Genomic DNA, 72,089 nt, shown 5'->3' with positions numbered 1-72,089 from the left:
AGTGTGACAAAGCCCTTTAAGTTTTGAGCATGTTCAAAACTTGGAACGAACACCGCTGAACTAAGGTGTCCGCCTAAAGTACAATTGGTATGCATTTTGCACGTTCTGCTTATGTTGATGTCCGTTTGACCTGAGTCACAACTGGACAATTACCAGTTGTGAAACGGATAAACCGGAAGTGCTCTGGACATCAATCGCATGACCATTAGTTTTACTTTCGAAAACGGTTTTGTCCGTTTTCATGCGTTGAGCATTCGTTTTACTCGGTATGCATTCGCTACTGAAATGGTGAAGTTCGTTTGTTGACCGTTAATTGTAAGGCACATTTCTGATCATCACTTTGTTTTTGTCCGTTTTATACACTTCATACGTTGAATGCAAGAGCCTAGAAAAGCGGCAGGAAATGACTTTATATCAATGCATTAACAACGAACTGAGTCCTGTCGTTCTTTGTTCTTCCGATCGACGACGTTCGTTGTCGCTATCCAGTAGGGTGTGACTGAGTCCTTCCTGAGTCAAACACTTTTTACAGGGATTTTGTACATTGTATTACATCTCTTTCTTTTAGTAACCCGAGTTTCAATTATATTGCGAGACTGAATATGAAGATTGCACTCTACCTCGTCTTTGTCACAATTTCTGTGTCTGGGGTAATATTTTAGACATAAATCTAATACTAGTTATTGTAAAATATTTTTGGAAAATTGTAGTAAAACCCATTCATGTTTATTTCCATTAATTAGAATTTCTAATCAAAATGATATCGATTTAAATATAATAAATTATGTGAAAATAAAAGAAATGCAGTAGATAAAAAAATCTACAAGGCAAACATAAAACTATTTTATTATATTTTAGGAAAAATACCAAGAAACAGGAAAATACAATGTTTTGCAGAAAAATGTCACTACGTTCATGTCAGAGGATTTGTTTAAATGGAATTCGCCAAAATCAGTCAATGACAGAGTTAGCGTTACAGAAACTCCGAAGCAACATTCAACATTGCACGCTTCAGTGAGCAAAACATTTACCTCAAGAGTTCATCAAAAAGAGACGAAAACTGTCTTATCTCAAGATAATATAGGAAAATTGTCAAATTTGACCAATAACACATTCCCAAGACAAGTGACTAAAATAATTAAAGCTTCTTCTACGACAAATGTTTATGCTAAAACTTTAAATTTGGGCGTTTCAAAATTCAATACGGAATATCGTCAGCCTTTAAGTACACCAGAAACAAGTACATCAAAATCAAGGGAAAATCAAGACTCGATTAGCAGAAAATATTTTCGTTTTACAACTCCATATACCAACACATTTCGAAGTATCAAAGTCATTTCAAAGGAGATAGCTAATCCAGAATTTAACAGAACAATACCGCAATTGTTTACCTCTCCTTTGCTATCGAAGATAACATCCTTTGTGCAGTCAGAAAGTGTTTCAAGCACAAATGATACCGTAGAACAATTAACAAACAAAGCAACCTCTTCACAAAGTTCAGAAGAAATTTTCACAGCTATCCCAACTAAAAGTAAAACATCGGAGACAAGATCGATCACAAGGACATCGTCACATCAGCAGAATAATTCTGGTAGTAAATATAAGCCAACAACAATCGACTACATATCAGATACAAGAACTAGACCTCCTCCAACATTGACAATTACATCAAGGAAGAAGATGCGAACGACAAAAGAGGACAAAAAGGAGTTTACAGATTTTGCCTCAACAGAGGCCCAAAAACAAAAACACGATTCAAAACATTTCAAACCATTTTTGACACCCGAATTATCTTCTGCTTCTTCAAAGTTTTACCAAAAAACAACATCAGAAGGAAGAATTTCCCATCCATACTCGCAGCAAAACCATGTTTACACAACAATGACAACGCTAATGCCACGCTCAGAATCTTCCAATACGTCAGTCGTTTTCACAAAGATTACACCAACAAGCCGAATTCCACACATCCTTACGTCTCGAAAACACTTTGAAACAAAGTCAGTTCCAAGCATTGTCACCAAATCACCCAAACATACAAATCATCATGAATTTCTTATGACATCCAGGCAACAGTATCGTGGAGAAACTAAGATTCTGATAAACGAAATCGCTATATCTCAGGCGACACCAAATGAACAATTTATTGAGCTCAAGATTTCAAGTAAGAAAGTTTAAAAATTCATACGTATTGAAAATATCAAGACATTCAGATTCATAAACATGGTTAATAAAGCATTTTCTACCCAGTCAAAAGATTTTTTTTTTACCTTATCCCAAATTTTCCTTGAAGTTAAAAGAGCACCCATAGCATACAGTTGTATAAAAGGATCCTGAATTGAACTGGCATTCGTTTCTTGTGTTTTTGAAACATTTACTTTTATAGGTGATTTTACACACGATCTTAGATCATACAAGGTTGTAGTATTCAGTGGAATGGGCGAAGTGTTATCTACCATTGATATGCATGGCAACACCGGAAAGCAGTACAAAATCCTGGCAAATGAAGATATTCACGTCAACATCCGAAAAGTAATTATTTAAGTGCTAATTAAATTTGTTTTCAATTATCAATCTACATTCGAAGCCCTTGCTCTTTTACAATAGAAAAGGAGTCGGTAGCTACATATAACAATCCAAATTTTTATTTTAAGACTTTTTTCTTTTCATCCAATTTAGATTTCTCAGAAGTTTATTCTTTTGATTAAAATCATTTTGTTTAATGTAGACTGTAAAGCCATTCTTTAAATTCTAGGAATTACAAGAAAAGAAGAGTCTTGCCGTGGCTGTTTATCACCGGTCACAGTCGGTGTCAAGTGATATTACTATGCACAGCAAGGGTGTGATGGACGCCATTGTTTTGACTGCCTATGACGGCAAACCATCCGATCAGCTGATGCAGAATCTTATGAATGACAATGCTTCACCATTTCATGTGTCTTCAAGGTTGGAATTCTGATGGAATATTAAAATTAAAAAAAAAAACAAGCAATATTTATAGGAGTGCATATTTTGCATTAAAGCATATTGTATTGAAGCATTTTCTCGAGGTTGATCTAGAATGTCCTTTTATTTATTTTATTTTATTTTTTTTTTTTTTACAGTGCATTGAAAAATGGTGGCTCAATCAGTCGCTGTGCGGAAAACCATGTACGTGACACTCAGGACTTTATGGAATTATCGAGACCAAAGGCAACCAGAGGATTCCGAAACATGAAATGCCCTAGAAACAAACTAACACCTAGCAGTAATTCATTCGGTAAATCAAATTCATGAGAATGAAAGCATTTTAGCCTTAAACACATGAGAATGAAAGCATTTTAACCTTAAACACATGAGAATGGAAGCATGTTTTTCTAAAAAAAAAAAAAAAAAAAAAAAAAAAAAAAAAAAAAAAAGCATAAATTCAATTTCAACGATTGGGCCTTTGATGTCCGACATATCTGATTTTTTTTTTTTTTTTGTATATTTGTTTTTTCTCTACAATGTATAACTTTTCTTCAGATAACGTGAAGATGACACTGGCAGTAGTGATGTCTTGTCTGGCTTTGTTTCTTGTCATCGTTTTTGTATATTTGTTTTTTCTCTACACTGTATAACTTTTCTTCAGATAACGTGAAGATGACACTGGCAGTAGTGATGTCTTGTCTGGCTTTGTTTCTTGTCATCGTTTTTGTATATTTGTTTTTTCACTACACTGTATAACTTTTCTTCAGATAACGTGAAGATGACACTGGCAGTAGTGATGTCTTGTCTGGCTTTGTTTCTTGTCATCGTTTTTGTATATTTGTTTTTTCTCTACAATGTATAACTTTTCTTCAGATAACGTGAAGATGACACTGGCAGTAGTGATGTCTTGTCTGGCTTTGTTTCTTGTCATCGTTTTTGTATATTTGTTTTTTCTCTACACTGTATAACTTTTCTTCAGATAACGTGAAGATGACACTGGCAGTAGTGATGTCTTGTCTGGCTTTGTTTCTTGTCATCGTTTTTGTATATTTGTTTTTTCTCTACACTGTATAACTTTTCTTCAGATAACGTGAAGATGACACTGGCAGTAGTGATGTCTTGTCTGGCTTTGTTTCTTGTCATCGTTTTTGTATATTTGTTTTTTTCCCTACACTGTATAACTTTTCTTCAGATAACGTGAAGATGACACTGGCAGTAGTGATGTCTTGTCTGGCTTTGTTTCTTGTCATCGTTTTTGTATATTTGTTTTTTCCCTACACTGTATAACTTTTCTTCAGATAACGTGAAGATGACACTGGCAGTAGTGATGTCTTGTCTGGCTTTGTTTCTTGTCATCGTTTTCTTCGTTGTCATGATGATTAAACATAAACAACGACAGATAAAGTAATAATAATTACACATATTTGTTGTAGTTCTTCAGAAAAGTAAAAGTCTTATTGAACTAAGGATTTTAATAAGAAAATATCGCCCGACTCACGACACAGTTAGAATATGGAATTATGAGAGAGTGACGGTTCATTCTATCGTTTATAGAAATAATATGTACTGCTGTCTCCAATGTCTGGATATCAAATAAATATACTGGAATATGTTCAAAATACATAGTAAGTCGTTCTTAGCTAGGTAATTGTACAATTAGATATATATATATATTTATGAAATTCTATATCATTTCTTTCAGATTAATGCAGTCTTCTCTTTGGTTACAAGACGATGATGAAGAGGAAGTTGTTTTAAAGATGGGATCCGTGACTTTTGAAGAAAATCCAGAAAATCCTACATTCAAAAACGACGTCTATTTAACAATAAAATCATAAACAAAGTTTCCGATATTTAATGGGAAAGAAGGGGAAAAGGCTGCTTTGTGAACTTACAAGCAGTGAATTACAATAGATATATTGACATTGTTTGAACAACTATGTGCCATAATGTAAGACACGACTTTTATTTTTTTATATATATATATTCATACATACCCAGGTATATTAACATCGACACCATTCTGAAAGAGTCGGGTGATCGAACCCTCTATATTGAAAACTGCACAACTAATGCAATATTATATGGATTGTAATATAATCTATTACTGTCATTTGTGATAAAGCACTTCATGATTTTATTCACCTGTGATTCAACTGTGAAAAGTATGTTTCATCAAAAGGATAGAAAGATACACGAACCCATACAAAACGCCATTTATAGATAATGGCATATGGCACCTCGACATGAAATAAAGGCATATTCTATCCTTTATATTTATCTCTTCAAAAGGCCAATCTATACGACACCCATGGAGCCTCATCGTCGCAAGCCACGGGTTTTGTGTCCATTCTATTTCCATAAACCCGTGATTGTCTCCTTCAAATTTCTCTCGTTCTCATGAATATTTATAACACACATTCAACCAATGGAATAACATCTGACGCTTCAAGTCAGAACCAATGAAAATGATCAGTCTATCTTGTATTTGGATGTAACCATAACCACGAGCTGTACATCAACTTCGGTTCGAATTTCCTTTCTTAACGAGTAACGCTATTAAGCGTTCGAATTTCCTTTCTTAACGAGTAACGCTATTAAGCGTTCTCACACAACGTCTACATTCGAAACCCTGTATTTTTATATAAAACCTTGTAAGTATTTTAGAATATACGTTACTCACATCTTTTCTTCAGGATCTATCGTATTTTTTTCAATAAACCTGCCACGCATAGCAAACATGATTTCATTATGGGCGCCGCCATTTAAGCGTACCAATAATTGCTACAGAGTGATTTCATTGGTCAAGGTAAATCTGGCGTCACTTAATAAATATTCAATGATTCAGTCTCGAGAACGAGAGAATTTGGTAGGAGGCAGCCACGGGTTTGTGGAAATAGAATGGACACAAAACCCGTGGCTTGCGACGATGATGGAGCCTTAGACGCTTAACCTTCGTGCTCAAGAACACAAGTGTCAGGATTAATGAGGCACTTTCTGTTTCTGAGTCTTACATTTTGCATTCTGATTTTTTTTTCAATGGTAAGAATTGTATGATTTTTGTTTTAAAACAAGGATCAATCAACAAAAGGTTTGATGTAAATTGGTCTCTCAAATAGTCATGAAAATTATACCATTATAGTGTAGTGAAAGAGAATCTTTTAAAAATAAAAAAAACTATTAGAAACCTTAAATTCTTAATACGTTAGAGCAAAATATGCTTCATCTTTGAAAATTGGGGATTTTTTGCCAGGCTTCATAGCGTAAGCTATGTCACGACTTAAGCTGTTAAGGGATCGCCGATCTGCGCGGATTAATCACCGGATGGTAGACCTACAACCGCCAAAATAAACATTACGTTTTTTCAAATTAAATCAGTTCCCGTTTCTCAGAAAAATCATGTTGATGACGCTGGGTTAAACTTTTTCAAATTTTCAATATCAGAAATTTTTGTTTTTCTCACGTCAGACAAAAGCTTTTAATTAAGGAAAGCTAATACCTTTGCGAGAGTGAACGTAACCAGTGCACACAGGTCACGTGAGACACAGAATCAAGATAGTGACAACCTCTATTTATAGGATGATGGAAAACTTCACTGCCTCGCTAGTGTGCTTGTGAGTATGTCAAGCAGCCGATCTTGTTAGGTAAATGTTGCGATGTTTAGCATATTAAATTAACATTAAAAAAAATAAAAGGAAAAATAATCAAAGATGACAATAAATTAAGTGAGAGTATTGCGAATTGTAAGTTAAAAATATCGAACAAAATAATCTGGAGAATGTTGTGCGTAATGTAATGTGATATCCTGAAACTGAGGTTACACAGTGTTATACAGAGGTGGTTAAAGTTAACCTGCTTTCCCTGTGTTTAAAAAACTTTTTAAATGCATGCATGTAATAATATATCGCCGAACTTCTTATATACATGTAACAGTTATTTCATGTACGGTACTGGTCACTGCTCTATAAATGAGCCCGGCTCTCTGTACTTCTGTACATGTGTACTTCGATTAAAAATCAGTTTCTCGAGGTTATAACTGTGTCTTTTTCCTCTCAAATTCATGGTTCAAAAAAGAAAAAAACTGCATTAATTTCAATTTAATATAATTAATATAACCAATACAACCAACTAATATATATATATATATATATATATATATATATATATATATATATATATATATATATATATATATATATATATATATATATATATATATAGTTTTCTTGTTGGATATCAGACTGTATATAATTTTTTTGTTTGTTGTTTAAATGCATTTTAAAAAAACCCTTTAAAAGTGGTTCAGATAATGCAATTTTAATTTCGAACAAGGTTGGCAAGAAAATTGTTTATATTAATAAACATTTTATAGTCTAAAGCGTCTGATTAATTCTTTAATGGATATAAAAAGAACGACAGAATCAGGATTTTTTTTTTAAAAGTAATTAATCTGTCAGCTGTAAAATTCCCCCAATTATTTATGCGTAACAAACCTTGTTCCGTTTTGCTTGGATTAAATGTAAATACTGGGGGAAAATTAATAGGAAATTACCTGGGTATAATCTGAGTCATGTGTTCTTCATCTATTTTTGTTGTGAAGAGGAAGCTGACATATTTTCGATGACAGTTTTGTACAAATCTAAAAGTTGATGATAATTGTATTACAAGCATACATTACAAATGGTCAATTTTCTCTCTATTTTGCAAATATTAAGAAAATCGAAGTAAAAATACTTTTTTTTTTCTATTTTATTCATTCATACGGCCTTATGCGGGGACAGAAATCCCTTCATTTTACAATTGTCCAATTTCCTTATTGATCTGTGTATTATTGATTACCGGATGTGGATTTTTCGATTGACAATTTTCACTTATGGATTGCAAAAGACCTGATAAGTAATACATTGAAATTGCTATTCCAAATTAACTTGGTGCACATCAGCTGCGCGAATCACGTCCTTTTTCTTTCCGGGCACCACACATAAAATTTTATTGAAGTGAAGTACTTTACTATCAAATGTTAAAAGTAAAGTTATGGGTTGTAGTTGATTGAATTATGTAAAATGACAATCACAGATCGTTGAAATAAAAGAATTTCAATGATATGATTAATTTACAACCCTGAGAGAGAGAGAGAGAGAGAGAGAGAGAGCAATTAAAACTCAAAATTCGTATTACATACTTTGAATTACAATTTCTTAAAGCAGAACCAAACCTCAAAGGTATCCGAGAACATGACACCCTCTCCAATATATAGACTCTCAGGTATTTTCGACCTCTTTTCATAAATAATCTTTTTATAACAGCTTTGTGTTCTAATCCTTATCATTATTCCAGAAAATTCCCCAAAACATGCATTTTATAAATTCTATAGTGTTCAATTTATAAAACAACCTTGTTACTTGTAGAGTGAAAATAGGTTTTTTCTAAAAAAAAAAAAAAAAAAAAAATTAAATGAATGTTTTAAGTAATTTTTCAAAATGATCATATGGATTAAATCAAAAATACAAGTATTTCATATAAATTGTTATGAAAGAACTCAAAAAGCCCGGGGCAGGGTCCTGTGCTCAGGCACACATCAAACCTAAGACAGCTTTAAGTTATAATGGAGTATTATGCTTATATGTTAAACTTCCTTGCAGAATGAAGAAAAGATAAAACAGAAACTTGTTTAAATTTATCTTAATGTTTAAAATAAATAAAAAGCAACCGAATGTGTGTTTCCCCAACACTTCTTTTCAATTAATTAACACATACAAGAGTTGTCTGTCTCTGTCTTCGTTCTGTATATCACTGACAACTCTTTTTTCGAAACAAATTATTTATACATATTAAGTGGCATTTTTTCAATGTGATAATATTTGAATTACTATAATTGAAAATAAAACAGAAACCCAGAACTTCCAATTTCAAACCAAGTTTTTCATTTCCCGACGAAATATGGAATTTTATTTTGTAATTTTTTCATATATTAAATACTAAGCATAAAAGATATCTATGTTTTAAGAATGTCGTAAAATTACATAAAATCTCTCATTTTACTTTGAATCAGTGTATTAGTGAATACGATGTTGGCGTAAAATTTTAATTCTTTTTATAGAATGAGTCTTATTACATTATCTCTCTACATGTTATACATTATGATGCAGAAACAACACCGTTCCGCAAACATAGAGCGAAGATGTGAAAAGTTCAGAAGTTCACAAAAATAATCTGAACAATACGAAATCACATATGTCATAAGATGTGAAAATCCACTATCAGGAAGGCGTCTCCTTGTTGTAAAGCTTAATGATTGGATATTTCTCTGGATGGAAATAGCTCAGGAAAGTGATTTGTCGAGTGTTCACATTTTCTGTTTGACCTAATTAAGATGTATGCTATGCAAGCAGATTTTTTTTTTTCAAAGTAAACAAAAAAAGCTACTTTAATCTCACGCTTCTCATCACAAGGTTTTTATTTCTTTCTTTTTTTTAAATAATAAAAACTATATTTTTACATAATTTTTTTGTCTATTCTATATGTACAGTAGATCATTGAAATATATGGAACAAATCTTTTATCAAAATTTTTGACTTAATATGTTTCTTATTACAAACAATTTAAAGAAGATGAAAAAGGGTGGCAGAAGTTTTTTTTTATATGGTAAAGAAAATTGTTTTTGTATATAAATATTTTATCCTGTTAAATTAAACGGAGTCTGAGTTTTTATTAAAAATACTGATTAACTATGGATATAAAAACGTCAAAAAAAAAATCAAGTGGAAATAAAAATTTTATTGATTTATCAGCTGTGAAATTACCCAACAAAAATTTACCCATTACAAAACTTAAACTAAATGTAAATTATGGGGAATTTGATGTGAAATGAACTGGATATACATTTAACTTGAGTCATATGCTTTATGGTCCTCTAGTTGACCTATATTTCAAATGTAATCTAATTTTGTTGTCAAAGGAAAGTTGACAATTTTTATGGTGAAAATTTCAGTTCAAATGAAAAAGATGAAGACAACGAAAAGTGATCAATTCAAGAGTTGGCTAAAATTAATTGTATTGCAAGCAAAAAATGTAATTAATGAAATATTTCTATTTGTTTAGCAAATATTAAGAAAATCAACGTGACATGGTTTTCTCCATTTTTTTTTCATACGGCCGTATCAATATGCCGATATGCGGGGGAGAGAAATTTCTTCACGTTTCAACTGTCCTATTTCCTTATCGATTTTTGTTTACATTCATTACCGGATGTGAACTTTCCGATTGATAATTTTCACTCATCGAGTACAAATCAAACACATGAAAGTAATTTCAACCATTCAAAAATAAGCTGGTGCACATCAGCTGCGAATCAAGTTCATTTCTTTTCAGGTACTTTTCAAATAAAGTATTCCATTAAAGTTCGAATGCATTGTTTTAAACTATAAGAAACATACAAAGGTATGGGTTGCGTCATATGTATACATTTCTTCATGGTCAAATGGTTGAGCTATTGCTACTAAAAAGTTGACAAAGGAAACAAAATATTAGCTTAATAAAAATAATTTCATCTGCATAAACCTCTTTTGACTTAAAATAATGGTGAAAAGATGTAAGAAATATCAAACATGTCAAACGATTATAGCATTGACTATCTGCAGAAAACTGTAGCTCTTTGGTTGAGAAAACCAGAGAACTACAAATCCAAGCATTGTAAAAACCTTCGATTTACGCCACCGCTTTTTGTCGCTCGCTTCGGGCATTAATTTTTGTATTATATGAGTTCCCCCATCAAAAGCATGATATCCTTTAATTAACCATATATTTTACCCATAATCTTGTTACTTTATTTACCTTTCAACGGCGCCAAACAGACCTACATAATAGACGCACATGTATTTTACATATTTTATGTCTCTCAACATGGACGTCCGAATTTTTGAAACTGAAATTTCAAGGCCATATAGAGCTGTTTGCTACCACTGAGAGGTAAATAAAGTAACAAGATTATGAGATAAATATTTTATTAATTAAAGGACATCATGAATTTTGGCATATAATGCAATAATAATAATAATAATAATAATACCTGAACCAAGCGACAAAAAGCGGCGGCATAAATCAAAGTCATCAACTTTTTTTAAAAGAAGTTGTTAGTAAAAATTACTGGAAAAACATGGAAGTCAAAATGATAAGGGATTTTAAAGAATATTTCGATTAGCTGAAAATGAGCTCCGAAAAGGAACTTAGGAGAAAATGAAGTTTTGGACAAAAAAGAAATTTCAAAATGTCTTTTTGGAAACAAAAACTTCAGTAAAAAAGATTTCTTTTAGAACATTCAGAAAGAAAATGTATATCTTTTCGTGCAAATTTTGATGAAATTCTGATTTACTTCATTTTGAACAGAAGCAGATAATGTTACAAAATTTTTTGGATAAAATACTCCCTTTTCTCAAAATTATCTTTACAATAAAGATTTTAATGCAACATGATGTGTTCATAGTATATTGTATTTATAGATAACGACTAAATTTTTATCAATATTTGTTCTTCGTTATAAATTTGGTATTCTCATCGAAACCTTTGGTAGAGCTGTTGTTTATCCATCATAAATGTCCCTAGCTGAAATAATGTGAAATACATTTGTACATCATCGTGTTCTGTTCATTGAACAAATGTTACCGGTGTTAAGAATATGAAAAAAAAAAATTTCTATATAAAAACGTGTTTGCAAGCTAATCTCAATATATTGTGCCTCATCATGTCATGAAGCTGACTAATAATATTCCATTGCAAATTCCTTTAGAAGGAATACTCGTTAACTTCCCTGTTGGCTGCCTTACGCCACATATAACAACGACGCCAACATCATTACAACACTAAACATAGTGCAAATGAAATGGAGAAAAAATAAATTACGTTCTTCTTTCTGTTTAAATGATGTTATGAATGATGAAATGTAAAGATAACGAACAGTGATCAATCTCAAAAGTCCATTTAAATAATACAAACTATGATCAGAGCCAAACAAAAGTGGGATGAGGTGCCATTGAGGAGTGTCTTCGTGTCATGAACAGGTAAACGGAAACATCTCAAGTTAAATCAGTGTGAAAATAATGGCCTAACAATTTGTATGAAAGACGACAGTCAACATTCGACTTAATGATAGATTCTATTTGCAAACAAGGTCGTTGTATCGACTAATGATTTTAGGAAATGTTGACTTTAAACTAGATTAACTTGTTATCCCTGTATCATCAACTTTTTTATCAATAGCGTGCCTCATTTTAGAAATTGTTCGTACATAAAAATTATTTGAAATTCTACTTCGATCTTTGCAATGCACTCAAACATTACGATAACATATTAACATATGAAAAAATTAATCCAGACAGTGATATCCACTTGTGTTTTAATTTTGTATCCACATGACAAACTACATCTATCGCAGAGACATAATATACATATATAACATGTAAAAGACATGATCTAAAGGTTTTTTTTTTTGGGGGGGGGGGGGGTTAGGTTGCGTTAAGTATAATTACACATCAACATTTTTTAAATCCGTCAGAAATATGTTCAAAGAATGCTAAAAAATTGAAATTTTGATCAACCCATAAACATTTTTTTTTCATTCGCCCTGTGACACTGCATGACTAACGCTAAATTAATTATATTGCCAAAATTACAGGTCATGAAATTGAATCTAAAAATATTCAAAAATATTCAAAAATATTCAAAAAATGGTTGTGGGTGGTTGTGGCCATTTTCAGACTATATTGATCTCCTTTAGAAGAAGAGCTCCATATAAAGATATACAAAAATGATCAAATTTTAAAACTAAAATTTATAAAATTTTTCTTTGCCAATTGATAGTTGATAGTTGACAGTTTAAGATATGATATCTAAAAACTTAAGTTACATCTGATGGTTAATTTGTTGACCCTCAGCCTCCTTAATAATTTTTTTAACAACAGGGTTACTTTTTCATTTTCATCAGATTGAAGATTTTGTTTTGTTCTCTTTTATAAAAGTTCTGTCATTTTCTATTTTTATTCAATTTACCTAATTAAAGAATTGAATCATGTCAATTTTTTTATCGTCTACTTTGTAATTCACACATAATTTCTAAAACCCGTGGAGTTAACGAAATTTCACGAAAGATTATCTTAAACTTCTGTGCTAATTTGTTTTCTGAAAACATGAAAATGCATACAAGGAACTTCTTTAACGGGAATATGCTACCAAATACTTGTAAATTCTGAGAAAATTTATCTGATTGTATATAAAATCAGCTAGGGATATAAGCACTTAAGACGACTTTCCTTTAACTTTTCAGAAAACAGTTCATAATTTCGCTCTGTAACTTACATGTATTTTCATAAGAAGCATATGTTTTTTTCAAAAACTAGAAGATGTAATAGTAAATTCTTAACAATTATAACAATTATTACACTTCAAAAGTCTTTTAAAAGGCATTAAAGGAGGGATGCATTTTTGGTAATTGTTTTAAAAGAGTAGTTGGATTAAAGGATTTTATCCATGAAATATTTCTTCTTCAAAATACAATATAACACTATAGTATAAGTAGTCAATCCGAAAAGATATATCTGTTTCCAAGCTGTCCGGTGAATAAGCGTTTTTCAATTTAAGTTTGATAACGCTTGCATAAGATTTCTGATTTTTTGCAAAACTTTTAATAAAGTTCATTTAAGATAAACTAACTCTAGTATGAATCACAATTAGAAGTTCATTGAAAATTCTACAATGAATGTTCAATATTTTGACACTGCAGATTTCAATGTCTTCCTTTCTTTCCTTTAAAAGACCCTTTTCTCATTTTCCTTTGGAACATGGCATGGCATATACATGTACTTCCATCTTTGAAACAGTTTCAGTCTTTAAAACGATAATTTGAAGAATGTTCGTTCTCATTACTGACCTTTGTTTTATAAGTTTATTAAATATTGATCCTTTGTTTTATGAGCTAATAAAGTACTGATCCTTTATTTTATAAGCTAATGAAGTATCCCTTTGTTCTAGTTTATCAATTCACTGTCAAGAATGATTATGTCAAATGCATTTATATTGTATTAGAAACATGACTCAAATTCTCATTCATAAATATCGAAATCCATGGAGTGCCATTAATTTTTAAAGCTAAAATACCCCATAATCAATTCTTAATCCCCGTTTATTGTGGTTGAATCGATCTGATTCAAATCATGTGGTGTCCAATGTATTCTGTTTCCAGATAATCTATTTACAAGATTTTTGTCAACCTCTTCATATTTTTAATATTTCATCAAATTTTAATTGCGTCAAACAGCTTATTCAAAAGTTTGAATTTCATAATTTTATATATTTAGAGCATTACTAGTATATTTTAAAAATTCTTTTGTTTTCTGGCCAATAACCACATCCTGTGAAAAAACAATAATTATGGAAAGATATATAGATATTTACAGTAATGAAAATTATGAAAATATTAAATCCTTTTTTTTTTTTTTTTTGGTTCCTACGAAATAAACACTAATACTTTGCAATAGATTATTTTAAAAAAAATGGAGGAAGAAGAAAAGAAAATGATTGATAAGAAGTTTCAAATCAAATTTTAGTTAAATGTTTTTTTTTTCCAAATATTTTTGAAAGACTAGGAAATAAGTTTTAAAAAAGAGTTTGTGATATTGGCGATGAAGATATTGTCCCTTTTCCATGAAATTATCAAAACAACCTCTCATCATTTCATATAAGTTCAACATTTTTCATGCTTATCTTCTGATCAGTAATTTACTGATTTCATTAAAAAAGATATCAGTATTAAAAAATAATAGATATTTTTTTGGTTTTTATAATTTCTTAATTTCTAATTGAAACAAGATTAAAAGAAAGTAATACATTCAATCATTAATTCCCAGGAGCATGGATTTGAAACAGTACAACAAATCAACCACCTTTCACACAACAAAGAACAAATAACAAAGATGCACGTATTATCCTTACATGAGAGGACAATATTTGTCGAATCTTTAAATGCTATGAATTACATTCCCATAAATACTTCCTTTGGTTTAAAACAATAACGAACACGATCTATGAATGGATAACTGATGCCTACAAGTGAGCGAAGAAAATACATTTAAAGGTCTGCCTTCAAAAGATAAAAATGCTTACAAGACTAGGAATTGTGGGACTTTAAACTACTTTTGTGTAGTTATGTTATAGTAGGTCGTCATAAATTTTTATTAATTTCCTTATATATTTTCATTGATAAACAAATGAGAGTCTAGACAGGAAAATATTGCAGTTTTATTTGTGAATGAAATACAATCTGTTTGACAATCAATTTAGGTTAAACAGTAATCGACATCACAAATAATTTTTGGAAAAAAATATATGCAACCCGATGACGAAAAATCCATCTACTTCAGTAGGAAGAAGAAAACAATTGTTAATTCAGCAATGAAAGCCTCATAATTTGACTAAATTTTGATATTGAATTTTACAGGAGTAAACTTACACTTCAAAAATATTTTAAATTTTGTATTATTGCAATTTTTGTATCTCGTATTAAAAAAAGCACGGTTAGCAGACATAGTCAGAATACAATAACAGAGGTTGTGAAATTAATCACTTCACAGGCGCGGATCCAGGATTTGAAGTTAGAGGGGGCGCCAAAAGTAGGCAGGGGGTCTGGGGGCCGCCCTGAGGCCCCCAGTGGGTCCAGGGCGAAGCCCTGGTGGGGGTCCAGGGGGCGAAGCCCCCGGAAGCTCCTGGATTCTAGAGATTTTGTAGGGTAAAAATGAGGTCTACCAAGTAGAAATTTTTACATTTTCTCGATGAAACTATGATTTACGCTAACTTTGACAATTTTAGGGGGGGCGCGCGCCGGGTGCGCCCCCCCTTAAATCCGCCACTGCTTCAAAATACACATTCTGCATCATCTGTAATTTTCGGTATCGATTTTGTGGGAACTATTGATAGATAAACTTCAATTCTTTTTAATCATTATTTAAAACTGTTATAACACAAAGATTTCTATCAGCAGTAATTTTCAAAGCTTTTATAATTCATGAAATTCAAGTGGGCACTGTATGGATAACTAAACTGATTATGGGGAAAACCAAATACTTATTTATAATTATGTTTTACAACATGATTTGGTTACAGTATTCAAAATGTGGTTGAACGATTCAGATGATCAGTTGACCTTCCGCAACTCTCGTTTATATTATAAATCGTCTTCTATGAACTGTAAGCAAAGTTTTCGCCAAAATCTAAATGCTAGTCTGTAAATGACATGAAATATTGAAGTAATATCGGTATTAACTGTAGAACTTGAATAATTTAGACATGGATTTTTCTTAAAATTTTTGTAGGGGAGATTGATGAAAGATTAATCTTGCAAAGTGAAGTACAAATAAGTAATGGCAGTGCTTCTTTGGAGATCGTTTACGTCATTGAGAAATATCCGAAACTAGCAGTAGGAAAGATCCGACTTCCAGAAACCGAAGAAAAGTGTCTCGAAATTCAAAAGGCTATTGAATCATCTACTAGAGGTTTATAAATCTCATTATTAGAACTGCATTGTTGCTTAGTTTTTTTGAAAATTGCTTTGATTTGTTTTTCAAATTGAAACTTTTGAAATTTCTGTTTAAAAAGAAAATAAAATACTAACAAACGTTAATTAAACCTATGTCGATATAGGAAAGAAACCCAAGCGTTTGTTGGTTTTTATAAACCCGAGAAGTGGAAAGAGGGAAGCTGAGAAAATCTACAAGAAAAAAGTACTGCCTATTTTTCAGTTGTGTAAAGTTGAAATAAACAAATATGGTAAGCATAAAGATTTTTTTTATGGTAAAAGTTGTAAGAAGAAAGGAAAGCCAGACTTCCGATATCCTTTAATTTCCTTATATAGGGTTATTCATCTTTCAGTGACAAACAGAGCCAACGAAGTCAGGGACTGTTTATTGAGAGAAAATTTGGATTTATACGATGGGTAAGTGTTTCTCAAGTTGTGTTCATCAATTACCCACCAATCATCTCTCTTCCTCTTAATAACACTCATAACAGTACTTTTGGGCTTTACTACAAAATGGAAAAATGTAGATTATGGCGTAATTAGTAACATTCGACAATAAAAAAAATTTGGTCTTTTAATCAGGGTGGTAGCCGTGGGTGGAGATGGAATTTACAATGAGGTTTTATCTGGATTAGTGAATGGACAAATGCGAGATATTGGTCTTAACCCAGATGATCCCGAATCAAAACTACCACAACTAAAGCTTCCAGTAGGAATTATTCCAGCAGGTATGAACATTAAAGAATAAAGAATATATTTTAATAAAATCCTTACAAACATAAAGACTCCATGTGTTAGATATGAAGCTAAAAATTTACCTTGTTTTCATAATGAAATTAAGAATCTGGCAAGATTTAAAGCCACACACTGTTAAGGAAACAAAAGCAGTTAATACATGAACGACGAAGTGGAAGTACGAGCCTTTCTATACACGACGTATTTTGAAGTGTTGGAGTGTTAAAGCAACTTACAATAACACTGAGGAGTTTAGCACTACAGGAAGTTTATTTAATATAACAATGAAATTGATACTAACTTGAAGATAAGAGCCTCGGCTTCTTACTGTGAAGCAGAAATACATGTTTATTTAGTTCATTTTCAAAAGATAGAATATGACTTTCCATCATGCCTATTAACAGAGGGGAAAACCGTTATATTTGCATTATTATATGATGAAGCATATCATGAATAGAAATAAATCAAAAGCTTGTTAGTGTCCTTAACATGTATTTTTCCTATTTATGAATACATATATGAAACCTTTATATTTGATAGGATCAGGAAATTATACAGCTTGGTACTTAAATGGAACAAAATGTCCTAAGACGGCTGCGATAAGAATCGTGATGGGTGACTGTGTTGCTACCAACATTGCAAGCCTTCATCAAGGCAACAAATGCTCTGGCTACTCGAGTCTCATTCTTGGTTTTGGTTTGTTTGGAGACGTTATGAGGGATTGTGAAAAATACAGATGGATGGGAACAAGCCGATTCAAAGGTAAAAACATAATTCAGGTATTGTTTTAAAGGTTGATTACTCTGTCAGTAACATAAATAGAACGATAGTGATAAACACTTTCTGTGATGTACTTTTGATAGTGATCCCTGTTGGTACTGTGTTGGGTAGACGACCAGTGAAAGTAGCCATATCATACATTCCCGCCGAATCTGACAATAACATGGAGATTAATAACAACACAGCTTCTCTTAAACCAGAATTCCATCGCCAGTCATCCGTACCTCCACCTAGTTCTAAAAAGGTTCTAGAGTCTTTCAAGAAGAGAACATTTTCTACCTCTGACATTCTTGAGGCACCTTCAGGTAGGAACATATTCTAAAATTACGTACTTCATTAAAATTTTTATTCTAAGAGTGTTCATTGATTTCTTTAAAAAAAAAGTTTAGGAAAACAATTTTCACTTTATTTTTTAGAATGGAAAACCACAGAAGATAGGGTTGTGTACGCAGTCGATACATATCCAATTACTATGAAACCGAAAGGAACAAAGATGGTGCCTCATTTTGGAGACGATTCTTTGAAATTACTAATTACGCGAAAATGTAAACTCATTGACCACATTCGACAACTGAAAGAAGTGGACGACGGGAAATCAACTTGTGTATGTGTTTACAGTTTTTTATCCAATAGAGAAAGGCTATATAATTACTAATAGATTGGAAAAAAAAAACCAAATGATCAAACATTCTTTTTGCTATTCTCAGAACATTGTAATAGATAACAACACCAGTGATAATATAATTGATGTTGAGTGACAGCAAACAAAAGTCACAAGAAGGTTATGAACTTTATCAAATTTCCGATTTTCCCCTGTTTTATCGTTTTCTTTCATCAATTTCACTGAACACTTTGTTTCTGAATTTCAAGGAGCACTTTAAACTGTCTGCTGCATGTGTTATACACAAGCAACTTATACAATTTTTCTTAGAAAAACTTCTCTTTTTTTGTGTACCTCTCAAATTTGACAAAAAATCCCCATGCAGAGCCATGGAAACTCAAGATTTTTTTTCTTTTAAAACAATCTCTCACCGTCATGTGGTCCTAGGCCAATTTGCATGCTGTTCATTAAAATCTGAACACAGTTCTAACAAAAATGCCATGTTAGGTTATTAAAAGATATCATACTCTGCTTGTCAGATGAGGACTAAAAATAGTACCTTGCTCAAATACGTCATTTTATGACGTCATATTACTATAATATTCATTATTTAGACAAGTTCATCATACGATTTCATTTATGTATGTTCCATGGATTTTTTCCTTTTATTTTCAGTATGAATTTGATTTCGTTAGAGCAATAGAAGTACAACGTTACAGAGTACGGGTTTTGAAGAATGCGTCAGAGGATTTCTATGTTAATTGTGACGGAGAAGTCATTCGCCTTGAGGAACCAGAGTTTGAAGTCAGGTACTTCAATAAAATAACCATTATTTCCCATTTTAAAGAAAAGACATGTGAAATATGGATTGACTACAAACACATACTAGTATGACGATATTATTTGTATATCAACTATACAATTTACTTAAGTTGTAAATCATGTAATATACCTGACAGAGTTTATTGAATTAAATCTTATATATATATATATTCTTTTCTAGCTTGCACAAGAAAGTTGTACAGCTTTATGGAAAAAGCAGAGAAGAATTAACATAGATACTTGAGATATTACCCTTGTTGATATTTATTGACTTTTGTCATATCTTGTTAATTGTCAGTATTATTGATATTTACACTCTGATTTACGTTTATTCTTTTATATATGTTTTTGCTTCGGTTTTCTTTTCTTTTTATTTTTTATAATTTATAAATAAAAAGAATATCACATCTTGTTTTTCGAGATATTTTGTTATCTAGTTGCTAGATGGGACGTAAAACAGAACAAATCATCAACAATCAAGTGAACAACGTATCTAATTTTGTAATCTTCCAGTTTTGCTCTATTTTTAGGTCACCTGAGTCACTCAGGTTAGTTAGTTATGGTAAGCTAGAGTGCCTCATCCAACATTTTGAATGTCATGGCCCCATGGTCAGGGGTTCTGGTATTATGGTTGGGCTCTTTTGATTATACTAAAAACCATAAATTCTTTGAAATCTTCTCTGTTCCTTGATAATGAGCAGATAAATTGAATGGAGTGCATGGTTATGATAAGCAATGGTGTGCCTCTTCCAAAATTGTGAATTTCATGGCCCTTGATGTGAGAGCAGGGCTCTATTGATTAAATAGTGAAAATGCATTATTTCTTTGAAAATCTTTTTTGACCTTGGGTATTTAGGATACAAACATAGTGCATAGTCATGATGATCAAGGATGCCTCTTCCAAAAATGTGCATTCCATGGCCCTTTGGTCAGGGGTTCTGATGTTAGGTTGGGTCTCTATTGATGATATAGTGAAAATGCATTAGTTTAAAACTTTGAAAATTTTCTCTTCTACTCCTTGGTATAAAGCAGATAAACTAAGTGCATAGTATGAGAAAGGGTGCATCTTCCAAAATCTGAAATTTGTGGCTTTAGGGTCAGGGGTCAATTCGACCACTTGGTCAAGTGTTCTACTGTTGGGCAGGGCTCTATTAAATTGTATTCTACTGAGAGAAGTTATTCCCCTTAGCTATTCATCTATGATAATTAATCACTATTAATAAGGTAATTGAAAGGCCAATTTTATAAGAGATTTATACAAGAATTTTTATAATAAACATGTATAATACAAAAAGTAGTTTCATAGTTCTTAATGATCAGGCGGACTTGTTAATTGTAGATAAATAGAAATGAGACAAAAATACCATATCTTTTTCCATGTCTGAGAGGGAATGAGATGGGTTTTCCAATAGTGCTCGGTTACTATTGTTTTGTTTAGTTTACAAGATAATAGTTACAAATGGGGCAGAAACAGGCAAGTAAATAGATATAGTTTAAGATTTATTAAGGAGTACTAGATTTATTATTTTGTTGATCCCTAATCATTATATTTCTCTTGCTTTTGGGCAACATAGTTCATCTTTTAGTTTGTTTTACTTTATACTTCTGTGGATCCTTTACAATGTTGTATTAATTCATAATCAGGTGACCGTTATGGGCATTGGGCCTCTTGTTCAATTTTTTCCTCCAAGTTTAAAGGAAGAGAAAATTGTTTTTAAGAAGACACCAATCATTCAATCAAAGCCTGTAAGAGAAAGCGTTTCTTTTCTTGTTCCTGTTAATGCTCATCTGTTCAAAAACTGATCTGCTTCGTTGAAAGTGTTTTACATTATAACTCACTATGAATACCGTAGTGTTATAATAAAAATGATTTTCTTTGTTGAGGAATCATTGAGGATCATCACATTCTGAACTTTGTATTTTTTATTCATAAATTGTATTTCCTCCTTAACTCTGATATTGACACGTGGAAAAATAACTTGATATTTTAATAGATAAATAATTAATACAATCAATTTAAATGCAGTGACGGGAAATTTCCGTAAATGAGGAACAATCCCCATTCATAAATAATATTGGAAAGATTAAAATAAAATCTCAAAATAAATTAACGCAAGGATGGGCTGATTTATATTAGAAACAGCTGTGTGCTGTATCCATTCTGCGTGAACAATTCTGTGAACGCCAATTTATTATAGTTTATCTGAGCATAAGTTCAACTATTTTCATCAAAGAGTGTCTGGCGCCCAACTGCCTATTATCTGGTCACAATGAAAGTCAAAATATGCATGTGTCATGTGTATGTCGTCAGTAAACTTAAACATACATAAAGTTTAAATTGCGAGAAGTCATCTAAGAAAATTCTTTTCAAGAACTATTAGGCCAGATAAGAGGTAATAATAATAACAATAACTAGAAACTCATTGCGAGCAATGAGAGGTCTTCCGTCCGATTCTGAAAATAAAAATGAAAATTCAAGCTGAAAAAGTGATAAAAGAAATTCAGACACTCTGGAGATTTAACCCTGGTCGTCAGCGTGAAAATCCAACGTGCTAACCATTAACCATTCACTTTTTTGCATCACTTCCTGTCACCACCGGAAGTAACGGCGACACACGATTTTCATACGATGCAAATAAACTGAGGATGGAATATCAGTCCTGAAAGTTTCAGACTTCAGTCGTTTATTGTTGCCGAGCAATTGTGAGAACAAATTTTGAGGACAGGAAAACACGCGACCGGAAGTGAATTTTATAAAAAATCTCTAACATGTCTCTAGACATTTGCAGTATCTACAACATGTATTAAAACATTTCAATTCTTTTTCTATAAGCGATATTTATGAGAAAGTTAAATATCGAAATAACGTATTTTTTCTCCTAAAACCGGAAGTTGACGTTTTTGTTTCTGGAGGAGTCTAACATATTTCAAAACAGCGAAAGAGATGCAATAAGGTGATGCAAGTGTTAATTTAAACAAGAAAAGTTGAATTTTTTGATTTCTTTGATCACTTCCTGTGACGACCGGAAGTGACGGCTGACAGTTTAACCTAAATGATTTTGCCTACTCTTCAAGGTGTATTACTCATATAAGTTTGTTGTCTTAATCTCTTACCGTTTCTGAGATCTCGCTCAGATGTTTTCTCATTTTGAGGACAGAAAAACACGCGACCGGAAGTGAATTTTGCGAAGATATTTGACGTTACTCTAGACATTTGCAATCTGAATAACATATCTAAAAATCATTTCAAATACTTTACCTATAAAAGATATTTATGGGAAAGTAAAATACTCAAATTATGTAGTTTTTCTCTTATAACCGGAAGTTGTCGTTTTTGTTTCCGGTGGGACCAACATATTTCGAAACTGCGAAAGAGTTGCAATAATGTGATGCTAGGTTTGATTTAAAAAAGAAAAGTTGAAATTTTCGATTTCTTTGAACACTTCCGGTGACGACCGGAAGTACTGACGACGAAAACCAAGGTAATTTCGAACATCTAGAAATCATGGTCTATCATCTCTAACAAGTCTCCAGTTCATATCTTTAGCCGTTTCTTAGATCCTTCGAGGACAAAATTTCATTTTAAAATCAGGAAATTGTCCATAACTTGGCACTGGAACCGAGTTTACCAAAAAACGGAATTTTATATAAAATTCATATAAAGACCTTTTATCTCTGAAAATTTCAAAGAAATTCTTTGAATAGTTTTCGAGAAATCGCGTGCACAAAATTTTGTCTAAAAAAAAAAGAATAATAATAATAAGAAGAAGAAGAAACAATAGAATCACTATAAGGTCTTCCGTGGAGACGGAAGACCTTAATAATAAAGGTCAAAATTTTCTTATTGAGTGTAATCCAAGTTTTTTTCCCCAAGTCATTCCTCGGGTTACTTGTTTGGAGCCATTCAGGAGATCAAAGTTTCACAAGTATAGAAATAAGGGTAAAAATCTTCTCGACAACAACATTGCCACAAATATAATATGCATGAATCAATATATGTTGTATATCCAATCAGAAGTGTCACTTAGGGTAAGGATGGTCCAATAAGACTCACTGTATGTTGTTTAACGTACCATTCCAGAAATTTTCACTCATTTAGAGACGTCACCTATGCCGGCGAAGGGCTTCATATTTAGACTATGTATACATTTTTTGCTTAATATTGCTTTGACATCAAACCAACTCCTGCGACAGGATATCAAAAGGGTTTGTTTGTTTGGGTTTTTTTAACGTCTCTTCGAAAATTTTTCACTTATATTAAGATGCCACCATTATCTGGTGAAGGGCTGAACTTATGACCTTAGAGCAGTGAGGGATCTTTTTCGTTCCAGCATCTATTGCAACACAGAACCTCAATTTATACGGTCTCATCCGAAGAACCGATCTCCGCGTCACACAGTGGATTCGAACCAGCGACTTAGGGATCAACTCCTTACTTCGCGTCTTTAGAGCGAACGCTCTAACCATTGCGCCACGCGGACAATATCATAAGGAAGAAAAGACAAAGGCTCCATAAGAAAGATCAACATAAAGTATTTTCAGGTGTTTATTATTCATTGAAACTATTTAAGATATTGCTTCTTAAACGTAAAATGTATGTTAAAATATAGATTCATTGCTATAGTACATAAATAAACGATGAAAGACATATATGCATGATACACACTAATTTAGGGAATCACCAGTATAGGGATCCATACTAGTATATTTTGAGTGAAAAATTATGCAACCATTTTCTAGAAATTACATAAAACCTGTTTTATATCATTGAATTTCTATCTATGAATCTATTATTTTAAATATTAATTTTCTTGATATGCAATTAGCACGGAAAACTTTCAAATTCAATTTTTAAATCAACCTTCTGCATGCATTCTAAGACCAAATTTGTTTTAACATGTTGTTATAACCGTAAAAAATTGATTTGCAATTTTCAAAAATGAATGAGTGAAGTTACTCTGAATATGTCTTAACATTTTCCTCTCTGTTTGTGGAGATTTTTGTACCGTATTCATTCATTCATTGAAACATACACATTGAAAAGTTGCATTATTTCGCATTTCGGGCTATTCTAGTCATGTGTAAATATTGAAGATAATGCAAAAAGCAACATCATCTATGACAGTAAACTGTATAAAAAAAAAAAAAAAAAAAAAAAAAAAAACACAATTATTTAAAAAAAAAAATAAATAGAAGAATGAAAAAAGCAATATAAAATTATCAACAGAAAAAAAAACCCACAAGCAAATAACAAAGAAAAGAACGACAAAATAAAATAAAAAAAATAGACAAAAATGAAATAAAATGAGCTGCACATGGTTACAAGGTTCACCTGAGTATTTCCATTAAAAAAAGATCAAATAAATGTTGCAATTAATCATGGCATAAGAAGCTTGAATCAAAGCAATATGGGGATGCTTCAATACTAATTTAAGTTACGTGGCCATGCTATTGTGAAGACTTTTTTTCAAAGAAAAGATGTTCTTTCCTATATATATGCATGGTTGAATTTTATCGTTGATTTAGCCTCATCTTAAACATATGATTCAAAATGGAAAAGAATTTTCTTTCTAGTATATACTAGTATGCTTTTTGTAAAATTAGCTGTCTACTTCCATCAAAATTTGTGAGTAAACTTAAAGAATATTGTGGGAGGAGATGAATGAAAAGGAAATGTAATTGTGTTTGTATCTTGTTTTCATTCACATGAAGCTATTATTCCATATATACTGCTATCGCCATTTTCTTTTTGATGGTAAAGTACACCATGATATATTACTGTAAAGCCTGAGGTTCCTGATCAGGAAGAACGTAACAACACGATACAATGCCGAGAAGGAGGACACATTTCGTTATATCTAATTTAAGATACATTGTTATGAGCAAAACAAATTACCCTAAATATTTTATTTAAAAACATTTCCTCCAATTTTAATCCATATGGATACTTGGTATCATGGGGCTAAATCGAAGATAAAATTTTTCAACCAAGCATGCATACAGGAAAGAACATCATTTCTATAAAAAGTCTTCTCCACAATAGCAAGGCCACTTTACTTAAATTGGTGTACAAGTATCCCCACGTTGTGTGTATTCAAGCTTCTTATGCCATGATTAATTGCAACATTTATATGGTCAACATTTTTCATGGAAATACTCAGGTGAATGTTGTAGCCATCGTTTTATTTCATTTTCGCCTTCGTTTTGGTTTTATTTGGTCATTCTTTTCATTGCTGTTTGCTTGTGTTTTTTTTTGTTCTGTTGCTAATTTTATATTGTTTTTTTTATCTTATATATATATATATATATATATATATATATATATATATATATATATATATATATATATATATATATATATATATATATATATATATATATATATATATATCTTTAAATAATTGTTTTTTTTCCCTTTTTTTTGTCAAAGATGATATTGCTTATTGCATTATCTGAAATATGATACGAGTTAAATTCCTTGCCGATTTTGAGTCACCGTACATTTTCAATATTTCGACCAAAAATCAGTCATGTTAATGACAACTAAAGTTGACAAATATTGTAGTTTTAGTATGTAGAGTATAATCTCATTTAAAGTATTAACTGATACGTTTTGGAAGTGATTCCAGTTCAGATCAAAATATATTACTCTGAAATTAATTTTTTTTCTTTAAAGGTTAATGATTTTTACAAAGAAATTCTATTCAACTGTTAAATTACCAAATCTTAAAAACCCTTTTTACCTCACCTTCCATTTCTTTCAAGATTTAACCCCCCCCCCCCCCCCCCGCAACACACACACACGAAATAGGATTTTCTAGTTTGGATAGTTTAAGTTTTTTTTAAAAATTTTATTTATTTATTTATTTTTGTTTCCTTGTTTTTGTTTTTGGCTTGTCAATTATTTTTTTTTTGGGGTGGGGGGGGTGGGGGTGGGGGTTGCCCCCCTCCAAAATTTTAAAAAAAACGTTGCTATGGGCCTATAAAGAAAATGTTTTCTTAAGATAATGATATTTCGTTTGATTTAAAGATAATGTAAATATTATACAATGGTTATAGCCAGGGTTTATTCCTATGTATGTATAAATAGGATTAATGCATTTTTTTTTTACTGAAATATAGTAGTTTCTTGATATAAATTAATCCTTCTGTATACTTCTGTATATCTACTGGTTAATCACTTATCACTGTGTGCAGATTTTTCAAAATATTTACAAAATATGGGCAGTGAAGTATGGGCACCCTGAATGGTCAATCAGTGGTCAGGCGATAATGTCCAAAATCAAAATGCTTTACAGATAAAATAGAGTTTGTTTGAATATAATGGACAAACCACACCGGCAATACTTTTGATATTTCATTAATTTTCTCTTCAAAATGTACCAACCACGGAGAGGATCCTCATCTCAGTTAAACCACTCATTGGCCAGCGGTTTCTATCCACTCATTATACATGGTGGCAATTATCTCTAAACCATATGTGTATTGTACAGAAATCTCAGACTGTCCAATAGCAGATAATTGTTATCTGCTAAAAGAGGGTTTCTCTTCTGGAGAGCAGATATCTATTATCGAAGAAAGTATTTATGTCGATAGTTAAGTATTTATTCTCTTTCGTTCCTTTTACGTCCAACTTGCTAACTCTAATAATTTGTATTGCATAACCTTCCATTCTAACATTGGACAACAAATATAGTTCTGATTAAATGAATAAACTGATGTACAGAGATTGTTATGATAAAAAAGTATATGCCATGAAAATAATACAGCTACGGTGTAATTTCTAAAACATTAGATGAAAATGAACTCATTGCATGGATCTTATAAAGGTAAGTACTAAATATATATGTCTTGAAATGCCTACTTAAGCTAGAGCATGTGACGTATCCTTATGTTTTTTTTAACGTAACTCTCGAATAGCCACAGTTATCTCTATGTTCAAATATTCAATAAAGCTACGAGTATGAAAAAGCCATCGTTACATATCACAATTTCATGTATTAAAATAATGAAGTCTTTAAACTGTCTAAGATTTCAACACATTTATGAAAGAATGCAAAAAACTACTGGGAAGTTAGAAGTATATTTTTGAAGGTATTGCATTCATTAATTGATAAATGTGATTTTCCATTTCTTTTTTTAAATGATATTATCTGTACATTGCAAGTCCACTTACTGAACCCAGCAATTAGTTTATAAAGATACAAAAACTATTGACGTTAGTTATGGCTAATTTAAAGCTATGATTAAAAACCTTTTAATGTCCGTATATAAAATCTGCGTGAAATACAATTGCCTTGAATAGCTAAAGAAGGGGATATTTCTAGAAACAACAAACATCATATAAAAATTTGCCATTGTAAACAAACTTTTTGGACATCCCTGTATTTGTCAATTTGCTGAAAGTAGTGAAACAAGGATTCCGTAATTCTTATAAGGGAGAATTTTAAATGGTTTTTCCAGGTGTAATTAAACACTTCATATACCAAATGTTAATACACATGTAGTTAAAAGCTAATATACATCAATGTGGCTAATACCAAACAGACTCAGTGCATTCGTGTGCGAATCATATCCCCAATTAAAAGGCATATTCTGGTTAATGTGTCCTTCAAGTAGTATGGAACGCCAAAGCTGCCTTATGTGATAGGTCTTCATTATGATGAAGTGGTTTTACATTATTTGCTGTGGGTATTTCATTATGGTGGGGTACTTTTGCATTGTATGATGTGGTTTGACTTTCTTCATTATGATGAGGTGTTTTTTTGCATTATATCCTGTGGGTATTTCATGATGATTAGGTGATTTTTCATAATATGGTGTGGGAACTTCATTATGATTAGGTGATTTTTCATAATATAGTGTGGGAACTTCATTATGATTTGGTGATTTTTCATAATATGGTGTGGGAACTTCATTATGATTTGGTGATTTTTCATAATATGGTGTGGGAACTTCATTATGATTTGGTGATTTTTCATAATACGGTGTGGGAACTTCATTATGATTTTGTGATTTTTCATAATACGGTGTGGGAACTTCATTATGATTTGGTGATTTTTCATGATATAGTGTGGGAACTTCATTATGATTAGGTGATTTTTCATAATACGGTGTGGGAACTTCATTATGATTTGGTGATTTTTCATAATACGGTGTGGGAACTTCATTATGATTTTGTGATTTTTCATAATATAGTGTGGGAACTTCATTATGATTTTGTGATTTTTCATAATATGGTGTGGGAACTTCATTATGATTTGGTGATTTTTCATAATACGGTGTGGGAACTTCATTATGATTTGGTGATTTTTCATAATATAGTGTGGGAACTTTATTATGATTTGGTGATTTTTCATAATACGGTGTGGGAACTTCATTATGATTTGGTGATTTTTCATAATACGGTGTGGGAACTTCATTATGATTTGGTGATTTTTCATAATATGGTGTGGGAACTTCATTATGATTTGGTGATTTTTCATAATACGGTGTGGGAACTTCATTATGATTTGGTGATTTTTTCATAATACGGTGTGGGAACTTCATTATGATTTGGTGATTTTTCATAATATAGTGTGGGAACTTCATTATGATTTGGTGATTTTTCATAATATGGTGTGGGAACTTCATTATGATTTGGTGATTTTTCATAATATGGTGTGGGAACTTCATTATGATTTGGTGATTTTTCATAATATGGTGTGGGAACTTCATTATGATTTGGTGATTTTTCATAATATAGTGTGGGAACTTCATTATGATTTGGTGATTTTTCATAATACGGTGTGGGAACTTCATTATGATTTGGTGATTTTTCATAATATGGTGTGGGAACTTCATTATGATTTGGTGATTTTTCATAATATAGTTTGGGAACTTCATTATGATTTGGTGATTTTTCATAATATAGTGTGGGAACTTCATTATGATTTGGTGATTTTTCATAATATGCTGGGGTTTTTTCATCATGGTGAGATGATCATTAGGAAAACTTCTCAAATATACTCGAAGCATGAAAAAATTTTCGGCTTAAAATGTTACTTATACTACAAGTTTTCTTTCAGCAAAATATGAAATGATTCATTTAACCTTGGAAAATTCTATCATAATAAAAACCATTTAAGTTTCTTTTTAATGATTTAGATAATGGAAAGTATTTTCTTAATTCCTTTCTACTTCTTTCTGAGATGAACAAGCCACTAACTTTTCTTACATCTTATGCGCAATTCATGGATCTTAATTGCAATATCTACCACTCTTCACCAAATGATCATCAAGTTTAGAACTTCTTAGAGATGCAAAACTTTAAATGTTCTTTGGGGGGGGGGGCTACAAGCAAGAACAAAGGTAAAGGTAATTGGCTTGGAATTTGTATTGGTGGTATTTCAAGATACTTATATTTCATGTATTGAAGAAGTTACTGCCTGCGGTTAGTTTAATGTTTGAAGAAAATAAATAATACAGACTTTTTAACGTTTCCAACGAAAGTCAGACGATTGCCTAATGTCATCTCAGAGAGCGACATGTTTTAGTATTTAGAAGAAGTATTCAAAAATAGAACCCCTCTAGACTCAAACTTCAATTCTGTGAAAAAGAGCGGCCAAACACGGGATACTTAACTAGCTCTCTATTAAATGTAAGTTTCAGTTTTTGGAAATAAAAGGGGTGTGTGTGTGAGAGAGAGAGTGTGTGTGAGGGTGTGTGTGTGTGAGGGTGTGTGTGTGTGTGTTAAGAAGTATACTTGTAAAGTCCTTCAATCCGGCCTTGTTTCCTTAGTCGGCAGATTTTATCTTTAATAAGAATATTGTGGAGAATACGAACATTTCGTGGAGAAAAGAAATCTTAACTTCTTCTCTATATATATCCTCTTAAGCGAAAATTTTCGATAATATGCAATGATAAATTTCAAGTGCTTCTTCTTCTAGAAAATAATATGAAGAGCTAGCTTTGCTTGAATTGAACACTTGAAAAAAATTCACTCGCTTGAGCAACTGAATACAATTGAAACACAACACTAAATCACTTGTAAAAACACTTGCTTCTTCTTTTAAAATAATTTTTCCTTCTCGGTGATTTCGATAATGATAAAAATTAAAACATCAAATCACCATGGGACAATGGCAATAAACTTAATTTAAATTAATTTTACGGACATATGATACCCAAAATTCCGGAGAAAGTTGAAATTTGATCATATGTTTCTTTTTTTGCCGCTATTAGGTCCAAATTAATTTCTTACATGTACGTGATAAAATTAGGTTAAATTTGTATTTATTAGGCGATTTCCATTTTTTAAATGTTTTGCATAAATTTCAATATAGATACATGTAAAAGTAAAGAAATGGGGAAAATGAAAAAATATGGCTTGCTTGATAGGGATATTTCGTGATAAATATGTTTTTTAATAATAATCTTGACTGTACGACCTGTTTAACATTTTTTTTTTTGCGACCTCGACAATATTAGCTACATACGAGGAAAAAATATTGCGTGAACATGGGCAGCTGCCATAAAAAAGCATATTGACTAGAATTGCTTAAAGGCAGGTTCCATGTGACACAAAAACAAGTTCCGTCTTTCCGACTTTTAATTTCATGGGTGATCAATCGAAGTCGTTTTATATATTCAAAATAGGTTAAAAAAATATTCAAAGTCGATGATAATATTCATGAACATGCTCATGGATTGGATAAAATCTCGAAGTGAAATATTTTGAAGACAATGTTAATATCCATCAGAAATTCTTTTTTTTTTCTAAACATAAATCAATTATATTTTAACTTCCATCAAAAGATGATAAAAAAAAATCTGCAAAATTATAAACCATATTAAATGCAATATAGTCATCAAGGGAAAAAATACGAGGGATGTCCGTAAAGTTCGGGGACAGGCGTTAATTTTACAAATTAAAACATTATTTACTATAAAAGCTGTATTTTGTTATCTTTCTTTTTAAGCTTTTATTCCTATTTGCAATGTTAAGAGACAATTCAAACCATTAAATAGAATATTAAAGGTTTTGATAAGGAGGTATCGTTACCCGGAGCAATAGAAATTTGTCTGATATTCTGTTTCGAATTTTCAATTTCCTTTCCTCAGTTATGCATAAGAATTGCTCTAAAATTAATTTTAAAAAAACTGTAAATATTATGATATAGGCAAAAGTAATCTTAAAGGACTTGTCCCATGTTTTTAAAAAATCCTTAACTTTATGAAAAATATTATCTGCAGCCTTGTTTATTAAAATATTGAATAAAATAAGACTAGCAAATTAAAATTTTTATCGTTCACATACACCTCTGAAATTCATATAAGAATTCATAAATATGTGTTGTGGATTGTCTGAAAGTGTATCAAATTTTGAACGCTTGGAGCAGCGCGCAGTTATAACGTTTTGTATGAACTTTTGGAAAAAAAGAACTCAAATTTATAAAGAAATCAATCAAACACTAACTCCAGAGTCAATTCTCAGTAATATTTAAATGGCACAACTTATTTTCTGATGAACGTTTGAGTTTGGAGGATGATACCGGTATGTGAGAAGGCATTCCGTTCTTACGGGCATCGCAGGAAGGATATTTGCGACTAGCTATAGGAGCTATAAATAGGTAAAACGGCATAATAGATGAGATTACCTTGAGAAAATCTAGGGATTTTTCATATACGCTAGTTCGCACTTATGACGTCTTTATGAACTTTATGAACTTTTTGAAGCTTGATAGTTATATTTTCAAATAATTGCATTTTCTTGAAAATTGACAAATGATACAAGTAAAGTATAGACTAAAAAATTAAGCCTTATTCCTTTTTCTTTACTTAAACCAAGGTCGTGATATACATGCACTTTGCGGACAACCCTCGTAAATATTGACGCTTTATTTCAGGCAAATTCTCATAAAGATTTTGCCTTAATAAAAAGTAAAATAAATTAATCCCTCTGTATATCTACTAGCTAATCACTTATCATTGTGTGTAGATTTTTCAGAATATTTAAAAAAAATTTTGCAGTAAAGTATGGGCAGCCTGAATGGTCAAAAGGTGGTCAGGTGATAATGTCCAAAATCAAAGTGCTTTAAGGATAAAAAAAATTGTTTGTATATAATGGACAAATCATACCGACAATACTTTCCATATTTCATTAATTTTCTCTTCAAAATGTACCAACCACGGAAAGGATCCTCATCTCAATTAAACCACTCAATTGGCCAGCGGTGTCTATCCACTCATTATACAAGGTGGCAATTATCTCTTAACCATATGTGCATTGTACGGATATCCCAGACTGTCTAATAGCAGATAATCTTTACTCATATATCATACTTTTTAACAATGTTTCCTGGAATTTTAGGTTACTGACATTCTTCAGAAGGAAATGTCTTGTAAAAGTAAAACACCTAGTAACCCATATATGCTCCTATGGTTGGAAAGAGCTAAATACTTCCAAGAATTGTAGAGGGTTTCTTCTCTTCTACTAAAACTTTCTCTTCTAAAGAGCAGGTATCTATTATTGAGGAAAACATTTTTGTTGATAGTTACGTATTTGTTCCTTTTCGTTCCTTTTAGGTCAAGCTTTCTAATCCTTCCATTATAAAATTCGACAACAAATATAATTTGATTTCTGATGTAATGAATAAACTAAGATGTTGAGATTGTTATGATAAAAAAGTATATGCTATGAAAATAATACAGTCATGGTGTAATTTCTAAAACATTTGATGAAAATGAACTTAGTGCATGCATGCTATAGAATAAAGTACTATCAATATGTACGTCTTGAAGTGCCTACTTAAGCTGGAGCATAAGTGACGTATCCTTGTGTTTTTTTTCATAACTCGAATAGCCACAGTTATCTCTATGTTCAAATGCATCCATTTATTATTCTAAATTAGATCAAATCGCGACGTTTTATTCGGTAAAGCTACGAGAATGAAAAAGCCATCGTTACATATCACAATTTCATGTGTAAAAGTAATGAAGTCTTTAAACTAGATATCATTAGAGATACATGTATAATGTATATTACATGTAATTGTATTTCTTAATAATTTTAATAGGATTTGTCCGAGATTTCTACACAATTATGAAAGAATGAACAACGATTGGGAAGTAAAAAAGTATATTTTTGAAGGTGGTGTGCATTCATTTACGAGGGGCATTTGAAAAGTTCTGAGAACTGTTTGATAAAATATTAACCGTTTCACAGAAGTTGATAAATTTGATACCATGAAAAGAGCTGGAAAATTTACACTCATTTCGATGTCACTTTCTTGTTTTTATGACGTAATAACTCCGAAAATGACGCCAGAATCTCTAATGTTTAGTATACTGAAAAGTCGCGTTTTTTGCCGACACGAAGATCGGAAAAGTTCTGTCAAATGCCTCTTTGAAAAAATATTTCAAAGAAAATTTGTATGAAGGTAGAATAAGACTGCAAGAATGGTACGTAAATCAGCAATTCCATATTTCATTTTATGGTTAATTTATAAGCATGGTTTATGTCCGATTATGCTATTTTAGGCATTTATTCAAGATTTCTATTTACATGATACAGCTGGACTTTCAGTCTATTATATAATAGCTCTCCACTGTATTCTGTATAAAACTAAAGTGTATCAAAGCAGTTTTCCCCAAATGTATCTTTTGTAAGAAGACTCTTACCATTTAGGAATAAAACGTACAAAAGTCTTCCCCAGGACTTGTTTTTGTGCGTATTTTTTCATATTATTTCAACTTCGGCGCTCCAAAACTCACTACTTCTTTTGACTTTCGACGCAAAAAAAATGAATCTGAGTAACATTGTCATGTACAATCTTATTTATTTTCCATGATTTAAAATTTGCGAATATATTGAGTTACGGTGGGCTTACAACTACGCCGGCGCCATTTTGGTTTTTACGAGAAAATACGGGGGACCCGTAACTTCTCTTGAGCTTTAATTGTTCCCACAAAATTGGTTAAAACACCTTACGAATTAGCCCTTTCACGATAACTGCGGTACTACTCTTTGCAGGGAAAATTAATAACGTTTGGCGAAGTTATTGTTGACGGATAATTAAATGATGTGTATTTAACAATTGCTTTTACGTCATATTTCACCAAAATATATCATTTTGCCCTGCAAAAGAGCAGTACCACAGTTATCGTGAAACAGTCTATTAATGCCAGCAAATTCTGTAACACCGTCCACTTTTCTCCTTTCATTGTCAACTTTGTCATTTTCAATTTGCAATATTTTGAGCGAGATTCGATAATAACATGCTATGTTTGACACACGCTTAAGCCACCTCATAGTATAGGATCTCCTAAATAAAACACCATATGATAGACTGTAGTCTATGTAAACATTCACCCAACTAGCATTTGTGTCCGTTTGCATGCATCCGACTAATGAGCAGAAGTTGACTTTAAAATTTTAATTCGCTGAAATTGTGTCTCGTTACGTCATTTTAATAGTCAGTATGCTAAACACACCGGATTCTGACGTCATTTTCGGAGTTATTACGTCATAAAAATTACAAAGTGAGGTCATAGTATGTGTAAATTTTCTGATCTTTCAATGATATCAAACTCAATAATTTCGCTAAATGGTTAATATTTTATCAAACAGTTCTCAGAACTTTTCAAATGCACCTCGTAAGAGATGAATTTAATTTTTGAGAATTCATGATGAAACGAACTACGACGCTTCACGCCTGCATATTTCATAAAGCGCGTTAGCGCTTCATGATAAATATGCAGGCGTGAAGCGTTGTAATTCATGTACCTCATGAATTCTCAAAAATTAAATTCATCTCTTATATTTACATTATTTTTCTGATGTCTTGCCAAATATTTTTGTCATTCAACGATCATTTTTGAAAAAAAAAGTTTGCACTATTTTTTGACTTCAATCACATCACAATTTAAATATTCTTACTAATCACATGGTAGTTCATGAGAACATGATTTTTTTCGAATTTGCAAAGAATCTTAAGGAAAAATATCTGGAAATGTAAATATTAATAGCTTTATATGATTCTCCATTTCATTTTTTCCAGATATAATCTGTACATTGAGAGTTCCACTTACTGAACCCAGTATTTAGTTTATAAAGATACAGAAACTATGTATGTTAATTATAGCTAATTTAAAGCTATAATTAAAAACCTTTGAAGTTTCAATGTCCGTGTATAAAATCTACATTATATACAATTCCCTTAAATAGCTATAGAAGAAGGCATTCCTAGAAACAACACACATTATTTGAAAAATTGCCATTGCAACGAACTTTTTGGACAATCCCCGTATTTGCCAATTTGCTGAAAGTTGTGAAACAAGGATTCCGTAATTTCTATAAGGGTGAATTTTAAATGGTTTTTCCAGGTGTAATTAAATACCTTCTTAGTCCAAATACTTAAAAGTTAATTTACATCAATGTTGATAATAATAGACAGACGCATTGCATTTGTGTGAATTATCCCCAGTGAAAATGCTCATTCTGGTTAATGTGTCCTTCAAGTAGTATGGAACGCCAAAACTGCCTTATTTGATAAGTCTTCATTATGATGGGGTGTTTTTACATTATATGCTGTGGTTTCTTCATTATGCCGAGGTGGATTTGCATTATATGCTGTGGTTATTTCATTATGATGAGGTGCTTTTGCATTGTATGCTCTGGCTTCTTCATAATGATGAAGTGGTTTGCATTATATCCTGTCGGTATATCATTATGATGAGGTGATTTAATATTATATGCTGTGGTTTCTTCATTCTGGTGAGGTGGTTTTGCATTATATGCTGTGGGTATATCAATATGATGAGGTGGTTTTGCATTATATGCTATGGTTTCTTCATTATTGTGAGGTGGTTTTGCATTATATGCTGTGGGTATTTCATTACGATGAGGTGTTTTTACATTATATGCTGTGGTTTCTTCATTATACTGAGGTGGATTTGCATTATATGCTGTGGTTATTTCATTATGATGAGGTGCTTTTGCATTATATGCTCTGGTTTCTTCATAATGAAGTGGTTTGCACTATATCCTGTGGCTATATCATTATGATGTGGTGATTTAATATTATATGCTGTGGTTTCTTCATTCTGGTGAGGTGGTTTTGCATTATATGCTGTGGGTATATCAATATGATGAGGTGGTTTTGCATTATATGCTATGGTTTCTTCATTATGGTGAGGTGGTTTTGCATTATATGCTGTGGGTATTTCATTACGATGAGGTGTTTTTACATTATATGCTGTGGTTTCTTCATTATACTGAGGTGGATTTGCATTATATGCTGTGGTTATTTCATTATGATGAGGTGCTTTTGCATTATATGCTCTGGTTTCTTCATAATGAAGTGGTTTGCACTATATCCTGTGGCTATATCATTATGATGTGGTGATTTAATATTAAATGCTGTGGTTTCTTCATTCTGGTGAGGTGGTTTTGCATTATATGCTGTGGGTACTTTATTAGATGAGGTGATTTTTCATTATATTATGGGTATTTCATTATGATGAGGTGGTTTTTTTTTCCATAATTTGTTGTGCTTTTTTATCACGATGAGGTGATCATTAGGAAAACTCAAACTCGTATGCCAATATACTTAAAGCATGAACAATTTTTACCTTTTTAACTTATTCTGCATGTTTTCTTTCATCAAAATATAAAATGATTATTTCAACGTTAGAAAATTCTACCATATGAATAAGTTTTTTTTTTCATGATTTTGAAGGTGGAAACTATTTTCTTAATTCCTTTCTACTTTTTCCCGAGATGAACAGCCACTACTTTTCTAACATCTTATGTGCAATTCATGTATTACCGAATGATTATCAAATTTAGACATTCTTAGAGATGCATGACTTTAAATGTAATGTAATTTATTTTTTTTTGGGGGGGGGGGGTTCAAGCAAGAAGAACATTGGTAATAGGCTTGGATATTTGTATTGGTGGTACAGTATCAACCAGACCCAACCTGACACAAAGCAGTCCCAGAGCAGTCCCGGGGACTTTTGAAAAATTCTTTGTTAAATTTTGCCGAGTATTATATTTCAGTCATGATTATTTTCACTGACTTGCCAATTTGATTATCGTTAGATTCTCTATGTAACAGAAAACAATAACATCCAGTTTTAAGTGTTGTATTATATAAACGTTCGAGTGTACACCTGTAAATCACGCGAATGGAACCCTCAGATTATGTTTAAAATTAATTAATCCCAAAATAAATTTATATACATTTATTGAAACAAAGATTTTTTGCAGTTCATGGATTAAAAATAATGTCATTGTTGACCAGCATGTTCAGTGATGTGTAACACTGATACCATTCATTGACTTTCTCCTAATCATGCCCAAAGGCGATTGAAACCTCAGGTGTTGACAACACACAATTCCCGATATTTTCAAATGTTTATTTTTTTAAATAAATGTATTTTTTTTTAAATAACTTGTTTATAAATTAAAAACTAATTCATAAATAAACCCCCCAATACTTGTTCACATTGTTTATATGACGGAAGAATGGTAGAATAATTTTATTTCATAGTCATTTAATAAATTATTAGGTTTTATTTAAGGGCGGTAAAAAATAGCATGGAATGCCCTTTTTTATGGTTTTAGCTTTTTCAATTAAAAAGAAAAATCCAGTACAGTACATGTACGTCCCTCTGAATATCTTACAGTAATAACAAGTTTGTTTTTTTTTTAAATAGTGCTAATGCAAACTTTGAATACATAATTTGATAGCATTAATTAATTAAATAGGCCTACATATAATTTTGTTTCAAACACATGTATTAAAGTTTAATTTAAGGAATAAAAATCATCTCCTGACTTCCCTTTTTAACTACTTTCATTTTTTTAAAATTAATTCTAGACTACAATTGTGTATATTTAGAGCCCCTGAAGACATATAGTAATTACATGTATATCTATCTCTACTTGTTAAAATTTTGTAAGAAATCCTTGTTTATTATTTTTTTATCTTAAACACCTCTCTGCTGAAAGTAAACAAAACAACAACAGGAAGCCTGCAAATTCAGAATACACAAGGGGCGGAGCTATCATGTCACTCAGAACCTTTCTCACGCATGAGTGAACAAAGCAGTCCCAGGGACTACTGGGTCTGCTTTCTAGAGCAGTCCCACAGCAGTCCCATAGCGGTCTCAGAGCAGACCCACAGCGGTCCCAGAGCAGTCCCACAGCGGTCCCAGAGCAGTCCCACAGCGGTCCCAAAGCAGTCCCGGGGACTGCTTTCTGGGACTGCTTAGGTGTCAGGTTGGGTGTGGTTGGTACTGTATTTTCAGATACTTACATGTAGTTTGTCATGTATTGAAGTTATTATCGTCTGCAGTAAGACTAATTTCTGGAAAAAAACAATACGGACTTTTTAACGTTTTCAAAAAGTCTGACACATGCCTAATGGCATCTCATAATACGACATGTTTTACGTATCTAGAAGAAGTATTAAAATAAAGCTCCCCTCTAGACTCAAACTTTCATGCTGTGGAAAAGAAGCGGCCAAATACGATACTTGACCTAGCTCTTTATTAAAAGTAATGAGAAGTTTCATTTTTTGGAAATATAAGGAGAGAGAGACTTAAGAGGTATACTTGTAAAGTCCTTCAATCCTTGTTTCCTTAGTCGGCAGATTTTATCTTTTATAAGAATATCGTGGAGAATACAAGCATTTCATGGAGAAAAGAAATCTTAACTTCTACTCAGTATATCCTCTATAACGAACATTTTCGATAATATGCAATGATAAATTTCAAGTGCTTCTTCTAGAAAATAATATGAAGAGCTAGCTTTGCTTGAATTGAACACTTGAAAAATTTCACTCGCTTAAGCAACTGACTACAATTAAAACACAGAACTAATTCACTTGTAAAAACACTTCTTTCTTTTTTTTTATAATCTGCATTTTCTCCTCGGTGATTTCGATAATGATGAAAATTAAAACATCAAATCACAATGGGACAATGACAATAAATTTAATTAAAATTAAGTTTGAGTTTAAGATCATAGGATACCCAAATTTCTCTTTTGCTGTTTTTAGGTCCAAATTAATTTATACTTGGTAAAATTAGGTTAAATTTGTATTTAGTTAGTTGATTTCTATTTTTTAATGCTGTGCATTAATTTCAATATAGACAAAAGTAAAGAAATGGAAAGAACGAAAAAAATGTTATGGCTTGCTTGTTAAGGATATTTCATGTTATATATATATATATATATATATATATATATATATATATATATATATATATATATATATATATATATATATATATATATATATGAGAAAGCATGATGGCTTTGTCTTAATTTTACTTTTAATAAGATATGAATTAGGAATACTTTTTTCGGAAATCAAAGAAAATAATATTCGGTAATGGTAACCCGTCAATATTTAAAACTTCTGGAAATGTAATGCAGCCCATTTAAACGATAAAATGAGATCAGTTCTTTAAATTAAAATATGAATCTTCGTCAGGTGACTTTACAATTAAGCATGTGTATAACTCGTCATGTTTCCGATTTGAAAACTGAAAGGTAACTTGTGTTGACGTTCATGTGACTACTACGTTTATTTTTATAATCCCACAGACTTCAATCCGGCGACACAATTGTTTCTGGGCACAATATAGTTTTAGTAGTGTAAATACACGTACTACAATATTAGAATTGAACAATTGTTGGACAAATCTCATCCAGAATTATGCATTATTCAGTCCCGTAGGAAGCAATTTCACTTTGAGCGGGCACAACCATACATTTTCAGTGGGGGGGGGGACTATCAACTACCAAAATTCTTTGACAAGCAAAAAAAAAAAAAGGTCATCAGACGTTATTATTGAAGGGGCACAATCATATAGTAGCTATATTTTCTATAGTATTATATATATCGGCAAAATTATTGGGGGGGGGGGGCACGGCCTCCGTGCCCCCCCCCCCCCGTCCTTACGACCATGTTATTAACAAACAATAAAAATAATACGTTCTAGTTCACTCATATGATTTTACTCATTTCCTCATTCGATTTGATTCATGATCTAGAGAAGGAAATTAAACTCTATATTTATGAATGAAGTATGTTTGTCATCGACACTGAGCAAGTGTAGGGCTGTATTCTTCTCCAGATATAACATGTATTCAATTTTTAAAAAGGGAACACATATCCTATTGTTAGAATTGTTAGAATAATTTTTTTTAATTAAAAATATTTGCTAAATTACTACTATATTTGGCTTGAAACAAACGACATGTAAATTTTTTCATAAAAGCAACTAAAACAAATGAATCAATGATACATGTAATTGTCTATTAGGTTTAAAATCATTTTGAAAAGAAAAATTAAGATTTGAGTTTTGTTCAAACTCAGAATGATCGATAGTAAAAAATATGAATTTTGAATTATATGAAATCAGAATGACCCATCTGTTTTCTTCCTTCATTACTTAATTTGACCTCTATTGCAAGGTCGCATGGTATTGATTTCCTTCAGAAAGTTTAAACTTTCCTGAATAAATTTTATTTTAAAAAAAATATATAGAGCGTTGTCGTTTCCTCCGTACGCAAACTTTCTGGACTGTAATCCATACCCTACTCTTCATCTCACCCATTGATTAACTTGGTAACTACAGCTTGAAAAACCCGAAAAATATAAATAGGCCTGGAAAATTCAAAACAAATTTATAAAAGCATATAAACATGAAGGCAATTTCAGTGATAGTTTTAAAATGACATTGAACAATTATGGTATCGAGATGAATTTTCAAGAGTCTTGTTTTTATTACAAAACCCCTACATTTAATTGTAAGTTATGGAGAACTGTTGTAAAAATTTGTATCCACTTTCATCACTTGTTTTTTTTTTTTCATTTTTATTTTGAAATTCAATAAAATTCTTTTTTTTTCTTTTAGGGAAAATAGATTCACGATTAATTTTGTCCAGTAACCTTCGTTCTACTGATCGTGGTGCATCATTGGAAGTTGTCCATGTTGTTGAGAAAAAAACGAAATTAAGAATTGAAAAGCTGCAGTGCCAAGCAACAGAGAGTGAATGTCATGAAATTCACAAGGATTTGGAACCAACCCTGAAAGGTTTTTGAAACATTTTCACTCTCTTTTTTTCATTACGATAATTTTCTTAACAAACTTTTTACTCTTCTTAAATTTACGGCAAAGTTTTTGTTTTTTTTTTATCAAGATTTTACAACTTTTCGTTTATGAATATTGATAAAGGAAAAAGACCTAAGAGTCTATTGGTCTTTATAAACCCAAGAAGTGGGAACAGAGGCGCAGAAAAAATTTACCAGAGGAAAGTTCTGCCGATTTTTCTAATGTGTGGAGTTAAAACAAATGAATATGGTAAGTTTATCCGCAAAAAACATCCGCGATGTCTATTTGAAGAAAAGGGAATCAGAGACTTTGTGATGTAATTCTCATCCTAAGTTAGAATTATGTTTTTTTTTCTTTTACAGTGACAAGCAGACCTAATGAAGTGAGAGACCGCCTACTTAACATTAACCTGAACACATTTGACGGGTAAATGTCTTCCAGTGATCATTCCCCCTTCTCAGAAACTTTAGTACATTTCTCATTTTAAATCGGACATTCGCAAAAATGACATTTTTTCCCTTAATAAATGAACTGGTTATGTTTTCTCAGAGTGGTGGCTGTGGGTGGAGATGGGATTTATAACGAGGTCCTCTCAGCACTTCTGGACAGAGAAATGCGAAATAGTGGTCTTGATCCGAATGACCCTGACTCTAGACTTGTTCCAATAAAACTGCCAGTAGGAATAATTCCAGCAGGTATAAGCAATAGCCCATTTGACATGTTTATAATATACTGTTTTTTCTTTCTTTCTTGTATTTTGTCTTTTAATAATCAACTCAAAAGAGAATGTTTCTTTACAACCAAGAAAGCGAAATTACTGACTGCGTAAACCATTCTTTGAAAAAAAAATCCCATACTGCCTGTATTTTACCGGTTTAGAAAATCTGCATGATAAATATAAAGATGATGAGAGTGGTAGACTACAGGAAGTATATAGCGTGATAATGATAGGGACACCGATTTTCAGGTTAAGAGACAAGATTCTTACATTGAGTCAGAATGCGTGCTATTTGCTGAACAGTGCGGAAATTGCACACAGTTAACCGCTTATCATACTTCTTGTGCTTGAACAAATAGGAAACAATAAAAAAAAAATTTAAGGATATTAACGCAGTGTTGAAATTAGAAAAAAAAAACTTCAAAATATCTTAACAAGCATTTAAATAAAATTTATGTTGTCTATATATTCATTTATTTTGAACAAAGTCTACAAATGTTTATATCTGAAAGGATCAGGAAATTATACAGCTTGGTACCTAAATGGAACAAAATGTCCTAAAACGGCTGCGATAAGAATCGTGTTGGGTGACTGTGTTGCTACCAACATTGCAAGCCTTCATCAAGGCAACAAATGTTCGGGCTACTCGAGTCTTATTCTTGGTTTTGGTTTGTTTGGAGACGTTATGAGAGATTGTGAAAAATACAGATGGATGGGAACAAGCCGATTCAAAGGTAAAGATATTTCTAGATCTGTCGACTTTGTAAATAAGTTTTGAATACATCAGGTACAAGTATTACATGAAGTTATCATAAGTACGTAAAAAAATTGCATTGTTTTATTTTTGATAGTGATACCTGTTGGAACGGTGTTGAGCAGACGGCCTGTAAATGTAATCATATCGTATATTTCCGCCAAATCTGGCAACAATAACTCTAAAATAAATAACAGAGCGACAACCCTGAAACAAGAATTCCACCGCCAAATATCTGTTCCTGCTTTTAATACCAAAAAGGCTCGGGTGAATTTTCAGAAAAGAACAGTTTCTTCGTCTGACACTTTCGGAGCATCTTCAGGTAAAATTTTACTTTTGAAAATATTTGAGAATTTAGGTTTAACAATAATCTATTATTAAGATACGTCATCAAAAACGAATTTTTCTTTTATAGAATGGAAGACGGCGGAAGACAGGGTTGTGTATGCAGTTGATACATACCCAATTACTATGAAACCGAACGGAACAAAAATGGTGCCTCATTTTGCAGACGATTCTTTGAAGTTAATAATCACGCAGAAATGTAAGCTCATGGATCATATTCGACAACTGAAAGAAGTGGACGACGGGAAATCAACTTGTGTAAGTTTTACTTCCGGATTAAAAAAATCGTGATGTTGATGAAAAATACCTAACAAAAATTATTATTTAAAAATTTCGCCGTGAAAAAGGGAAGAAGAGAAAATAGAAACACACATTCTTAACTCTCAAAATCTGAAAGTTATACCAATTGAAAATATACACACTAAACTTGCATCTTATATATGAATAAACTAGAATAGAATCACCTTTCTCTTTTTTTTTCTTGTTAGTACGACTTCAACTTTGTCAGAACCATCAATGTACAGAGATATCGAGTTCGAATTTTGAAAAATGAAACCCAGGATTTTTTTGTTAATTGTGACGGAGAAGTCATTTGCCTCGATGGACCAGAATTCGACGTTAGGTAATTTGGGTCTTTTTAGAAAAAAATATTTTCATATGAAACAATTAGATTAATGACACAAAACATACGTGGACAAAGTACACATATTTACTTTATTAAAAAACAGAAAGCACTTTTTATAAACTCATTTCTGTGCGAGTAAATTACATAGTCTACTGCTTCAAATGTCCTAAATATTTTTTATTCTCCATCTTGCAGTCTGCATAAACAGGTCGTCAAACTGTATGGAAAACTCAACTAAAGAATGATCAAAATGGAACAGAACTTTGACTATTGATACTTATTTACATTTTTCCTTTACATTTTTATTTACATTTTTGTGTTCAAATCAGTATTATTATACTTATTAACATTTTTTCTTTACATTTTTATATACATTTTTGTGTTCAAATCTGTATTATTATACATGTTCTTTTTTATTCAATTTTTATTAAAACTTTTATTTTATTTTATGATTTTTTTCCTTTTAACGTCTGTTGGTTTTTTTCTAAACATCCTACATCACTTTATGATGAATTGATGTAAAAACAGTGGGCATTAATATTATGACTAAATGTAAACTATTTTGTACATTTACATAATGATAAAAATACATTTCTCAATATCTTATCCTGCGTTATTTTTATATATTATAATTTCTTGTAAATTAGTCAATCTGATTCGTCGAGAAATATTTGTTAAAAAGCACCAAAAATGCCCGCTGACTGATGAACCCACGCCCTCCAGCGTAGCAACAGTTAACATTGCTTGATGACGGATGATATTCCAAAAAATAGTGACTGCGCAGAATTTATGCGCGCAATGTTCACTGTTATATGTATTTGCATAAAACTTTCAGTATAATTTAATTAATATTGCATGTTGTTGAGTGTAAAATTGAAAATTTCACCTCTCGAAAACCATTTTGAACCTCGGCTGCGCCTCGGTTGACAATGGTTTTCTTGGGGTGAAAATTTTCAATGTTACACTCAACTACATGCAATATTTATATAAGAAGATGGACATATGTGTAACTTATGTTTCAGAAAGGGATTAGTGTTTTGGTGCTATTAATATTTTTGAAGTGCATACAAAGAGAAATAGAATTTATTTAGTTAACATAGAGAGAAAACCAACATTGATTTAAATAAAATCATGTATCTCTTCATTGACACAGAATGAGTCAATAACTATCAGGTGTTGGTTGGATTAAATTCTAAATATACATGTACCTACGTATTTCCGATGCAATTAAAAAAAAATAAAGTAAAATTTAAAAAATTCCAAAACTTTTAGAGAAAGAAAATCAAAAGTTGATTTTCTCTCCTCCTTTGTCTCGGGTACTGGACGCTGAACTTAAAAGCATTAGAAATATTGTGAGTCCAAGAGCTATAGAAATATTTGCACATGAACGTTGTGTGACGATATAATACATGTATTGCAACAAATTAGTTCTATTAAGGAAGAAACGACGTGACACATAAGATACCCTTAAGTGCAGTGTGGGAGGCATTCATTTATTATTAAGTCTATTTTAGATATACTGAACAGTGCTGAAAAATACCCTAAAAATTTAAACATTCTACCATACTGTACTTTTGGGCTATTTTAACAAATGTTATTAAAAAAAAAGAATCATGGTAAATATGCAAAACATATTCTTGATATTTTGGGGAAAAAATTGCTTCTATTTAATTTATAACAACATTCGTCATTTAATATATTCTTCTTGATTTTTTTTTTTCATTTTACTGATCACGAAAGGTTTACAATGATCAAAAATTCCTTCCAAAATCTAGGTCAAGAGAATGGGTTTTTATAAATATACATGATCGTATGCGAATGACTGAACATTTATGGTACGGATTCGAATTTTCCGGTTTTCAATGCAATAGCGTCAACTTTCTCAATAGATTTTCATATCCACTTGCTTCAATCGCTGGGATATACCATTCATCCAAGCAGGAAACGATATCATAACTATACGAATAAAAAAGGAATGCGGAAATTTAATTGAAATGGTTATACATTATATCCTTAACATATTCAACATAGTCGGTTCTCACAGTTATAAACAAATTCAGTCACATGAATGAGAAAACAAGGAAATGAAAAATTCTGTTGTAGGTGAATTTCCGGTATGTCAATGAGAAATTTGAACTTTGGCACTATTGATAATGAAAGTGTATATCAAAATACGAAAAGTATGACATAAGGTTAAATAAAATCAAAACAAAACAAAATGAACAAAAATAGACACAGTTTAAAAGTATGAACCATCAGCAAACTAAGAAGCCCCCTCCCCACCCCCTTTCAAAAAAAGGCATAGAAAAGTGAATCATCAGAAATTAATTCAGTTTCATTCCTCAAAATTACAATACTAATGAATTCTTACACGTAATCACTACACTGCTAAGTAAGCAGTGGTTAAGGTCAGATAGTCCAAAGTCATGTGCTTTTCTTCTGAACAAATACATGCAACCCAGCAATAAAAATATTTCTGAATTTAAAGATAACTAAAATTAGCAAGATGTGTTTGTGAAACACTGGTGCACCCGTACGTCAGCTCATGGCAAAGGTTAAAGTTTCTCAAATGCAAGTCAAACTCCAATATCAAGGTCAAGAGTTCAAAAATGTTGCTACCCAAAGAAAGGTCTTGTCACAAAAAATACACCTATGAAATATGAAACATGCAGCACCATTCCTAAATTATGGTCAAGGTAAAGTTTTTCAAAAGTAGGTAAAACTCCAAGCTCAAGATCATGAAGTCAGAAATAATAGTACCTAAGAAAAGGTCTTTTCACAAGGAATACATCTGTGAAATATGAAAGCTCTGGCACCAAGTCACACAAAAGTTATGGCAAAGGTTAAAGTTTTTCAAAAGTAGGTCAAACTCCAGAGTCAAGGTCAAATGGTTAGGAATTGTTGGTACCCTAAAAAAAGTTCTTTTCACAAGGAAAATACTGTGAAATATGAAAGCCCTAGCACAAACCATTCAAAAACTTATGGTCAAAGTTAAAGTTTTTCAAAAGTACGACAAACTTCAAGGTCAGAAGATCAAAATTATTTGTACCTAACTAAAGGTCTTGTCATAAGAAATACACATGCGAAATATGAAAGCTCTAGGTCCAACCATTCAAAACTCATGGTAAAGGTTAAAGTTTTTCGAAAGTGTGTCAAAGTTCAAGGTCAACAGCTCAAAAATAGTTGTATCCAATAGAAGTTTTTATCACAATGAATACATTAGTGAAGTATGAAACCACTAGCCTCAACGTTCAAAAGTCATGGCCAAGGTAAAAGTTTGGTAAGTTTGTGTAAAAGTGTGTCAAACTACTAGGTCAAGATCAAGAGGTCAAATATGGTGGTATCCAAAGAAAGGTCTCGTCACAAGAATTACACATGAAATATGAAAGCCCTAGATCCAACAAATCAAAGGTTATGAGCAAGGTTAAAGTTTTTGCAGACAAACAGACAGAAAGCCAAACAAACAGAACAAAAACTATATGCCCCCGAATCTTCGATTACTGGGGCAAAAAATAGTTACCATTATGTCGATTTTTGAATTACTAAGTTTTGTAGAATCTACAATTTGCATTTCCTTGTTGCATATAAACAAACCATACTTTCTCTAAATCAAATTGCAAGGATAGTCTCAAAAAGTCATTACTAATGTGAACGTATGTACAAGATTCATATAGTGTTTAGATACAAACAACGTTTCAAATATAGATATCATTATATTAGAAATTAAATAAAAAATAAACCTAACTATAGATCAATGAATAAAACTAAATAAATCATATGTTTGAGACTACAAATTTAGTCTCCATTCCATAAGTAGATTTAATGTTTGTGGCGAGAAATCTGACGGTTGTTTTGAGGCTTTAACAGGTCCATGATCGAGTTCAAAATGAAAAAAAGGACATTTTTTGAACTTCTATTTTTGTGGGAAAATGCAGCTTAAGCACCTAAAATACCTTTAAATAACGAACATGCAAAAATATAGCTCTTTACAGAAATAAACAGGTTCTTGACTTCCAGAAATTGTAGTTAAAACACAACTTCAAAACAAGAAGAAGAAAGATAAGTCGTACTGACTCCAAAAAATTAATAAAATGCATGAAACCTTTAGTTATTTGCCATGAATCTTTTACAACTATGATAGCATGCAAAATAAACATGAATAAATCCATGTAAGATAAATATTCTTTCAGAACTTGATTTGGTCGTGATCTCTGAACACCTTTTCAACAGGGTCCATGTCTAGGAGGGTTTCTAACCTTAAAAATAAAGAAGAAATATATGTGATTATTTTTTTTTACATCAATAAACAAAACCATTATATTATATTTTGTGCTGAATTCTCTCTTGAAGAGAATCTTTCTCGTTCTCTCTTACAAAGCATTTTATTCTAACTTAAACAAGATGTGTTTGTGAAACACTGATGCCCCCGTATGGCAGCTTATGACGAAGGTTAAAGTTTCTCAAATGCAAGTCAAACTCCATCTTGTCACAAGTGATACACATGATCCTGAAATGTAAAAGCCCTAGAACAAACTGTTCAAAAGTTATGGCCAAGATTAAGGTTTTTCAAAAGTAGGTCAAACTCCAAGGTCAAGGTCAAAGGGTCAAAGTTGTTGGTATCTAAAGTGAGGTCTTGTCACAAGGAATGCATATGTGAAATATGAAAACCCTAACATCAACTGTTCAAAAGTTATGGCCAAAGTTTAAGTTTTTCAAAAGTAGGTCAAACCCCAAGGTCAAGGTCAAAGGGTCAAACTTATTGGTATCTAAAGGAAGGTCCTATCATAAGGAATGCATATGTAAAGTATGAAAGCCCTAACACCAACTGTTTAAAAGTTATGGCCAAGGTTAAAGTTTTTTCAACAGCAGGTCAAACTCCAAGGTCAAGGTCAAAGGGTCAAAGTGGTTGGTGTCCAATGGAAGGTCTTGTCACAAGGAATACACACGTGAAGTATGAAAATCCTAGCACTAACTGTTCAAAAGTTATGGCCAAGGTTAAAGTATTTCAATATTTAAGTAGTTTAAACTCCGAGGTCAAGGTCAAAAGGTCAAAGTTGTTGATATCCTAAGGAAGGTCTTGTCACAAGGATTACATATGTGAAGTATGAAAGCCCTAGCATCAACCATTCAAAAGTTATGGCCAAGGTTAAAGTTCTTCAAAAGTAGGTCAAACTCCTAGGTCAAGGTCAAAAGGTCAAAGTGGTTGGTATCCAAAGGAAGGTCTTGTCACAAGAAATACACATGTGAAATATGAAAACCATACCTTCAACCAATCAAAAGTTACGGGCACGGTTAAAGTTTTTGCGGACAAACAGACAGACAGACGGACGGACAGGACAAAAACTATATGCCCCCGAATCTTCGATTACGGGGGCATAATAAATCTAAATATTGCAACATTCAGGCTAGTTAATGGGATATTTTAAGAAGCATCCACACAATTAAAAAATAACAAATCTATCTTTCAAACATTGTGTGAGGTTATCCCAAGGACTGATCTATTTTATCACTCTTTGTCTATATCTTTATTTTGCGCAGAGAAAACAGTGTTTAAACCAGCCTATCTTTAATTCTTATACACAAATTAGAAAGTAAATAACATAGTCATGTATAAATATGGGCGATATTCTATGTTTTCTGAAAACAGGAGTCACCTGGGTATAATTAGCCATGTTTTCGTAGAATCTTAAAAGATTTTTCTTCTTTAAATTTTGTCCCGAAATTATGGCCTCAACCTTACTTTAAAGGAGCTTGGATATAGATTTGAAGTAAATATTTTCTAAATTTTCAGTATAAAATCAAGACTTATTAGTTGCTATAGCATATTACACCGAAATATCATAAAAGCGTTTTCAGAACTTCTTTCTAGAAATTATTAAAACTACGAATTTCGGGACGCGTTTGACTGACACAGATCCCTGTAATTTCACAGAGTAATTTTTATCCTTAAGATTTAAGAAAAGTGGAAAATTTATTGTGTGTTTTTATTTTTTTCAAAGCAAGTGGTTCTTTATAAAAAGATTTTTTGAAAGAATACTATTTATTCCAATGTAAAACTGAACTCCTTACTAATGGGGGCCATGATTTTAACAGTTTAGAATCTACACTTTGTCAGAAAGCACACAAATTAGTTTCATCTCTTCTGGTGTAGTGGTTCTTGTGAAGATTTTTTTTACCTATATATTCCAATGTAAAATTTGATTCCCTACCCCTGGGAACAATGACTTGAAAAATTAAAAATCTACACTATATCTTGACTCTCCCACAAAATTTTCATCTTTTCTACTACTTGAGATTTCCTATAAATTCCAATGTACAACTTTGACCCCCTTTTGTTGCGTCATCCTACCCATGGGGGCCATGATTTGAACAATTTAGAATCTACAATACCTCAGGAAACTTTCACAAACGTTTCAACTTTTCTGGCCAACTGCTACTTGAGAAGATTTTTTACTGAACCACCTTTTTTACCTTCTCTTGAACATATCCCCTTAGAAGGGCGCTTGGTCCTTTATTTGTACAATTTAGAATCTTCTTAAGCAAAGCATGCTTTGTGGCAACTTTGTTAAAAATGGCTTAGTGGTTCTCAAGAAGTCAAAAATGTGAAAAGTGTCAGACCGACGGAGACAGACAGACACCAGATAATCCATCGATATCGATTTAGTAATCATTCAATGTTTTATGAAAGATGTTTGTTTAAAATTCCAAATATGCAGCGTTTTTTCTTTAAAAGCTTACGAGATTCTAAGGAAAAAATTAAGTGAACAGAAAGTTTAAAATTCAAAAGTTTAAATTCTAACCTATTCCTTATTTATTTGCAAACATCTTTTTAACTGTAAAATAATGATCACCTGCATATGGAGTTTGTTTCCTACTTGGTTCGATGTGCAAGAGCACGTTATACATACACTAATTTCTAGAACGATGCAGGCCATTGACAATTAAGTTGATAATACGAGGATATCAGTAATCTCGTTTAAATCCAACATCAGCAAATTTAGACATTGTTTGCAAATACAATTTGTCGTTAGGTCTGACGTCTTTCATACAAATTGTTAGGCCATTACTTTCACACAACATTGTCTACAGCTTTTTATGCTTACTCGATCATGACAAGGAGCACACAACGGGTGTGAACTGTCGACAAGGAATGCCTACTCCTCCATGGCACCTGAACCTAAGTCTGTGTTGGCTCTGTTAACAGTTTGTATTGATAAAATAGACTTTTAAGCATGATCACTGTTCATTATCTTCACATTTTATTAAAGAAAGTATATCATTATAAATAAAGATTATCGTAACGATATATCTTACTAAGATTTCAAACACTGGATCTACATTCATATTTACATATTGAATACTAGAAGTTTAACATAAGACAAGGGCCATAAACCTTATACCTTAAAAGAATTAAAAATCTAAATTTGATGAACCATATACCAGTGTTTTAGTGACCTTTGTATATACAAAATACCTAAATCCTGATTTTCTTTAGTGTATTTTTACTTAATTGGCCACCCTGAAAAAGTTGTTATGCTAACTACTCGCAGGAATTTTAGCATTTTCAAAACGTTCATGTATCCTTATAGATATTAACATGTATGATTTTTTTTTATATCTATGGATATGGGGGGGGGGGGGGTCAGTTTTATTTCCCTTTTTGCATTATTTATTCATTCTTTTTTTTCTTATTTATTTTTTGAAGGGGGAATGTAGAGGGGAGGGGATAATGTGAGGTATCTGCCAATTTAATTAATGCATATGCGAGGATGATAAAAATAACATATTGGTCTTAAAATAAATATACACTACATATGAAAATGTTAGATTTCAGACATGTTTGATTCTTGTATGAAGTGGGATTTTTACACGGAATACATGTATAATTTCTCAATTTTAATCCTACGTTTATTGGATGAATTTTTATTTTCATGAAAAATTTACAACTCAATTATTGAAATTTCCAGGGGTTCATGTTTTATGCCCTCTTTATAGATTTGTATTGTTTATAGATTTTTTTGAGATCGATCACTGTTCGTTTTCTTCACCTTTTTCATTATTGTTAATTCTTCAGTGCAACTTGATAGCACCATATGTAATAATTTTCTTGCAAAAATAAACAAGGACAAATGCCTTTTTGTGTATAATCTCTGAGGACTTACAAAAGCATACGCCATTGCTATGAACTCAACCTCAAATACGCATTCAACTATAATAAAGCATCAAATATATAATAAAGCATAAAATACGCATTCACATATAAACCAACATTTCAAATCAATTGATAGTTTTATAAACTTTGATTCATTGTGCCAATTTGCTTTCTAACTTAGTTTATTTAATATTACCTCTCCGAATTATCCATTCCATTGTCCATCAATCTTTTCGAAAGTTTTTCTTTCTCGTTCTCCTTGTCATAAGTACTAAGTACCTTTCTAAACAAGTCGCAAAGAAGTCTGAAATGAACAACTTCACATCTTTATTTAAATCTGGTTATACTTTTAATTACTAGTATACCTGTCCTTTGTTTTAGTATGACACTTTATGTTACTAAAATTTAAACTTTCAAATTTATGTTCACCCATAAAAAATATGACACCGAATTCCACGCATCACTTTTTAATAAAAGGATAATAAACTTAAACTTTGCAACATCTTGTACAACAACATTATATATGAAAACAATTCATGCAATTTGCCAGTGGTTCTAAATGCTCTCACATTAGATTAACTTAATAAAATTTCCATGTCGTAAAATTCATCTTCATTAAATGACAGAGCTGAGTAAAAGTTGTTTCAAGAAGTATGATAAACTCCTTACTTTGTTTCATATGGACTAGAACTATAATGGTGATCACAGGGCAACGTTTTTGATCGTGTTTTCACTACATTTACCAAATATCTCTACAATTAGCAAATCGGAAAATATGTTCTTTACAAGGAATATTGCATTTTTATCTGGCTATAAGCTATTAATGTATTGAAAATTCATTAACTGCTTCATACAATATACGATACTATTGATGTCTTCATTACTTCTTTTGAAAAATCTGCAATTTTACATGTTTGGCTGCTTATTAAGACAAAGGTATGTTCTATAGATTCCAATTCTATAATTTGATCTACATATTATTTTGTTTTAAAGTAAAAAATTATTTAATCACCTTGATGTCAACATCTCCCTCTTTTAAATCGGATATCAGGTTCCTCAAACTTCTAATACCATTCATCCAAAAAATGAATTCATTTTCCTTCGTGAGGTATTGCATTATTTCAAGTGGTATGGTTATATTCAAGCGACTATTTCTGAAAGTATAGGCAATCTTTGCTAGCCAAGGGTTTCTGCTCCGCTAGGATTTGCGAGGAGAGTAGCGGATCAGAAACACTTGACATGTTTTCGTGGTATGAAGACTACCTCGAATTCATGTATTCCACGAAATGTAAAATTTCAAACATGTTACAACTCAACATTTCTTCATCCATGAAATCAAATTCCCACGAACCAATATTTTTTCCTCAAACCATGAAAATCTGACCCCTAGAAAATAAGCAATTTTACATTGTACATGTATGTAAATAGCAATACCGACCTTGTAAACTCAAAAGCGTCCTGTAATAGACCTAACCTATCTACCTTTGGAAATACCTAAAATAAAAATTAAAGACCAAAATGATCAAGGATAAACGGGGTGTTTCTGAACCTGGTTCTTTTTCGTGATTTAATGCACATAGCTAAAGTATGCAATTTAAAATCTTTAACACCAGCAAACAGGTGACCCACCCAACATTTAGCGCTTAAAGAAAGCCCCCCTCACCCATTTCCTGATTACAATGAATCAAGATCGACTAAAACAGTTTAAGGTCTAGATACATGTCTCCAGATTAATTGAGGAATATTACCTGCGAATAAAGTTTTTAAATACTTTAGAGCATTCCCTATATCATCTATGGTTCAAGTAGAATTTTACTTTTAATACTTGTGTCCTTGAATTTTCAATTCAATGATTCGATAAGGATTTATATAACATAGCTGCAGGAACAGGCGATTGCTTGTCAAGGAATGTTTGCTTGGTAGACACCGCCCACCCCCCATTCTGAAAATGTTTGTTCTTGTCCCACCTTCCAACTGAAATTCTTCCCAAAGGCCTGTATAACATGATCTTTATTATTTATTCTTACAGTCTCTTTAGTATAATAGTATTCTACAAGATCGATTACTCAATTAACATTTTCATATTTTAAGAAAATATTTATAAAAAACTATGTTTACCGAATGATTTCTTTTCAACTGTTCAATTATTACATTCCATGTCTCCGTATCATAATCCACTCTGTAATATCCACTGCTGCCAAAGTTACCTTTTACCAATATATCACTGGTTTCCAAGTGTAAAGTTTCTTTAAAAAGAACTTTAATAATGCACTCTCTTGTAAAAAATATATGTGTGAAATTTGATGTATTTGGTCATTATGTAAAAATGACCGAGTTCCATTTTTGATACCTGATGTATTTTGAAGCCATATTCGATTCCGTGTCCAACTCCCATTCTTCTGTAATACACCATATATAAAAGGAACTTGCCATTTATAACTATAAAAAAAAAAGAATGATATATGTTTAGGGGATATAATTAAAAAAAATTGCAACAACGTCTTTAATCTTAAAAAAATATCCCATTTTTACATTATGCATATAGGAAGAGGAAATTATCAAATTTTTCATATTCTTATATTGCTTTTTCTTTATAATTTTGATAATTTAACAGGATTTGATAACCTGGCATTTGATGTAGGTGATTTGTTGAAGGTATTATGAATCTGTGAAATCTTCACTTCCGTTTCCTGTCGACTAACTGTTACAATAGGATATCCTTTTTGATTGGTCCATCCATCCATAGCAGATTTCAGATCTATTCTCTCCTTTGGTGACTGAAGATTCATAAGAAAGTAACACTTAGATTAAGAAAAATGTAATTTGTTTCATCATTAGAACAGTGTTCAAGATCGAGTTTGAATACAAATAAGCTTTTAATTAAAGTATCAAATAAGATACTTCTAGGCTTTTTAGACTCAGGTTGCTTTGATATACAAGTTAACACGTAGGTGACATTATCATCTGGTGGCAGATATTTACTTATAGTGGAAGACAAAAGCCTATGGTGACAGGTTTATCCTTACGGTTACATACAAAAGCTTATGATGACAGACATAAGCCTATGGGGATTGACATAAGCCTAAAGTGGAAAATAAATTGCTTTAATATCACGAAACTAGGAGAGGTTAGTACTGAAAATAACTCACTTGAACTTCTGAAATGGACTGCCATAAATCCTCAGTAACAACACTACTGTAGTTATATTTCCTCAAGTAGTTTTTTATCCCTGTGTCGAAATTTGCCTCTCCTATAAATTCTCTCACCATTTGTATAATTGAAGCTCCCTGAAGATTTGAAAATGAAAATTCTCCATCAGAACTAAACATTTGGAATGCATACATAGAGAATAGAATATGTCCAAAAGCCCTTCTCAAGTAAAATCAGGATTTATATTAATATTGTTATTTACTTTTAAAAAGTTAATTTACAGGCATCTAGAGGTACAAGCATGTTGCAGATTTGTATATCTTATACTGCTGAATGACATCAAATAAAATAGATTCCAAAGTCAGTATTAAAATCTTAATCTATATGGACCAACCTTCATGTAAATCGGGCAGAAATTGAATGAGGAAACATCCTTTTTATCGTTCACAGGTGAGACCACCGCCGAAGATCTTTTTTGGTCACATTTCATAGCAAGGGCTATAACTCTGTCATAGAGCCAGATGTCCTTGAAAAAAGTTCAAGTTCTTAGTCTTTTCAAAGTAGTGCATCCATACAAATTTATTGTAAAAAAAAAAAACTATGGCATGTCACACTTGCAATATTTGATCTTTTCCATTTGTATTGTAAAAATTCTTATTTGTACTGTATAATTTTTTTAATTTTTAATCTATATTTTCCATTGGTATTTTGTAATTTTCTATCTGTATTGTATATTTTCCACGTGTATTTAAAAAGAAATTCAATTGCATAATTTTTTTAGGTTTGTATTCTATATTTTTCGTTTGTATTTTATATTTTCCATTGTATTGTAAAATTTCTCATTTGTATTGTATAATTTTTTATTTGTATGCAATATTTTTTTTCATTTTCATTGTATCTGAGGGATTGTGAATTTGAGCCCTTATTTGCGTGCAAGTAAGGGGACGAACATTGATTCTGAAAAGGGGGCTGAGAGATTTTGGAATTAAATAGTCTGTCCTCAGAAATGTTGAAAGTAAATAAATAAATCAATAATCTGTCCTCCACTGGGAAGAAAATGAATAATCAGACCTTGACTGGTGGTACCTAATCCCACCCACCCTTCCCCAACAAAATGGAAATGCAAATTTTCTTCTTCTTCTTTTTTTTTTTTTGGTTTTGTTTTGTTTTGTTTTGTTTTTGTTTTTTGTTTTGTTTTTTGGCTTGTTTATTTATTCCAGGGAAGAAAATAAATAACCTGTCCCTGGTCATCTTGGAAATAAATATTTATCCTGCAAGAGCTTAAAAATAAATAGTCTAACTCGACACAATTTGCATTCCCCCTCCTCTTCAGAATTCAAATGGTCGTCCCCTAACATGCACTCAAATAGTCCAATTTGCGTTGAGCACCCTGGAGATTTCGCTCTTTTTCAACTCAATACAAACTGAAACTAGAACAGTGAAATCCTTCGTAACGAAAAAAAAAGAAAAATAAAATAAACAATCCATCGGATAAAATACAAATGAAAATTTATAGCATGAAAATTAGAATCAAATTATACAATATAAATAATTTTTTCACAATACAAATGGAAAATTTAGAATACAAATAAAAAATTATAGGATACAAAAGAAATTTATTACAATATAGATGAATAATTTATAATACAAATTAAAAAAAATTAGGGATGGCAATCGAATACAGAATTGCCAATCGGTTAACCGCAAGACGTTCCGACCGATTAATCGGTTAATCGTATCAAAACTTTTCGAGATATTTCTTCATTGTATAAAGCTATATTTACATAAACAAGACAATAAAAATGTTACATATAGTAAATTACCGGTATGTTTATAATTTATCAGATTTATACATTATTTCATTAAACATAATTTCAATTTTTAATAAGCCCCCCCACCCCCCCCCCACCCACCCCCACCCCCCCAAAAAAAACGGGATATGCCTGAACTATCAGTTACATAAAAAGAAATTCAGAAGAGATGCCGTGCAAACAATTCTGGGGTCTGTTTTACGAAAGAACTTATGACCCAAAATTTAATTCTGCTTATAACTTTCTAATTTACATTAAATTGAAAATGGTTTTTATCTTTTTACAAGGAATGTAGAAAAATATGTTTACGCTAGTAATTTTAACAGAATCATTCATTTTGCAAAATTTTACAATCAACTAAAGTTTTTGGTCTTAGTCGTAAGTTCTTTTGTAAAAAGGGCCCCTTCATTGTCAATATAATCAAAACTAAAACTGGACTATCGCTTAATTTACAATGTTTGTTCAATTATACAATTTGATGGGTAACTGCAAAGGATGGAAAAGGTAAGGTACACATTATAATCAGTTCGCAGTACTCAACGATCATTTAATTAAAATCATTAAAGAAACACAGGACAGATTGGGTAACGACATGGTGTTTACACAGCAGTTAACATCTCGAAAACTGACTAATTACCCACACGGTGTCCATCTGGAGAGCCTTAATTATCTCCGAATACACTTAAATAGATAGGTGAAAATGCTAATATTTCAGATATTTTTATATGTATCTTTTTAACTAAATTTTTTTGGAAATTGTGTTCAGATTTACACATATATTAATTTTTTCTGACTAACCGATTACAGATTTTCTAACCAATTACTATTGTTCCGACCGAGTAATCGGTTAATCGATTACAAATTGCCATCCCTAAAAAATATATACAATACAAATAAAAACATTTACAATGCAAATAAAAAAAAAGAATACAAATGGAAAAATATTTTTAAAAAAACAAACGGAAAACATAGAAAACAAATAAAAATTTATATAATACAAATAATTCTTTTTACAATATAAATGCAAAGTATCAAATATTGCAACGTTTAACGTGCAATAGAAAGCGTTAATAATCAGGGGATATCCTGTATTTATTGATTACACATTAACCAGTGGTGATCAGTGTAGTAATTTCAGAAAAGTTATATTACTACACCCAAGAAGAAAATTATCTTTTGATAATATAATGTTATTTAAACAACGTACCATCTCAAAAGACTCATTTAGTGCTTTTCTACCAAGGTATGACATAAATGTAGCTAATCCTTCGTTAAGCCATAGATCATTCCACCATTTCATTGTTAGAAGGTTGCCAAACCACTAAAATTATAAAGTGCTTTCTGTGAATTGCTTAAAACCTAGATATAACACAAAACAACATTCAGAGATATAGAAAAAACCTTCGACACAATGCGAACAATTTTCATGTCACATAAAAGCTTGATTTGCACCGAGTTTCAATTACATGTATACTGTTAACTTGTCATTCGCAGTAATTTATAATAATAATATTATTATATCCCTTTGAACTCGAAATAAAAAAAAAATATCACAGAGTCTGACACATCTGTTTCATATTGGGATGTTTTACTAGAAAAAGACCATTATTGGCAAACTTACAAAATAAAACATTATGATAAACATGATGACTTCAACATTTCTATCGTCAACTTCTCTTATTTATGTAGCAATATACCATTATCACCAGCACATGTCTCCCAGTTTATATATGAGTTTATGTCTCCCAGTTGATTAGATACACAAGAGCAATTTCCAAAACGAGACAAGCTATTGACAAATAAGTTGATGGTACAAAGATATCAACAGTTTCGTTTAAAGTCAATAAATTCTATGGTCGATTGATTGATTGATTGTTATTTTACGCCCCGTTTGAGAATTTTTCGCATAAAATGAAAATTAATCTTAAGATATTCAATTTTTATTCCATTTCGAATATTAAATAAATTTGAATATTAACTTTATTCTTACAGCATACAGATACATGCAAACAAGAAGCTTTTTTTAAAATATGTACAATTACAAACATTTTGTCTCCACGCATCCTTTATTATGTATAATTTACTACTTTTTCGAAATACAGCACAATTACAAGGTTGTTCATCTTAATTTGACCGTTCTGAACATTTCATTTTTGAAGAATTTGCCAAATATTGAATATTTAAATCAATTTAGAATTAATTATATTTTCTTCTACCATACCTTCCCTTCCTTTTTGACATGGTATGCACAAAATTTGAAACATTGTGCAATTAAAAAAAGATGCATTGCTTATAATTAAATGTTTCTTTCAGTTTGATATTAAATATTCTTTGTCGAGGACTTTATCACTGTGACAGCGAGTTATATCATTGTGATAGAACATTCAGTATGTACAAAAACATGACAGAGAACTTTGTCCGTTCGTTTGCTTTGTAAAGAAAATTATTTGAGAAATGTTACTGTTTTTAAAAAAATGAAGATTTCTTAATAAGGGCCCAGAAGATGGAAGGGTACATCTTTATTATTATTATTATTATTATTGAATCAACATTTGGAAAGTGTTTGACATCAAAATTAGTTAAGAAATGCAAAGATTAATCCTCATAATTAAGAAAATAGATAAAAATTAAGTATATCTAATATAAGATTTATCGATATCCTAGAGCCATGACAAAAAGACAAAATTATTAAAGTAGAAGGTAAGCATTTCCTACTATCAAAACTGATTACGTCCCATTTTACCTGATGAGCAAGTTCATGAGAGATCACTTCGGATACCCAATTCTTTTGCCGGATGCTAGTATTTGAACTAACCAGCATTGCTTCTTTGGCAGAAGTGATCAGTCCCCAATTTTCCATAGCGGCATAACAAAAGTTAGGAATGCTAATATAATCTGTAAAAATAAGTTAAAATTCCGGACTTACATTTTATTCCCAAAAGTAAGTTTTGACACATGTAAGATTACGATAAGACTATGAACAGTAAGGCATTGTAATCTTAAGGTATACCTTCAGGAGGGATTATACTTTAATTAATCCATTTTTTGAAACCATAACTTTAAAAGCAATATTTAATTATTTTGCATAGTTTTACCAAAAGCATGTCCTTTTCAAAGCGGGAATTTTCTTTATTTTTTCTTTGCTGATAATATTTTTCTGTATATTTACCTAGTTTTGGTAGTGGATAGGGGATGTCGAATAATCTGTTGAAGTAATCCAATACAATGACTATGACATGAAGAGCATATCGAGCATCGTTTATTCGGTCAGGCGTGGCATATACTGTCACCTTTGCAGAAAAAATTTATTCCAATATTGACAGTATAATTTATATTTATTTTCTCTAGGAAATGTTCTCACATTATTATCAAATTATTACCGATGCTATTATGGTAAAATATGTTATCTCTGTGAGAAAGAAAACTGATTGCCAATACAAAATACTTACGTTTATTTTTCTATGATTCTATGTTGGGTAAAAATAGTTTTCATTCAGACTGAATTTTACATTTAAAAACTGATGAATTTAGTTTATTTTGAATAACATGTCGGTGCGTGTTCGAATTGCTTACTTTTGTGCCATCTTTTGTGTTGTCTGTTATGGATGAAAAATCACACACGACAAATGTAACAAGATATGAGCTCATTGTGACGCTTTGATGGAATTCATCCAGCACTAAGTTTTCACTATATGCAGTTGAAGATCTAATGGGCATGTTGAAAAGCGAAAAGTAGTCTTTTTCCCTTACAATGGACACAGAGAATTTGGCTTTCATTGCTGGTTCGTCAAAACAGGGGAATGCTTCTCTGGCATGCATAGTTTCAAACTGGGTAGATGCTAATAACCTTAAATAGAAATTGTAGTAGAAATTCTATCAAAGTGTAGAATTCTCTAATTACACAATTTTATTTTACATTTAATTTTTTTTTCAATAACACTTAGTCTGATAGTAATATAGACATGATTAAAAAAAAATGTAATACATTTTCATTGAAAAAAATGGTTAGTTTCCTTTTTAAATTGAAAGAACTTACCTTGTTGAATTTTTCCTATCATCAAAATATGAGCTAAGATAAAATCCTTTGCATGTCGGTGCAAATTCTCCTTCAAATTTCATGTTGATAACAATATCAGTATCATTTGGTATTACATTGTCTACCTGTACATAGAACTGATCTTTTTCTTTCAATTCTAGATATCTGGTCACATTCAGTATTTTTGAATGAGTTGAAGATTTTACCGTAACATCAGAAATATTCAGGTCTTTAGAATGCAGCACAAGAAAATTAGTGGCTTGGACAACTCTGCATTTTATAGAAACTTTTCCGGAAAATGTTCCTTCCGTCAGATTTGGGTGCAGAAAGATATCATATTCTGATGGAAGAACTGAAGATGGAAGACGAAAGTGTTTCCAGGGAAGATGTTTGTCGGCAATAGAATCTTCCGAAGTAGTGTTTTTGTCCGTGGTAAACTCCATGGACTTTGCAAGATCAGATTTTAATCCGAAAGAGCGCAGCAAAGCAATGCTTGCTATCAAGAGTACATGTTTCATGGTGGTGAAAATTGCTCTTGCTACTGAACACTCAGCTTGACGGGCAATTTAAAGATTTTGAGCCGTTTGAACATTTGTCGTTTAGTAATTACAGTGACATTCATGCTTTTCAAATATCACTGACCTTTGAAACTCCTGAGTTTATCACCAAGCAACATAAAGCCCATTCACAATTACTTCATAATGGCTTAACAATTTGTATAAAAAACCGAACTGAAGCAATGCATCGAAAAAGCAATAAAAATTATATTTAAACACTATTCATTTCATCTATAGGAGCATCTGATTAATACATAAATTGGTAAAATGATAGTGAGCAAATACAGATTGCTATATGTAATAGCCTCCCTCAATATAATGCAGAATTAAACTTATTCATGACATTTTAAATTATGCCCTCTTACATAATAATATAATTATTTATTTAGGACATTTTTGCCTTCTTACATAATAATACAATTATGTAGATAAAATCAGATTTTATACAGTGGTGAAGCTTGGATTTGGCATTATTGAGCATTGTCGAAACTAAGTGTCTGCAATAGTGTAAAAGATGAATACAACGAACAGTGATCAAAAAGTCCAGGCAATTTATCATCAAACAAATTAAAACAGAATTTCTTTTGTTATAAATAAACTGTAAATCTAATAAATGCAGTAAACAAAATGAATCGTGACCAGGCAAAACCACGGACCCCTGGAAACACCACAGGTGAGATCAGATGCCTAGTAAGAGTGTGATACAGTACGGTAAATATCGTCTAGTAAGAGTGTGACACAGTGCGGTAAATATCGGCGATTTATACATATTGTCGTCGGCGACAATATGCACCTATCTTCACTGCACATATTGTTTTCCATCGACATATATTGTTGCCGGTGTCGCATAATATTTGGTCCGCCTCGTTTAAAGGTCCGGGGGGACCTAATACGATAACATATAAGGTCCGCCTTTTATAAGAAAAGGTCCGGCCCGTATAAGAAAAGGTCCGCCGAAGTTTAAAGGTCCGGGTGGTGCAAAATGTTTTAATCTTGATTTAAACACATAAAATTAAAGAGAGTTTGTTTACATCATATGATGAAAGATTAAGGATTTACTCTAGCTGTTGTGTTTATTATTTTGTACAATACATCTCCTAAGGCAGGAATTGCTACTCCATGTTTAGTGTGCTTTTAGCAATACCGTTTAGGGCAATGATTTAAAAAAAAATGTCGCATTTATTGGGCTTGTGTTTGTTTTTCCCCAGCATTTGCTTTGTGTAAATTAGGACGATGAAATCTGCCGGTGTGTATAGGCAATAAAACAATGGGGGTGTGAAGTATTCGTATACCTGACAGGTACTCGCAGGTAGAGCCCGCGGCAGATAGCAATGACAATGTAATGGTCATGTGTTTGCTTTAAATCAATAGATATGAATTCTCTATTTTAGTAAATTATGCTGAAGAACAAATTATAATACTATTATGATATTCATGCGTACACATCAAATTTGTGATATAATTATTTATAGTCTATTTTTATTACAATATTTAAAGAAATTTCTTATTCCAAGTGTAGAGTTTAATACTAAGACCGATAAAAAATAAAAGTATGTATATGCTTCCCTTTAGTTTTAACAATTAACTTGTTTTCAGTCTATAATAATATTTTGCCCTTTATTTGTGGATAGGGTAATATATAGCCTAATGTTGTATTCGATCTGTATTTACTGCAGAAACAAAATGCATGTAATGTTAAACTTAAGCTTAAAACAGGTAATTCAATATTGAAAACATATACATCAGATTTAAAGTATAATCATGGTTTGGATTTAATTCTTTCTTATAAAAATATCACTCTTCCTCGTCATAATGAACTACATATGAAATAATATTTCTTTTTTGTATTTTTTTTTTTTTTTGCCAAAAGAAAAGGAAAGAAAAAGAAATTACACATTTTACTGTGACTTTAATAGACAGACTGTGGGATAATCTAGCAGGCTATATTGCATGACCGATTAAAATTTGAAATCATTATTGTAAAATATTTTCTTTTATTACCGACATGAAGCATTTTGGGCAAAGTTGAATGTCCAGTTCTATATACAAGTCATTTATGTATCTCACGTCTGTATGAACGGAGGAAGGGGGGGGGGGACATCATTGATCCTCTTCCTTTTTTTTTGCGTATCAATGAATTTCTATTTTCTACATTAATTATTGCTATAACCCCCCCCCCCCAAATGCACCCAGAAATATACTGACTGATTGTTTTTGGGGATGTTGTCAAGCGTGCGTCATATTTCCCATTTCAAGCTACATGATATGTACATTTTCGTGATGTCGACTAGAAGCGTTTTAGTCTAATTTTAAATCAAAAATATATTTCTTTTATAAAACGCTGATTATTTATGATTATTTATTTTATTCATTTATGGAAAGTGGCAACTCACGGTTATCCGGAGAAAAAAGGTAATTCATGGGGTTTTCCATCATGAGAGTCCAAGCTGCAGACAGCTCAGTATTACATTACGCTACAACTCCATACCAAGTAGTCCCGGAGAATTGACACTGTATGGAGTATGACTGAGAGTCATACTCCATACTCTCCGGGACTTCTTTCCCTACGAATGATATGGAGTAATACTGAGCTGTCTGGAGCTTGATTGAGAGTGATCTCCCGTGTAGAATTTTCTACGCGGTGAAAACCAATAAAGTGTATTGTTTAGTACCACTACACCTGCTCAAGAGTTTTTGAAAAATTCTTTACGAAAGCTAGGAACTTTGCCAACCTCCTTAAATTATCCTTTTCGAAGTCCTCAGTCATTCTCCGTGGTAACCATGGAGGAAATAATACAATCGGTCTCATGTAGTCATGACAGAATTTTTGAAGTTCGATTTTCATAACACCTATTTCGTGGTGGTGATGGTAGGGTCCACGTTTTCTAAGGGGGCCCAAAGTCATTTTTTATTTACTTCAGTATATACTTTTAATAACTCTGCAAATTCCAGATGGGGCGGGTCCTCCCGACCCCCCCCCCCCCCAGATCTGCGCATGTTATATGAATAATTTCGATAGTGGCTGGAGAAATTTCCGGTAATACATTGCATCTCAGGTGAGGAAGAGGGGGAGGGGTGGCAATAACACCTTCTTTAAATTTCCATCTGCTCCTTGCGTATCAAACATAAAAAATAAACACCACCTGGTGTATTACAGATTTCTTTTTACTTGTCACACAAGGCATTTACCACATACATTATGTACGTAGTGTTGATGAACCCCTTTCTTATTTTTAAGGTGATTATTTTCCCAATTCATTGTATTAATACAGAAACAAATACTCCCTCTTTTTCATGCTATATGAATCAAAGTCTTAAGATACGGATACAGTACAACTAATGATCATTCTAACATAACATTTTTGTGATATACGTACATGGATAATAAATCTGAACATATCTTTTGATTGTATGTGGTGAATATATTCCAGATAAATATACATTGTACAACCATTATACATTCAGATTCGTCACTGCCTTTTATAAAAGAATCGTCCTACGATTTTCCAAGACCTTGACATAAAATGAGGCCCATGGGCCACAACGCTCACCTGAGTCAATAAGGCCCTGCTGTTTTTCATCAGCAAATTTATTCTAACATATCTTCCAATGTAAAACATTAATCACTATTGTGACCCCACCCTACCCCAGGTGTCATGATTTTTATAGATATAGCGCTAGCCCCACCCTACCCCTCGGGGACATGATTTAAACAAACTTGAATTTACACTACCTCAAGATACTTCTATATCAATGTGACTAAACATGGCTTTGTTGTTCCTGAAAAAAAAGGTTTTAGAATTTTTTTCCTATACATTCACATGCTAAACCCTGATAGTGCATTGTGGCCCATCCTACCCCTAGGGGGTCATGGTTTGATTGATTGATTGATTAGGGTTTAACGCCGAGTCGGCTATATTTCAGCCATATTCCGGCGGAAAATTAATTTTATATGACCTGTTATCATGGTTTAAACAAATTTGAATCTACAATACCTGAGGATGTTTCCATATCAATCTGACTAAGGATGGCTTTGCTGTTCTTGTGGAGAAGATTTTTCGATATATATATCCTATGTAAAACTTTGATCCCCCATTGTGACCCCACCCTACCCCGGGGGTCATGATTTGAACAAACGTACATCTACACTAACTGATGATGCTTCCATATTAATATGACTAATCATGACATTGTTGTTCTTAAGAAGAAGATTTTTGAAGACTTTTTCCTAGATATTCCTAAGTAAAACCTTTATCCCCCGTTTTGAACTATCTATTACAAAGAGAAAATTATAGACAGGGTTTTTTCTGAAGCATGAAAAATAGAGAAAGGGGCAGGGCGGACCTTAAAACGCAATATAATAAAAGCCCCGCCTTCTGTATTTCAGATATCGTACTATTACAAGGCGAAAACTTTGAACAGGTTTATTTTCGTAGCATAAAAACTAAAGAAAGAGGCAGGGCGGACCTTAAAACGCAATATAATAAAAGGTCCGCCCTCTATATTTCAGATATTTCAATTCAATTCAAGATATTTATTGAGTATTACAGGCCACCGGCCCAAAGTACAATCATATATTAAAATGATAGATTTACAATTACAGATCAGACTCGCAAATTTAAACATATATATGATGTGGGAACATATGAATTTATGCTTTTCATTTGTCACATATTAAATTTTCAATGAACTTTTCTCTCTCTTTGAAAGCTAAAAAAGAAAATTTTGCAATATCATTTAAAACTACATGTACATCATTTCCATATATAAAAATATTCACAGTGTTTTTATAAAATCTCAAGTGTTTCAAAATATTACATTTTACTCTAATATCCATATATAATTCACAATTTTCTACAAAGTGCTCTTCATCCTCAATACATGTTTTATTTGCTATTTGACAAAAGAGACAGTACCTGTTTTCTCTAGGAATACCCTTAAATCGACCGTGTTCTATTTCCAAACAGTGACTAGAAGTTCTTAATTTACAAAGTGATTCTCTAAAAGACGTATTGTTTATAACATCTATGTACCTTTCTGGTTCAAAAAGAATTTTGAATTTACAATAAAAATCTAATTTACTATATATATATATTTCAGATATCTTACTATTACAAGGCGAAAATTTTGAACAGGGTTTATTTTCGTAGCATAAAAACTAGAGAAAGAAGCAGGGCGGACCTTAAAACGCAGTGTATTTAAAGGTCCGCCCTCTATAATTTAGATGTCTTACTGTTAGAAAGCAAACATTTCGGACAAGGTTTTATTTCCGTAACATAAAAAACTAGTCAAAATGACAGGGCGGACCTTAAAACGCAGTATAATAAAAGGTCCGCCCTCTGTTTTTCAGATACGGTACTGTTAGAAGGCGAAAATTTTGAACAGGGTTTATTTTCGTAGCATACAAACTAGAGAAAGAGACAGGGCGGACCTTAAAACGCAATATAATAAAAGGTCCGCCCTCTATATTTCAGATATCTTACTATTACAAGGCGAAAATTTTGAACGGGGTTTATTTTCGTAGCATACAAACTAGAGAAAGAGACAGGGCGGACCTTAAAACGCAATATAATAAAAGGTCCGCCCTCTATATTTCAGATATCTTACTATTACAAGGCGAAAATCTTGGACAGGGTTTATTTTCGTAGGATAAAAATTAGAGAAAGAGACAGAGCGGACCTTAAAACGCAATATAATAAAAGGTCCGCCCTCTATATTTCAGATATCTTACTATTACAAGGCGAAAATTTTGAACGGGGTTTATTTTCGTAGCATACAAACTAGAGAAAGAGACAGGGCGGACCTTAAAACGCAATATAATAAAAGGTCCGCCCTCTATATTTCAGATATCTTACTATTACAAGGCGAAAATCTTGAACAGGGTTTATTTTCGTAGGATAAAAATTAGAGAAAGAGACAGGGCGGACCTTAAAACGCAATATAATAAAAGGTCCGCCCTCTATATTTCAGATATCTTACTATTACAAGGCGAATATTTTGAACAGAGTTTATTAAAAGTTATCGTAGCGTAAAAAAAAAACTCGTTAAAATGGCAGGGCGGACCTTAAAATGCAGTATAATAAAAGGTCCGCCCTCTGTTTTTCTTTTTTCCCACATACATGTATCTCACAAAGCAAAAATTATGGAAATGCTGTAAGTTCCTGTTGTTTTTTTTTTTCTTTGTTGGTTCGTGTGTTTTTCCAGGGTAAAAAGATAATTAGGTTTTTAATTTTAGGATGGACGCTAAATTAACTTAGAAAACTCTTGGAATGGCCTAATTGTGCATAAGAATTGCATATATACTACATGTAGTAGTGTACTTTTTTTCATTTAATATGCTGACAAAAAGACAAAACTTTAATGTCAATTAATTATCCACTCTATGTACGTTTGCAGGAGATGTGTCTACTGTATTGTATATCTATATGCAACCATAAATATCTGTCTGAAGGGACCAAGGATATATATTATTAATTAGTAATGTTGATGACGTGCAACAAGAGAACTATAACCCCCCCCCCCCCTCACACACACATAAATAAAAAAGAAATAGCCGCTTAAAGTCGTAGAAAATCTAATATAAACCAAAATCAAAATAAATATAAAAAATATTAACAAAAGAACACGACTTGGTGGTGTTTTATGAATTTTTATATCAGTCACGATCTCAACAGACACTTTCCTTTTTATTTTAGGGTGAAATACATGTCAAGTTGCTCTGTAAAACCCCTCTGTAAATAGTATGGGTGGATAAGATTCTCCCTAGTAAGAAGGTGGAAAAGGCGAAATTTCTGCACTGAAGCGTACTGAGTATTTCCTATGGTGGATAAAAAAGCCGGGGTTGTTTCTTCCAAGCTCGCTGCATGTCATTTCCGAAATTTTGCATTGCATTTCCGACATTTTTTTGATTTCATTCTACAACACAATCAACACTAAATCTAGTAAAAATACAAAGTTTAGTAATAAAATGCAATAATTTCAATAAAACATGCAATTTTTGATCGCCAAATTTTAATGCCCACTGAATTATATGTGTTTGAAAGCACCGAAAAACAGAATCTCCTCAACTTTGATTACTTTATTCCGTCAAACATAGTTTCTGTATGTCATAAATTCTATCATAACCTTTCAAATTCAGTATGATTATCTTGATTTGAAAAGATGAAGAAAAATTCACAACTTACACTTACATGTGTCCGAGGATAAAATCGTCATAAGATTCTTTTAAATATAAGCAGAACTTATTATTTGGAAATCAAGGAATTATTCTTGATTTATTCTTTAATTTTTTTTATAAGGGAAATTTCAATTTTGTTTTCATTGCCGGAAAAGTACTTTATGATGATAAATGTCAGAGATGAAAATTTTAAAACGTCAGAAATGAAAACTACAAAATGTAGGGAATGAAATAAACAATATTTAAAAAAAATTCCGGAAATAAAATCCTATGCTAGGCTCATTTTCCAAAAGGGGAGGGGTCTTTAAACCCAAGCTCGTTTTTCCTGGAAAAAATATTAATGCGGGAGGAAAGTCTACAACATCAGTACTTTTTAAACTATTTGACATGTAGCAGCATAATTTTGGTATACCCCACCCACCAAAAATACAACAACACCATTTATAATCATTTCCTTTTTTTGGGGAGGGGGTGTTTTATTGCTTAAAATGTTCAACTCGATTGACTTTGGTTTGATTTTGCCAATTAATGCACATCTTCCTTAACCAGTGTTAACCCAGGGGTAATATCAAGTAGAATGAAATAATCGTTAGTCTTTAACTGGATAAGAAACGATGGTTATAAAAACACGGGGGATATGCGACTTCAAGTTTCGTCAGGTGAGACAATAGGCCTACCCCCCAAAGCACAGACATGTTGTTTTAACAACAACGGGATAGGCTAGTACACCGTAACACAAGTCCCTGTCAAAGTGACCGTCCAATTATTTTATAGTTAGGTACAATATGAATCGTAAGAATTATGCATAATTATTATTAATGATATAATGAAATATCTCTCGAAAGATATGAAAATTCTTTTTGGGAAGTGGAAGTCGAACGTTGTTAGGAAAGAGACTGTAATGAAATGATCATTGTTGGACTTACGAACACCATATACTGAACAATGTGCCAGTGAAGGTATGCGTATTATATATATATATATATATATATATATATATAAATGTATTTTTTTTATTTTGCAATGATAATATTGATATCGCTTAAACTATAAAAGACACATGTCGTACATGATTTTCCCATAAGGTAACTCGATCAACAGATCTTTGCATCTTTATATTTTTTGTTTTGTGCACTACCTGGGAGGTATGTACTACGATAAGGAGCTAACAGTTAATCAGTGCTAACATCAAATTTTGAATAATTTTTTGATAGATAATTTGAGGTTTTGTACTGAGATATATCATAGTATTAGAAATATAATTAATTAAAATTGGCTAACGAAATCCAGCAACTAGCGAGATATCGCAAGACTTGATCCTTTTAGTATATATACAATGTACATACATGTACGTACCTGGAACATTTTGCTGGGAGGGACACTTTTATGACAACTATACCTTAAATAATTTAAAAAGATTAATAAAGCAAATTAATTTCGAATCAATAAAGGAGAAAGATCTGCATATTAAACCGAAGGCGGACCTTTTATTATAGAGGCAGGCCGGACCTTATATGTTATCGTATTAGGTCCCCCCGGACCTTTAAACGAGGCGGACCAAATATTATGCGACACCGGTCAATATTCTACGGGGGTCACTTTTTGTCGTTACACCGGCTGAAAACATTAAACATGTACATAATGTCGCTGGCGAAAATTAAACATGTACATATTGTCGCTGGCGACACTATGTGCCTACCCTCAATGCACATATTGTCGCCCCCACAGTGAGGGCTACTCAACAATTTTTTTGGTAGTTTTGTGAATGCAATTGATGTACAAATCACATTGTCGTGTCTCGTGGGCTATTTCATGTGACGGGTCGTCCTGTACATGTTGTCGCCGGTGACTATTGACAATGTGTACCTACCCTCACTGCACAAATTGTCGTCCATCGATACATATTGTCGCCAGCTGCTGCAAAATTATACATGTACATATTGTTGCTCCAGTATTAAATTTACGTTAATATGGATGGTGACGCCGACGATGATATTGAAAAGTATACAATTTTCATGAGATCGCTTATTTGTAATTTTATCAACTCAACTGAAGCAGCTGCAATGAACGCTATATTTATAATAAATGTGTACAAGTAATACCGCGAAGTAGGGAATAGTGCAAATAACATTTTAAAATTAATATAAATTCATTAAAAACACTCTCTCTCTCTCTCTCTCTCTCTCTCTCTCTCTCTCTCTCTCTCTCTCTCTCTGAAACTTCAATCAAACATCCGCTTTCTGTTAAAAAAGAAAACATTCATTACTTTCGGCTCCCTGATATCCAGTGCACTAAAAGTTATAACCGATTTCACAATACTGACGATATAGAAGCAGTTTTAATAAGATAAGAAGACTTAAAAATGTCCACATCTACCGAGTAACCCAAAATTATGTATAAGAATCACATAAAAATATAATCCAGGTAATTGTTTATTGTTACTACTGAACATAAGAATAAAGATCCAATCTCCAAATATACATAGCAAGAAAAAGTCTGATTTTTCAGGTATCTTGACATGTCTTACTGGTGTACACCAATCCTAGACACAATTTTTCTGTTCATAAATCTGAAATGAAATATGCGTTTTTGAAAACAAACACAAGAAACGTAAAAACAGAACAAATTTTTACCCCACCCTTCCCTCCCTCCAAAAAAAATAGATTTCCAAACTATGAGAGTGAGAGAGAGAGAGAGGTCATTACTGCAGTAGTGGGTATAGTTTTTTCCCTTCCATGTACAGCATTTTCTCATTTTTTTTAAATAATACTCTCCTGTCGTTTGACCACCACGTTCCCTTCTAATTTCCCAAGATAACTTCATCACTCTCCTTGTCCATTCATTCATTTTCTCAAGAAATATACTTATTCCTAAGATAAGTTTTATATACTTCTCTGTATTCTGAAATAAATCGTTTCCTTCTTCTCTATGAAATATCCACAGGGCAGATCTTTGTAAATTCCTTAAGCATTTTTCGAAGTCTTCTTTAACCAAAAATTAAAAAAAAACTTTAATATTGTTAATATCAATTTTGAACATAACCACAATCAGTAACAAAATACTTTAAATCTGTTTGATGTAGAATTGGGTCCAATTAATCATTGAAAGTTAAACAAATATCAAAAAAGCATTTTACAAGATTTAATTTATTCCTTGATATCAAGGATTTTGTCTTGTCGAAAATTATAAACAGTAGCGTGTAGAAA

The 72,089-nt window shown here is 31.9% G+C and overlaps 5 protein-coding genes across 5 annotated transcripts in view; 2 read left to right on the top strand and 3 right to left on the bottom strand.

Annotated features, from left to right (window-relative positions):
• Positions 1–16,103: 16,103 nt before the first annotated feature.
• Positions 16,104–19,695, top strand: LOC133182789 (ceramide kinase-like). Its single transcript, XM_061317633.1, has 10 exons — positions 16,104–16,179; positions 16,305–16,484; positions 16,633–16,758; positions 16,861–16,924; positions 17,090–17,235; positions 17,783–18,004; positions 18,106–18,327; positions 18,439–18,626; positions 19,299–19,432; positions 19,627–19,695. The coding sequence occupies exons 1-10, from the start codon at positions 16,104–16,106 to the stop codon at positions 19,679–19,681; spliced, it is 1,413 nt and encodes a 470-aa protein (XP_061173617.1). The 3' UTR covers positions 19,682–19,695.
• Positions 19,696–28,118: 8,423 nt separating this feature from the next.
• On the bottom strand, positions 28,119–28,994 carry LOC133182788 (uncharacterized). The gene has a single exon (XM_061317632.1). It carries the CDS (start codon positions 28,992–28,994, stop codon positions 28,119–28,121), a length of 876 nt encoding a protein of 291 aa, XP_061173616.1.
• A 12,210-nt stretch (positions 28,995–41,204) lies between these two features.
• On the top strand, positions 41,205–44,238 carry LOC133182786 (ceramide kinase-like). The gene is made up of 9 exons (XM_061317631.1): positions 41,205–41,253; positions 41,361–41,540; positions 41,921–41,984; positions 42,108–42,253; positions 42,789–43,010; positions 43,128–43,352; positions 43,446–43,633; positions 43,864–43,997; positions 44,196–44,238. The coding sequence occupies exons 1-9, from the start codon at positions 41,205–41,207 to the stop codon at positions 44,236–44,238; spliced, it is 1,251 nt and encodes a 416-aa protein (XP_061173615.1).
• Positions 44,239–45,965: 1,727 nt separating this feature from the next.
• On the bottom strand, positions 45,966–61,638 carry LOC133182629 (endoplasmic reticulum aminopeptidase 2-like). The gene is made up of 15 exons (XM_061317476.1): positions 61,150–61,638; positions 60,687–60,960; positions 60,283–60,403; positions 59,857–60,008; positions 58,321–58,434; positions 55,697–55,828; positions 55,302–55,439; positions 54,778–54,929; positions 54,503–54,591; positions 54,271–54,398; positions 53,591–53,646; positions 53,165–53,306; positions 52,822–52,904; positions 52,349–52,456; positions 45,966–48,256 (listed from the first exon to the last, which is right to left on the bottom strand). The coding sequence occupies exons 1-15, from the start codon at positions 61,590–61,592 to the stop codon at positions 48,187–48,189; spliced, it is 2,202 nt and encodes a 733-aa protein (XP_061173460.1). The 5' UTR covers positions 61,593–61,638; the 3' UTR covers positions 45,966–48,186.
• A 9,672-nt stretch (positions 61,639–71,310) lies between these two features.
• Positions 71,311–72,089, bottom strand: part of LOC133182785 (glutamyl aminopeptidase-like) — a 6,587-nt gene continuing 5,808 nt past the window's right edge. The window contains exons 10-11 of the mRNA XM_061317630.1: positions 71,774–71,867; positions 71,311–71,452 (exon numbers count right to left, since the gene is read on the bottom strand). Of these exons, the coding sequence (XP_061173614.1) occupies positions 71,810–71,867 (58 nt within the window). The 3' untranslated portion in view covers positions 71,311–71,452; positions 71,774–71,809. The remainder of the gene's footprint in view (positions 71,453–71,773; positions 71,868–72,089) is intronic.

This window comes from Saccostrea echinata, unplaced genomic scaffold, assembly GCF_033153115.1.
Source record: "Saccostrea echinata isolate AGI-Se365-2 ecotype Australia unplaced genomic scaffold, CSIRO_AGI_Sech_v1 ptg000009l, whole genome shotgun sequence".
In the NCBI taxonomy this organism is placed as follows: Eukaryota; Metazoa; Mollusca; class Bivalvia; order Ostreida; family Ostreidae; genus Saccostrea; species Saccostrea echinata.
This window is presented reverse-complemented; position numbering and strand designations above follow the sequence as displayed.

Coding starts and splice junctions, on each gene's coding strand:
- LOC133182789 (XM_061317633.1), top strand. CDS start 16,104: ATGTGGTTGAACGATTCAGATGATCAGTTGACCTTCCGCAACTCTCGT. Junction 16,925..17,089: donor AATTTGGATTTATACGATGG/GTAAGTGTTTCT, acceptor TCTTTTAATCAG/GGTGGTAGCCGTGGGTGGAG. Junction 18,005..18,105: donor GGGAACAAGCCGATTCAAAG/GTAAAAACATAA, acceptor TACTTTTGATAG/TGATCCCTGTTGGTACTGTG.
- LOC133182788 (XM_061317632.1), bottom strand. CDS start 28,994: ATGAAGTTCCCACACCGTATTATGAAAAAATCACCAAATCATAATGAA.
- LOC133182786 (XM_061317631.1), top strand. CDS start 41,205: ATGAATTTTCAAGAGTCTTGTTTTTATTACAAAACCCCTACATTTAAT. Junction 41,541..41,920: donor TTTGGAACCAACCCTGAAAG/GTTTTTGAAACA, acceptor TTTCTTTTACAG/TGACAAGCAGACCTAATGAA. Junction 42,254..42,788: donor AGTAGGAATAATTCCAGCAG/GTATAAGCAATA, acceptor TATATCTGAAAG/GATCAGGAAATTATACAGCT.
- LOC133182629 (XM_061317476.1), bottom strand. CDS start 61,592: ATGGAGTTTACCACGGACAAAAACACTACTTCGGAAGATTCTATTGCC. Junction 58,435..59,856: donor CTCATGAACTTGCTCATCAG/GTAAAATGGGAC, acceptor TTATAATTTTAG/TGGTTTGGCAACCTTCTAAC. Junction 53,647..54,270: donor AGTTGAAAAGAAATCATTCG/GTAAACATAGTT, acceptor TTTTTATTTTAG/GTATTTCCAAAGGTAGATAG.